Consider the following 71,520-nt stretch of genomic DNA (forward strand, 5'->3'; position numbering starts at 1 on the left):
CCAGAGTCAAAGCAAATTTTAGAATAAGTAAATCAGCCTGTGTGAGAGTGGCCATGCCCTTGGATACCAGACTACATTTGTGTTTTAATGCCTTGCTTATTTTGTTTGCTTACTTTGTCCACGCCTGTCACTCTAGACGAGTGGGTGGGACCGCTGTCACTGCCGCCCCCCCCCTTGTGGATTTTTTTCTTCCTCTCCCTTCTCTCTCTTTGGCCTCCCTTCCTTCTTTTCTGCCTTCTCCCGGCAGAGCCAGGCCTCTGTACACTGAGTGGGGGCCAGCTCTGTGTGGGGAGCTGGGGATGCATGTGTGTCTGGGTGGCAGAGGAAAGGGCAGGAAGGCAGCACCTACTGTGAGCGGGTAGCTGAAACAGGACAAGGTGCTGAGGGACCTCAGTGAATGGGCAATTACTGTGCATACCCAAATATAAGACAGTCTATACTCTATCTGGACTCTAGCTAGAGGGCCACCTCTATTCTCCCCAATAGCCCACACATGTAAAGCTGAATAGTCCAAAAACCACGAGGGAAGCCGGGCGGTCAAATGTCCACTTACAGGGTCAGGGTCTCACTTACACATCCATATTTTAAGTTCATGTTATTCAGCACATTGATTTGTAATTCTGAATCTTTAAGAACTGGACTCGCTGAACATAGCGGACAATGAGGACTACTGAGAACTCAAGAACAATGGCAGTGGGTTTTTGATCCTACTGCACGTACTGGCTTTGTGGGAGCCTATGCAGTTTGGACGCTCACCTTACTAGACCTGGATGGAGGTGGGTGGTCCTTGGACTTCCCACAGGGCAGAGAACCCTGATAGCTCTTTGGGCTGACGAGGGAGGGGGACATGATTGGAGGAGGAGGATGGAAATGGGAGGCGGCGGTGGGGAAGAGACAAAAATCTTTAATAAATAAATAAATTAAAAAAAAGAACTTCTTTGATCCATTTCTTTCCTGTGGGGTTTGTTGCTACTTCACCATCATGGCGGGGGGGCAGTATTTCCCAAAGCACATCTTCACGGGCTGGAGAGGCTCAGTCTCTGCCTTTCAGACCTGCGAAGCCTGTGTGGACACCTCCTACACTCCACCAGGACGGCAGGGGGCTCGGTGGCTGCAGATGACACACAGCCACTCGCTGGAGCACTCTGAAAGCGGTCTTTAAAAGACTAGTCAAGAGCAGCCTCCCTCCCTGCCATCACGAAGTCCTTTTGCCTTGTGTCCTTTTATCTGAGTGAAATTCCTCGAGTCCTTTTATAGCAATGGCGGCCTCTATAAGCACCCCAGGCTCACAGAGAGTGAAGGCCCACCCAGCCAATGTACCTTTCCCCCATCAGAGTTTGGGGTGAAAAAATAAATAATTCGGAGCACTTTATAATTGAGAAAAAGAAACTCAGTACAGAGAAGGTCCTGGAGGGGAGGGGGTGAGGACGTCTGAGAAGCCAAGGCAGAGGCTCTCCTCGGAGCACCCGTTGTTTTTGCAGTTTCTGAAGGAGCTTGCCCTCAGCTACTGGGAGATAGGTTTGGGTATCTCTTCTACTCACGGAGCCTCAGTTTACCCTGTCTATGACGTGGAGACGATAACCCTGCTTCGACGGCGGCGCTAGGAATACACAGCATAGGGGAAACTAGAGCAAAGGTTAGGGACTGGGTCTCCTCACACAGTTACATCTTCCCCACCTTGGTGTTCCAGCCTAGGAGTCTGGACCAGAGAGGCACAGGCTAGCTGACTTCGGTGTAAGAGAGTAGCCAAGGCTGAAAGGTTCTGAGAAAAAAAAACCTATGAGGTGGGCTAATTCACGAAAACGTTTGCCCCGCCCACATAAATTGCCCACCTCTCACACAACCCCATTCTCCCCAAAACCTCCAACCAATGCTACCTAACACCCTCTATGTTGTTGCTGACTTTGATCATTGTGTGATCTTTATGGCTAATCTTTCCTATATCAACCACTACTGTTTCTTCCTTAAGAGCAGAGACTGTATCTTGGGGCTCAGCACAGGGCCTGGTACACAGGCTGTAGCCAGTATTTTAATGAAGGGGGGGGGGATAGTGAGCTAATGACTGAGTCAACACCCCTCCCTATCCTTGCATGCCACCGAAGTCTCTCCTAGGTATGTGGCCCAGAGAATGGAGAAGTTCCCAGGCTCCACAGCTCACCCTGGCTGGACTGCCATGGAGTCCTTGACACTGTCCTGCGCGACCATCACCTCTGCAGTCGGCGCACCGCCCAGAGTGGCCCAGCACCCGGCAGCCCCTCCCGAGGGGCAGAAAGAACCCGCGAAATCCGCGCGGGAACGGCAAGGACCGGAGGCCAGCCCCGCCTCTCCCACACCCTGCCGGTGCAAACTTTCAAAAGACGCGGCGGTGGCAGCGGCCCCGCCCCGGCACGGTTGGCGGCGGGCGCGGGGGCGGGGCGGGCGCGCCCGGGCCGGTGGCTCCGCCTCCTCTCGCCGCCGCCCGCGCCGCCCATCTGCCGCCCGCCGGTCGCCCGTACAGCGGCAATGCCCCGAAGCCCGGCCTCGGCCCCCGGCCCGCCCAGCTAGCCCCGCGCCGGGACTCTCGGAGCAGCGATGGGCAACACGGTGCACCGGACCCTTCCAGGTACGCGCAAAGCCGCGCCCCGAGGTGGCGCGGAGCGCTCGGTCCTCCCCGGGCAGCCCCAGCCTCGGAGCCCCGGGTGCACGCTGGAGTCTGGCTGCCTGAGCCTGATGCCCGGAGCCGCACCCCAGACAGGCCGTGCAGACCCCGCCTGGTTCTCCTGGCCTTGGCCGTGCGCCCCGCGCCTTTGTTCCAGCCCGAGGTCGCTGAGGAGCAAGCCGGGGGGCATCGGGGCTTCCCCCGGCCGGAGCCTCCAGGGGGTCTTGCGGGTCGCGGGTGCCCCGGGTCCCCGCGCGCAACCCGCAGGCGCCCCCACCACACGTGCTACTTCTTGGCGGCGTTCCCACGCGCGCCCGGCTTCGCCCAGCTCGGGTGTCCGCTCAGCTGGGGGTTCTCCAGCCCCATCTGAGCCACTGCTGCGGAGCGCATCGCCCCCTAGTTAAAGGAGCCCTAGAATTTCCCAGACTGGAGAAAGGCGGTGGGCGAGGGGCGAGGGGCGTGGGGCGGGCTTGAGGAGGCTGGGGACACCACGCCTCGCTGAAAATACCTAGTGATGGTAGAACAGGTCAGCTCGCCGAAGCTCTGGGGCACTGCCTGTCTGCAAAGAAGCGTCCTCGTAAGGAAGGGCACCCCGATTTTACACATGAAGAAGTTGAAGCTCAGAACATGTGAAATGACCCCATACCAGGCAGTGGTGGGAGACTATAAGGGCCCTGTCAGCAGTCTGCCACCCACCCACCCCCACCGCCTCAAGTCGTCAGAAGTATTTGGTTATAAACCTGGGGCAAATTTAGGGGCAAAGGCTGAGTGTGTGTGTGTTTGGTGGCGGGTAGCTCAGAGAAGCAGCAGGTTGGCTGTAGGTCAGATGCAGGGCAGCCCAGCTGACACCCCCACAGCCCTTCCTCCTGCAGCTATCAGAAAAGAGTTGTCCCCTCCTCTGGAAAGGATTGTCTGCATAGGGCCAGCCTGAGGTCCAAGGGCTGTTGAGGAGGGAGACAGCCCCTTCTACTAGTAAGCCCTGAGCAGCTTTCTCTGGGTGGTTCCTCCTGTCAGCCAGGTCCCAGATTGGTCAGCTCCAGAGGTGGCATTAGAACCTGGGTCTGTACTAGAGTGCAGCTGCTTCTTGTGTACATGGCTACTGCTAGGATGGGGAGACCCAGCCCCCCATCCCCAGGGACCCAAGGTGTCATCAGCAACGGCACACAAGTCCACGGGAGGGAGATACCACTCCACTGCTCTTTACTCAGCTTCTTAATCCAGAAGTCTGTGTTAGTCTAGTCAGTTTTGTAAAAGCCATTCTGCCACCTGTGGGTCACACTTGGAGTACGGGAAGGGACAGGCAAGTCTTACCAGGTGACCACATATTGCTCGAGACTGGTACTGTGTTGGTTCCTCTGGGGCCTGGTGCTGTGGGTGAGCCCCAGACTGGGGGCTCAGGTCAAGGTAGGTCATACCGTGCTGTATGTAATTGTGGGAGCCCCCTAGTGTCGGAGGGACCAAGTGTGGGAAGAGGAGGCACCTCAGATAGCAGATGCCAAGAAATATGAAGGGCTGTGTATTTTCTCCAGTCTACCTGCCATTGGCTTCTTGCACCTCTGTACTCAGCCCCTCACACCTGAAATGCTCTTGCTTGGCCACACAGTGGCTCACCGTCAAGCTCCGTGGACGTCTTTTGCAGGAACCCTTCTGCAGCTACGCTCTCTGCTTCCAAGACTGCTTGTTCATAGGACCGGGCTGCTCTGTCACTGCTTCTTGCCGTGACTCTGTGTGGGGTTCTGTGAGGACAAGGCCCTTGATTGTCTTGTACCCCTTCCTGGCTTGTCCATCTCAGAGCCCAGTGACTGGCGCAGGCTCAGAACCGAGTGCTGGAGCACAAACAGAGCCTGCATCTTTGGCTGAAGGAATGCTTGGCTCAGGCTTGCCGCGAGGAAGCTGTGCTTTCCTTCTCAGGCAAGGGACACGTGCGTGGGGCTCATTCCACAGCACTGGAAATAGGGAGCTGGCATTTGCTGAGCACCTGGATTCCATGCCAGGCTCCCTATATGTGTGGCTGCAGTCACACACCAACACACTGCTCAAGGCGGCTACACTCCCATCAGGTGGCCTGGCAGTCTCAGTCTGATTTCCATGTGACACCCCCTTCCCTTGCCTCAGGCCCTTGCTCTAGAATGGTTCTAGGCATTGTCATTCCTCCCAGCCCTCTCTCCCTTTTTTGCTTTATGGTTCTCCTGGGCGTATGTCATCGTGTAACACCAGGTGTGTGCGTTTAATCGCTGCTTTATGTTGAATTTCTGGAGCAGAGGCTGGGCTGGTTAGCGAGTGAACGAATGGGTTTAATTCTCCCAGCAACCCTGCACAGCAGGATCATCACTCTCATTTGATGGGTGAAAAATCGAGGCTCAGAGAGGTCAAATGATGTCTCTTTGTCTACAGTGCTCCTCTAGGTGACAGCGCCAGAATTGAAACCCAGGTTTGTTTAGCTCCAAAGTCTTCAGTTCTTCCTGACGGGCATTATCCCTTCAACCCAGGCCTAGATAACACTTACTAAGTGCCCCCGTGGTTTAGATAACATTTATTGGGTATTCCACCTTGCACATGACTTGCTACAGGGCACAATAAGGAAATGCCAAAGGAAGGGAGGTGCCCTTTGGTGGTAGGAACCCCCTTGGCAGCTCTCTCAAACTGTGCCAACATATTCCGATGTATACCGTAGACCAGGAGTGAGCACGGGTCAGCAGGAGACCTTGCATCTGCTAAGGTCCTACTGTGTGCTTCACCCTCCTTTCCAGATGTATCTCCATCCTGCAACGTAAGGTATCAGCTCCCTGCAGTTTAGAGGACATAGGACTGGGTGAGTCCAGCTCACACAGGCTTCAACCAAGCTGGGCCTTAGCAGACTGAGATCCATCAGGTTCCTAATGCCATACGGTAGTATTCGTCAGTTCGCTGGCCTTCCCTGGGCTTTATAAGGGGAGAATAAGCATATAGCAGGTGGAAATGGGGGAGAGCAGCTTTCCAGGATGGGAAGGGTAAGAGAAAGAGTTCTCTCCTTTCTCCTAACCAGCACATTCTAGGTGCACCTTTCCCTGTGCACCTCTGGGGTTCACCCAGCACTGGTTGGAGGAGATGCTGAATTCAAACTATTTACTTGGTTTAGTCATTAAGTTGGCCAATGCTTGGCCAAGCCAACAGCTTTCAGAGTCTGCTCAATGGCCAGCTGTCTGGGAGTTTTAGATAGGAGGTATGCTGAGTCTATCGGGGCCACCACGGGCAGGCTAGACCTTCACTGTGTGTTCTCCCAAGGGCCATCTTTCACAGGCAACAGATGAAGGCTCAGAGAGGTCAAGGGCAGAGTCACTCACTGCTATAGGAGTGAGAGAGACAGACAGACAAGAGAAAGACAGGCGCGTCTTAACCTACCACATAGCTTGCAGATGCTAAGTCTAAAAGGGATGTACTCCTACCTGCCTTAGATGATCCTTCCCACAGAGCCCCTGTCCCCATCCTCCTAGACAAGACCATTTTGGACCAAGTGCACCCCAGCAAGACCCTCCTAGACAGAGCAAACCTGTAGCTGCTTGGCCCTCTGCTGCCTAGCACCCTGTCTGGTCACTGAGATGATATTCCCTGAATGAACAGCCACTGGTATTCCTGAACCATGGCTCTTTCAAGCTCTGGGAAGGTAACAGTCTTGTTCACTATGCAGTAGCCGCCAACAAGTGATGGTGGCCCTTCTCTTCACACCCCCTGCCTTCTCCCAGCTGAAGTTCGGAGCTGTTTTCCTTTGTCCCCTTGGCCATGTATACCCCCTCAAGTTATTAGAATTTCTTTTGTAGTGGAGCTGAGCCCCTCAGAGCCACGGCAGCTCCTTCGATGTCCCTGAGACCTATATGCTGCCGACTAATGTCCAGGCGGGCTGGGCTAGGCCCCTTGGTGAGGTCCTGTAAGGGTGCTGTGGGCTGGGCTATGCACACAGTGGCTGTGGGAAGAGGAGCTGGGGTCTGGCTTGTGTGAGCGAATGGTAGAGAAGTCTGTGGTCTGGACGGAACAGGTAGACTTCTGTTTCATCCTCCCCCTCCCCCACCGTGGGAGCTCAAGCCGGCTTCCTGGAAGAGGTTACATCGTAAAGGAAGTCCGGCTGAGTATCTGCTTGCCCTTAGGGTCTTGCGTGGCTTTGTGTGGTTTGGTTACTCTGTGGCCACCAACACCTGTCATGTTTCAGGCATGGGGTACAATCTTGAATGCCACAGCCAGAAGGTCTGCATGTTCCCGTGGCGCACAACCAGCTTACTGCCACCCTATCCCCAAACCAAGCTGGGCCACCAAAGCACCTGTCCACTGTGGGTTAGCACCAGCTACTAAATGCTCTTTAATGATACAGCATAGAGAAGGTACTGACTTGCACTCATTATAAAAGGATTATTATTGGTGGTAGTGGTGGTGGTTTTTCGAGGCAGGGTTTCTCTGTGTAACAGCCCTAGCTGTCCTGAAACTGGCTTTTGTAGACCAGGCTGGCCCTCAAATTCACAGAGATCGCCTACCTCTGTTTTTCACGTGCTGGGATTAAAGGTATGTGCCACCCCGCCTGGCAGAAGGATTATTTTTTTCAAGATATGTCTTATTATTTTAACTACATAGTTGCATGTGTGTGAGATAGAGCGCATGAATGCAGGTGTCCTCCGAGGCCAGAGATGTGAGATTCCCTAGAATTGGAATTACTGAGGTTGTAACCCATCTGATGTGGGTGCTGGGAACCAAGTTCAGGCCCTCTAGGAGAGCGGCAAGTGCTCTTAAATGTTGAAAAGTCTTTCCAACCCTAACGAGTGTGTGTGTGTGTGTGTGTGTGTGTGTGTGCGTGCGCGCGCGCGCGCGCGCACGCGCGCGCGCTACATGTGTGCAGTGCCTGCAGAGGCCAAAAGGACTTTCAGATCCCTTGGAGCTGAAGTTATACAGACTTAATAAGCCACCCATTATGGGTCCTAGGAACCAAACACTGGTCCTCTGCAAGAGTAGTATGGACTCTTAACCACAGAGCTGCCTCTACAGTCCCAGCAGATTCTTTTGAGATAGGGATTCACTGTGTATGGTCTAGACTGGCCTTGAACTCAGCAGCCCTCCTGCCTCTGCTTCCTAAATCCCCACCACCTGCTACGTTAGTGCTTATGTCCATGTGACAGGTCAAACCTAACTCTCTGATCGGCACAGTCTGTGTTGACAGAGGCTGCTTGGCTGAATGGGAGACAAGGCCGGAGCCCAGATCTTAGAATAAGGCCCCACTGCGCCCCAGATCCTCAGCAGGGAACAGGAATGGAAGGGATAGCTCCCAGGCTGGCAGGGTGACCCGAGTAGTGTGCTGGGAGCGGTAAACAAGAAAGAACACCACGATTGTGGTTGTCATTGGGAAAGGGTGTTCCCAGTCCTGCTCCTGGGGCCTGTAAGGACTGGCTGGCATGTGGCTGGCCAGGTGACCCTCTGTCTCATACCCAGGACTGAATTGGAGGACTCCCTTCAACCCTCAGGTTCTCCGGCGCTTCCCAGACTACCAGCCTTTGGGAGAGAAAGCTGGCACACTCGGTTAGGACAAGGACCATAGCCTGGTCTTAAGGAGTTGGGTTTTCATGGTAGAAACCAGCAAAGTCACCACAGCGATGGTGACAGAGGAGACCCACAGAAGATGCAGGAGCATTTCCTGGAGAAAGCACACTCTATCCAAGGAAAAAGAAGCTTTGTTGGGAAAGAGGGAACAGCTGGTGAAGGCAGGACACCTCAAGGTCAAAGACCCCGGGTGCGGGGAGAAGATGGGAGCCGAGCTGCAGAGTACTGGGAGCTAGTACTAGCTGGGGACAGGAAGTCTTGTGACGGCAGGCGAGGTTTGCAGACGGGGTGCAATCTGCTCGCTAGCTTCCCAGCAGGGTCAGGGTCAGGCTATTTAATCCTCCACGGTGGAACGAGGCAGCTCTGTACCCCGTATCTGTATTTAGTGCTGTGCTTTGAGGGTGTAAAATAGAAGGCAAGAGGCTGGCAGTGGCAATGTTTGAAGCAGAGGGTAAGGGGCAAGATGAGGAAAGAAACTCAGCAGTAATGAGACCTGCCCTGGGTCAGGTGGCTGAGAAGTGGCAGGTGATCCACCCAACCCCAGGCCTGCCCTCAGGAACCTTTGCCTCATCAAGTAGCTGACCCTTGTCCTCATCCTAAGCATCCTGGGACACGCCTTTTCTGTCATCTGAAATTACCTATGGTAAAAAATATCCCCTCCCAGCACCCTTGGCTCTGCATCTACAGAGGTGGGCGTGGCTCTGCACCAGTCTCTTTGAAGGTGCATGTGCCTGCCCAGTGGAACCCGAACACCCAGGTGATGGCGGACACCTTAGGCCCACATTTGTTGAGAGGCTGGCTACCAGGTAAGAGCAGCCTGTCCCCACACCGGCCAGGGTCCTTGATTGTCTTCCTGAATCTGTGGCCCACCTGCCCTTCGGCCAGCCAAGTAGCATGACCTTCCAAGCCTCAACCCCTTCCTGGCACATTGAGGTGACCATACATTCAGGTGTGCCAAATTCTGGACCAGGAGAGTGCTCACCTGGCTTCTGAGAATTGTGAATCCTCTAGCCAGCCAGCTGTTCCATACCTAGCCAGAATCAGGTGCTCTTGAAGGAGACAGACACAGAGTAATCAAAACTGCTAGCGTGTGTCCCACAGCCTGCTGGTGCCAAACACTATTCTAAGCCGGTACACTTGTTTAACCCTCAGCTCAGGCCCCAATAGCCGCTGCAGTTAGCTCCATATAACTGCTGAGAAACAGGTACCTAGAGGGGCAGAGGAGGGCGCCCACTGCAAGTTAAGATTAGCATTCTTTGGTTGTCCTGAATCATCAGATATCCCTCCCACCCTCACCCTGCTGCAGGAAAGGTGGGTTGGGCATGCTCCAGGTGACCTGTGGGTTCACCTCAGGGAACCTGCCTGAAAATCCCCCAGATCTAATGTGCATATCTCCAGCCCTTGCCAAAGCCAGTCAGGGGTGTGGAAAGTGCCGCTGGGAGGAGGCCTGTACCATCCTATTGGAAGTGTCGCCGTTGGCAGCTTGGGGCCTCCCAGACCTGTGGTCTGTTTTCAGATACGATGGCGGAGCAGCGTGGGCAGAGGTCCACTGTGTCCAGAGAGACAGATTTTAGTGCCAGAAGACTTCCTCGTGTCAGGGCCCCCAGGGCAAAGGTGAGGGAGTGCTTGTCACCTGAGTGGCTTGGCCTAGTCATCTGTCACACAGATCCTGGGAGGATAGTTTACTCTCAAGAAATTGGTGAGTTAGGGATGCCTTCTGTGGCCCTCCCAGCCATGAACCTGTGCCCCCCTAATGGTCTACAGGAGTTAGACCTATTTTACAGATCTGGACACTGAGGTGATGGGAAGCTACCTGCTGTAGCTAATACAGCCAGCCTCTAGTTCAACTAAGTGGTTCATGTGTTTGTGAGCCTGTCCTGGAACCTGCATCCAGGACAGCTGCCAAGCTCCCTAATCCTTCCTCATTCCTTCTTCTCACAGGGACTCCACTGGCCTAGTGATATCCTACCTCAGGCCTGGCCTCCCACTGGTGGGGAAAACTTTTTAATGAGTAAGCCATTTGGGGAAGTGGAAGGGCGGGGGCATCTGGCTGTGGGCTGGCCGAGTGCCCGGGGTATTTTGTTTACACCCCAGGCACCACCCAGTTTATACCACAGTATGGCCCTTGGGCATTTGCCTTTCTCCCCTTGGCCCCCCAGGATGATGGATTTATGAGATGGGTAGGCACACTTCCACCTTGTGCCTCCAAAGCTGGGCTCAGTAACTTTCCACTGTAGGCCGCAAGCTCCTTGGGCCTCAGGAGAGCTTCCTTTCCCTCAAGGTTCTTGGTGTTCAAGGGCAGGAGATGGCAGAGTGGAATTTCCATGTGTCTGGGTTATGGCGAAGGATTGCATCCTGGATGGCGGGGGCTTTATACTCAGAACCAGGGAGCTCTGCATCACCTTGCCCTGTCTCCCACTTGTCAGAATGGGCCACTGAGGCCTGGAACCTGACCCAGGGTCTCCGAGCAATCACAACCGGACTTTGACTAGAACCCAGGAGAGGTGTTTGAAAGAGCCCTGGTCTTAGAGGCAGTACTGAGTTTAGACCTCTGTCTGTGTGTCCTCAGGCAAGACAGTTGCACACTCTGAGCCTCCATCCCCTCGTTATCTTTAGGGTGAGAAAAATGATGGCACCATCCTCCTTTTCAGGGTTCGGAAATGAGTACCAGGTGGGAGTCAGAGCCCTGCACACAGTAGGACTCCATGAGTGTCCTTTATTCTTGGACACAAAGAATCTGCACTCCCGAAATTGCTGATGAGGGACTGAGACCAAGTTGCCTTGTTACACCCAACATCTCATGTCCTGTCCCATGGAAACAAGCGTGGGCTTTCACTGAGGTGTGGTTTACCTGTGCCCTGGCCATGGCCAGCCCCTCTCCATCTCTGGAAATGGGCTTCGAACTATACAGTGGCCACAGGAAGCCAGTACCCAGTAGGAAGGAGACTTGCACAGGGCCAGCACGGGTCATGGCCTTGTAGGGAAGCAGGCTGTCCTCAGCAGCCTGTGAGACACTGGAAGATCCAGCCTGGGGTGCAAAACCAAGCACACCCCTGCCAGCAGTCACGGCATCTTGACCCCAGCTTTAGCTGACTGCCCAGAGCCTCACTGTCAGTCCATCTCAGCTTGCTGGCCCTGGGCACTTTCCTCGCCTCTCCAAGCCCCTGCTCTTCAGCCACCTCTATCTCAGGGGCAGGCGCTAGGTCTCAGTCCCAGGATCTGCCTTCCAGCAGGCTCCCCTCTGGTTCTCCCCACACCTCAGGGTTGTAGGCCCTTAGGAACTCCCCTCCCCCACAGTCACCGCTTTCCCTTTTTAGACACTTTGCCTTTGTTCATCCCAAGTTCCGCCAAACTGTGACCTTTTTTGAGGCTGTGAACTGGCTGATTGATGGCTCTCACTGCCACCCCGCTGCCCCAGCCAGAATCCCTTATCTGTGCCAAGCTTCACAATGGCCTTGCTTCCATCTGCAGCCTTCTCCTTGCAGGTTGGGATGTTAGGGAGACCTGGGGTGAGCATGTTGCGCCTGTGAGTCTAGGGAGAGGGGCAGCCTTGATGGAGAACCTGTTCCACTCCCTGCTCCATTTCCACCCTGCAAGGTCACCACAAGCACCCAACTCTTAGAAGGACCTGCAGGTGCTCACCTGGCAGGGTGTCACAATGCCTCTGCTCAGAGCACCACCCAGGTTGGGGGAGTGGCTGTCTGCAAGGCTAAGGAGAGAGAGAGAGAGCGCGAGAGGGAGGGAGGGAGGGAGGGAGAGAGAGAGAGAGAGAGAGAGAGAGAATGAACACAGGCTGGGGCAGCTCTAGCCAGCTTATCAGTGAGTACTGCCAGGGCTGCCTGGAGAAGCGCCACTGGGAGTGGGGGTGGGGGTGGGGGGGCTGGACCAGGCAGGAGTGTGTGACAGTTAGACAGGATGTTCAAAATCTTGGCTGCCTTTCTCATGGCCTGTCCTACTGGGCCATTTTGACAGGAAGGGAAGAAAGGAAGGTTCACAGTTTGAACCTCATTCTGAAGAGAGGTAGATCCAGTGGGGGCGTGGTCCAGCCTCAAACTCTTCAGCACCCTGAAGCTTTCTGGAAGACCCCCTTTGCCTGGCCTTTAAGACCCTTTGTGATGCAGCCCTTGACCCCCTCCGCATCCTCCTGCTCCCGTCCACTCTGTGCTTCTGGAAGGTTCCCAGTGCAGACTGCTTATTCTCCCCTCTAGACCTTCCCTGGTGCCCTTCCCCCCACCCGAACACATTTCCCCTGTCCCTTCTGTCCGCAAAGTGGCTCTTTCCGACTTCCCTGTGCGTTTTGTCTGTGTCCTTCCTGCTGCTTTCAGCTCTGATCCTATCTCCTGGGGGGAAAGAGATGGCAGGGGAGTCCCGTGTGTGACTCACTGGGACATGGACCCCACAACCCACACAGGCGCTGGCACAGAGATGCTCCGGAGCTGTCAGATGAAGGAGGAAGTGACATACTGGGGAAGGAATGAGGGACATTCCCTCTGGCCCTCACAGCACTGAGGCCCTAACCCTGAAGCTGGCGCCTGTGAGACTGGAGTTTCCTGGGCCCTTTCATCAAGAAGCAACCTGGCCGAAGGGCCCGTGCAGTTGGAGGGACAGTGAGCTGACACTCTGCCTGGGCTCCCATCCGAGCCCGTGCAGCAGAGGGGGCTGCTACACCGAACAGTCCCTAGAGAACAGACAAGACTTTCTCCCTGGTTGCCTGGAGAGACCCCCAGCTCCCCACAGCTGTTGACTGTTGACAGTTGTTTGCTCAGCAAAGGGCCAGTGGCGGTTTCCAGCGCGGGCTGGCCCTCTTCCACGCAGGGTGCTGGCCAGCCAGGCCTCTGAGGCCAAGAACAAAGTCCCTTGCGCGCCTGTTGCTGTGTTTGGCAGGGGAGCCAGGGCCGGTTTGTCTTTTTCTAGCTACTTCAAACCCACCAATGGAAAGGTCCCGTCTGCTGCCAAGGACAGCCAAGTCCTTGCCCTTTCGGTATGGCGGGAAACCTTGTTTTTCTTATCTCTGAAGCTTGCCCTACACACACCTACCCACGCGCGCACCCCGTGTTGTTTTGTGCTCCTTGCAGCGCTGGTTTGCATTTTGACTGTGAACAAGTATTTCTTGAACCAGATATTTCTCCCTCAAGGTCTGCAGTCTAAGGATTGATGATCCAAGGGTCCAGGAAGCCTCTGAAGTTGAATGTCAGGTTCTGTGCATGGGGTGCGGATATGTTTCTGGGGAGAGAAGGTCATTGCTCTCAGCCTGAGACTCTGCCATACCCTTACCCAAGTGTTTCAGCCTGCAGGGGGCCAAGTGGGAGCAGAGCCCTGAGCCTGTCCTCACAGCCTAACTTCTCCTCCCAGTGGAAACAGAAGGTAGTGAAAACGGACTGCCGGGGTCTTTCCAGCTAAAGCCCCAGCATGAAGGTCTGTGTCCGGCACATCTCAGGAGCTCAGCAGGGATTCCCAGCCAAGGGCATGCTCTTGTTAAAGGTGGTGCCCTGCTTCTGGCAAGAACCAGAATGCTGTCACTACCAGCACTGAGAAAATGCTCACCATGCCTGTGGCAGTGGGCACTGTTTCCTCATCGTAGATCAAAGACTCGGTGGCATGAGGATTGGGATGATTGACACAGTACACCTGTGCCTGACACAGGACAGCTGCTTAAGAACAGGCCTCTGTCTGTGGACAAGAGAAGAGGTAAGGGTCTAGGGTAGCATTTCCTGGACAAAGCCATGGGCCCCTCTGGGAGAAACTCTGTCCCTCATCCACTGATTTTAAAAAGGACCAAGTTTTTCACAGCTACCTGCTGAGCCCATGCCATCCTCGAGACAACCTTAGAAGGTAGACATAATGGCCACTAGCCTTGTAGGTCTGCTTGAGGCTCAGAGGTGTTAAGCACGGAGCTTGAGGTTGCACAGCAGACACACAACACAGCCTGGTTTGAGCTGGGTCTGTTTGGCTGCAGGCCCGTTCTCTCTGGAGCTACTTCCACATTGATACCTGGTTGGAGGTGAGGCTCCACCCGCTGTTTGCACTTTGATGGAGGGCATGACTGTTTAGGACCTTTCTACCACGTGCCAAAACGTTAGAAGCCATATGTGTGTGTTCTCATCAGCCATGCCAGCCACCTCAAGGTAGAGATCCAAGGTCACCACCATCTGCAGGTGACAGAGCCACATCTGTCAGAAGCAGAGGAGTCTGCTCAAGGGCCCTCAGGCAGATTAGCGACAAGGCACAGGCTGAACCCAGAGCCACCGCAGGAACCGCCCAAGGAGCCATCATAGGCTTGCCCAGGCCTGGGTAGTGGAGAGGCCTAATCTGCCCACCCTAGCCTTGAAGATGCATGGTTTAGTGTCAGGCATTGTTCCTCTGACCCACACCCTAGGCAGGGCCAGAGCTGCTGGCTGTGAGGTTCAGGCAGAGACTGTCCCTGGTGTCAGCTACATGGATGACTTCAGAGGTCCGTTCTGTTCCACCTCCCAGGAATCTCCCTGACTGGATCTCACAGTTCCTAGATGGGCCTCACTAACCAGGGACCTTGACTGTGTGGGGGAGGGAAGGGACATGGGTTTGTCCCTGGTGTGATTTGGGAGCCTCATCCTAGCCAAGTGCTCTTGTCTGAATCTGGTCCTGGTGGCAGCACCTGAGACCTGTGTTTGCAGCTGCAGCTCAGCATCTGTGACAGGACGGTTCACAGGAAAGTGCCAGGAACCCGGGGCAGGATGGGGTGCATGCCAGCAGACCCTTAGCAAAGGTGGTGAGTGACCAGGTCCCTGGCCGCTGTAGAGAAGGAGTCTGCTACCTGGGGCTCGTACCTCAGCACTGAGGTGTGCCCTGTGGGTGATGGCCACCCGGAGCCTGCTTATCTACTGGAAGTGGGGACAGTAAGGTGCAGATTCATCTTAAAAGCCAGCTGCCATCGTGCTGAGACACCTCCATTGTGGGGCGTGTGGAGTGGGGGACTGCAGCTTGCCAGGGGACCAGCACAGAGATGAACAGTGCAGTGGGTCTGGGACTGGCAGGATTCATCTTTTCCTCTGATTTTCTGCTGTTGATTGCCCCTGCTGAAGTGACTGAGTTCATTTTCCTGCTGACATGCTTAGAGCCTTGACTCTCCCGCTAGCTCCAGTCCTGGTGTCCCCCGGCCCAGCAAGGCAGGTGCGGGAGGCCCATCAGGACACTGGTTGGCCTTTCTTGTAAGTGTCCCCACTTTGTGTCAAGAACACATCCATCCTACCCACAACCACTCTGGTTTTCTTTGCCTCTCATCGAGTCTCTGGCCTGGGGATCGGAGGGGATGGAGTGTTTATCCCCCATTCCCTGAAGGAAGTTGAGTTGTGTAATCAAGATTAAACAAATATGTCCACCAGGCCTAGAGTGCTCTCCGAAAGCACAGTGGTGTCTGCGGGGAACTTACCCTAAAGTTGTAGAGGCTGGATCTCCCCATCTGTCTGCCTACCCCAGCCTGCACATATCATCCGACTGGGCTCTGAAAACACCTGTGGAGGCTCCTGGGATGTGTGACAAGGACACGTGATGAAGAGATAGGACTGGTGCCCAGAGGGGAGCAGGAGAGAAGTCACCCTAGGTCACAGTACATTTGGATGCTCTGAAGGCTTTGAGCTGTGGTCCTATGAATGCTTCCTGGAGAACACGGCAGATGCAGGGGATCTTGGTCTTTAGTGTTCAATGACCTGCAGAAGGCTGCGCGTGCATGCTGCCTGTGCGAGTGCTCACACTGGGGATCCGACTTGCTTGGATTTCATCCTCTAAACTCTATAGGTCTCTGATTGATTGGTAGCACATCGGTTCCAAAGATGGCTGCCTCCTCAAAGCCACCCCTCTCTGCAGGCAGTATTGGCTGGCGAAAGGGCTGGTCTGTTGGAAACCTCTGCATAGCCCCTTCTCACCTTGGGTTATGTCATCTGGTCTGAGCCTCCTGCTTTGGCCTTTAGGACCGTCCAGCTGAGTCCCGGGACATGGACAGCACATATACCAACCCTTCACCCAGCAACTGCCCAGCCTTGGCACTCTGAGCCACCACTATTGCGGTCCTCTGCTTCTCCCACAGCAACCAACTCCCCGCTCTGCCCACAGCACTCCCCTCTGACCTTTCATGACCCATCTCTACCACCCACTGCCACCCTGGGTGCTGGGGCATGTGCTGGCCTTCATATGCTCCTTGCTGGAGTGAATTCAGCTGTGACAGTGGAGAGATGCCAGTCACTCTGTGGGGTCACAGAGAGTATGAGCGGGTGAAGACAAGTCTGAGTGAGCAGTGGATGGAACACTACCTGGCACTCTCCTGGCGCTCTCCAGAGCCTCCTAGGAGCACTCCCTGCAACCCTCCCGCCTGGCCCTTGTTGCTTTATTGTGAGAATGGGAGGCAGGAGGGAGGGTGGAGGACAGGCACTGCAGAGTAAGCGGCCTGGCCCTGGGTGTGTGCTGGATGTGTGGTGACTGCCCAGTTTGTAAGTAAAAGCCTTTCCCAAGCAGAAAGGCCTGTCTTGGCTAACCACCAGAATTGCACCCCAGCTTCTGGATTTGAGTGCAGTCACCCTAGTAACTGGATGTGATAATGGGGAAGGAAGGACCATTGTGGGCAGGCAGAACAGCAAATACGTGTGTCTGACTGTAGGGTGTGTGGAAAAGGATGGGGTCTTACTGCAGCCCAGACCTGGAAGGCATGCCTGACCAACCTGAGGTAACAGTGGTCCTGACACTCCTGGCTGCACTGGGATCACCTGGTAGAGTCCACAGAAGGGAGTTATACCCTGACCTGACCAAACTGAGTTTGGGGCTTGTAGTCTCTCTGTTGGCCCATGTCCCCATGGGCTCCTGGAGGAGCTAATGCCTGGAGGAAGACGGCGTCTAGGCTGGCAGGCAGCAGCTAGCCTTTATCGAGGACCTGATTTGGCCAGGTTTTTGATGGGCTGGTGTGATTGAAGCCCTGCCCCCGAGTCCACGCCTGCTACAACCCTACCCTTCCCCTTCTCTCCGCTGCCCTTCAGACACACTACATAGAACCAAGACACCTCTAAAAAGCAGGTTCTGTTTGTTGAGTATTGCTTTAATGTTCAAAGCAAACATACCAAGTGTTTTTTATTTCTGTGTGGAAAATTTCTTAGGACCTTTGTATCTCCCTATCTTAAGACATACTGACCCCTTCTCTCCACCTGCTGGCTCCTCTTCCATCTGAGCATGGTGTTATCACAGGCCTTGTCTAAGCTGTGGCTCTCCCAGCTGCCCATCCTTCCCTGGTGTCCAGGGTGGTCTTCCTCTCTAGGCTCCGAGCTTACAATAATGAAGTTCCCTTTCCTTTTAAGGCAAAGATCTATAAACTCCCACTCCCCCAGTTCTGGGCTCACCCAGAACCCAGTCCCTTAGCTTGCCCTCACTGTCTCCTTGTAGCTCAGGCTCATCAGTACTTTCCTTCCCAGGAGCCTTCAGCGCACTCCACCAGTGCGCCCCCACCCGCGGAGAACACTCCCTTTGTCGTTGGGCTAATCAGAAGGGGACCGTTGTCTGTCTTGGGACAGTTGTATCCCCATTGCCTAGCATGTTGTCTACCGCATAGTAGACCTTAACATTAGCTAAGCAATTAGTTGTCGGCAGCCCTCGAAGTTTATTTCCTAACGAAGGTCTCTGTTTTGGTCCTTTTCCGGCATCTTCGGTGGCTGGGTGCCTTCTGTCTGAAGAGGACTGCTTTCCTTCTCTGCCTTTAGAGGGGCCATGATGGTTTTTTCCCCCTTTCTCTGCCTCCCGTCAGCCTCAGGGTTAACCAAACCCTCCACCTACCTCCATCCCCGAGAGGACCACAGCACGTGCACTCTGGGTTGAGCGTGGGAGGAGTGTCCCCACGGTGGCCTGTCATTCTTCTCAGAATGTACTGTGGTGGCCTGCTTTGAAAATGGCCTCTGCAGCTGTGGTAAGTGCAGGATTCCTCCCTGCAGTGACCACCCACCTGCAGCCTCCCTCGGAGTGGAAAGAGGAGGGAGGCAGAGACATTCCCACTCCATTCTGGGCCGCCTGGGTTGTGACCAATGCCTGGGTTCTCTGAAAAGGCCCTCAGAGCCAATCCCCTTAGACATGAAGCCCCAGAAGGTACATTCTAGAAAAGCAAACCTCCTGACCATCAGAGAAGGGGGAAGGCCAGAGTCCTGGCTGGGACCGCTTTGGAGCCTCAGAGAGATGGGGAGGTTACCAGTGGTCCATCACAGACTCTAAGTGTCCCGCCATATGTAGGCATTTGGTCCACAGGGCCTTCCAGCAATGATGAGAGTTTCTGCACCCATTTGGAGACAAGAAGATCAGGTGGGGAGCCTGGGACAGCAGGCTGCTTTAGTGATCCCAGAACAATGTGTGCGCCCCAGATCCCAACCTCACTGTGAACACAAATTTTGAGGCAAGCAGCCAGACATTCCCACCTCAAGAATCCAGGCACTCTGCAGCTCAGATGTAGTCCTGGGTGAAAGCTTCTTGATTTGGGGGGTTGTGGGTTGCTGGGGATGAAGAGGTCACCTGACCTCAGACCAGGAGGTAATAAGCTGGGTGTGGTCCTCAGTTCACACCCAGCATTAAACCTTGGGTTGCTCGTCTGTGAAGTGTCTGCAGTGACTTGCCAAGGTTAGGGACAGGGGTAGAGGAGCTCCTTAGGTCTAGGCCGGAACCTTCTAGAATGTATCCACGTCCGGTCAAAAGTAGAAATTATGGAAATGGTTAATAACATCCCTGGCCACAGGAGTTCCAAGCGCTGACTTGCTTTCTCTCTGTCCATAGACTCCAGCCCTCCTGCCCGCCTCCTGGCCACCCGCCCTTGCTACGGCCCTGGCCCCGAGAGGCGTGCTGTCCTGGGTGAGGCACCACGCTTCCACGCGCAGGCCAAGGGCAAGAACGTGCGGCTGGACGGCCACTCGCGCAGGGCTACACGGCGCAACAGCTTCTGCAACGGTGTCACCTTCACGCAGCGTCCCATCCGCCTGTATGAGCAGGTACGGCTGCGCCTGGTGGCCGTGCGTCCTGGCTGGAGCGGTGCCCTGCGCTTCGGCTTCACTGCGCATGATCCGTCTCTCATGAGCGCTCAGGACATCCCCAAGTACGCCTGCCCGGATCTGGTCACAAGGCCTGGATACTGGGCCAAGGCGCTGCCTGAGAACCTGGCACTTCGGGACACGGTGTTGGCATACTGGGCCGATCGCCATGGCCGCGTCTTCTACAGCGTTAACGATGGTGAGCCGGTGCTGTTCCACTGTGGCGTGGCCGTGGGGGGCCCACTCTGGGCACTTATCGACGTCTACGGCATCACCGACGAGGTGCAGCTGCTGGGTAGGTCGGTTGGCAAAGCCTGTGCGTTCACAGTCCCGGGGGCTCGGCTCACCTGAGGGCTCCCAGCTGCCTAGTGTGTCCCCATGTGTCTCGATTCTCACAACAGCAATGACGATCAATTTCCACGGGAGGAAACTGAGGCACAGAGAGTTACTTTGTCACAGAACTGGGAGGGAACCCACGTGGGCAGGGCCCAGAGCCCATTGGCTATGCAGCCGGTCAGTCTTAGACCGCTACTCCCTCATCCACTCACCCCTCTTCCATCCCTTTGGTCATTTGTTCTTGTGCCACCTCCCGAAGGCCGGCATGCATTTCTTCCGCTGGTTCTTACTCATCCAGCAGATGAACCTATGCCAGTGGGCAGTCAGGTGCAGCCTCCAGAGCCAGGCTAACTACGGAGTGGGTTAGGGAGGCCCTCACAGCTCTGAAATTCTGACTGTGGGTGCTCCCAATGTAAAAATTTTCTCCTGTCATCTTGAGGCATTGTATGTGGTCTCATATGTGTATGTGTGTATATGTGTATACATATATATGGCCCACCCCATCACTGAGCATGGAGGAAAGACCAACACATGTACACACGCACGCGCACACACACACACCATCTCCTGAGCATTCAGGACTTCACAAATATTCCTATCTCAAGCTGGTCATATGGCTACAAGGACTGCCTAAGAACATATGTGTGTGTTACTTTTTTAAAAAATGATGTTTAAAAAAATTTATGTAGAATTTGGCCAGGAGTAGGGTGATGCGTGCCTTTAATTCCAACATTTGGGAGGCAGAAGCAGGTGGGTCTTCTGAGTGAGTTCCATGCCAGCCAGACTATATATAAGACCCTGCCTCGGAAAGAAAAATGATGTAGAATTAACGCCAACAGGAAAGTGTCCACTCTAAAAGGCCTAGTTGGGTGGCCTTGAGTTGGTGCCCATGACCTCTGTTTCCATCTTAGCTACTCTTATGAAAGAACACCAGACCCCTGAGGTCATTGTCTGTTCTCTTGGCCTTGAGTTGGTGCCCATGACCTCTGTTTCCATCTTAGCTACTCTTAGGAAATGACACCAGACCCCTGGGGTCATTGTCTGTTCTCTCCTCCCACAGTGAATGGTGGTCACTTGTCTTCTTCTGAGGCTGCAGCCCGCATTTGAAACAACCCAGCCTGGTAAGCTGGGAGAGTAGGTTTCTCAGGGAAGCTGGACAGAGCCCTGTGTGTAATTTACATGGAAGGAAATATGCAGGGGTAAAGTGAGTGGGCGAACAGGTGGACAGATTTACTCACCTGTCTGTAGCCGGGAGCTTCCACCTCCTGAGGGTCTTCTTCACTCTTTAGTCTTTCTGCATAGCCTGTTTCTTAACGCCCTGTGAATGAGCTGATCCACATCAGAGGTTGCTGCTCTTTTGGTTTTTGAGACAGGGTTTCTCTGTGTAGCTTTGGAGCCTGTCCTGGGACTCACTGTGTATACCAGTCTGTCCTCAAACTCATGGAGATCCACCTGCCTCTGCCTCCCAAGTGCTGGGATTAAAGGCATGCGCCACCACTGCCCAGCGATTGCTTCTCCACCCCCCTCCGTGGGAAGATGGTTTATTTTCCCATAATAAATATTTGGGTTGTTTCTGCCCCCACCCCACTGGGCATGGCAGGCAGATTCAGTGACCAGGAGCTAACTCTCCTCTCTCCCCAGAAATAATGAAGTCGAAAAACTTCTGTGTGGTTAAAGCAGACGGGGAAATGAGAGCCAAGGACACTTGTGCCTAGTCCCGGCTCTCACGTGCCATCTGTGTGGAATCGACACAGAGACAGACCCTCTCTGAGCCTCGATTCTTGTCTCCTGTAAAGCAAGTGCATGATGGCACCCACCTCATGGGCTTATCGGCAGGGCTATAGGACATGGTGTCGGGCCTGAGACACTGAGGGCACTTGGCCAGCAGCTGGCAGACAAGGACCTCTGCTGGCTTGCATGTGGGCAGGGCCTGTGTCCCAGGTCTGGGCAGATCTAACTGGAAAGCTCCACTCTGGGGCCTCACTTGGGTATTCTGACCACACCCCTGCCCGCCCTTACCCCTTAAAGGTTTTCCATGAAGGCACCAGAAATCGCAGCTTGCCTAAACCTCACCAGTCTCCCACCACTTTGTCCCTGGAGAGCTAGGAAGCAATCACGCCTGGTTTCCCAGCCCACGTCTGTGTGAGCAGACAGGAAACCACAGCCACACATGAGCAGTGCAAATGGGCTAGGAATTTTTGAAAGTACAGATTGGAGGCTGTCCTCGGTGACTCAGTGAGGCTGAAAACACCCGGGGGACACACATATCCCTCCTTTCATTTTCTCACTCAGTAAACTTGCGTGGAAACCCCTCCATCACCACAGTGTTCTGTGACCCTTGCTGGGGGGAAGAGAGGGCAAACCTGAGCCTCAGTGTCCTTATTTGCAAGTCATCCCTGAGCTGCACCAATTGATGAGACATGCGTGGCACAGAACGATGTTCACACACACATGTAATAGGAGCAGTGAGAGCGAGAGGAACTCCGTCTCTGGGTTAAGGGGCCGCGGGTAAACTTCCCTTCCTCCAGGTATCTCTAAGAGTCACTTAAAGTATGTGCATGTGTTCAGTTGTGTTGCATGTTTCGTATGTATGAGTGTATGTATATGCATCAGGTGTGTGCATGTGTTGGAGGCCAGAAGTGGGTGTCAGAGCACCAGGGACTGGGGCTCCAGGCAGTTGTGGGTCACCGAGTGGGTGCTAGGAACTGAACCTGGTCCTCTGCAAGAGCAGTAAGTGCTCTTAACCCCTGAGCCATCTCTCCAGCCCCAGCCACATTTACAATTAGAAAGAGCATCAAAACCATTTCTGGGGCTATATCACGGAACCTTCTGGCTCTGTCGGCGTTTCTTTCCTTCCCGAGGGAAAAGCAAGTTGATACTGAGCACATCAGAGACAATGGAATGGATCTTTTAGAGATCCACCATTTCTGGGGGGTCACAGACTGTCCAGCTGAGGCCCCAGGGTGGCCAGTGAGTTACTAGCAATGTGTAATTTTTTTTTTCTCCTCCAAAGTTAAGTTTTTCAGGTCTTTTGCAGGGCTAATGCAAATAAGAAGAGGAGCCTGGCATGGTGGCACACGCCTTTAGCTCCCGCACTCAGGAGGTAGAGGCAGGTAGATCTCAGTGACTTTGAGGCCCGCCTGATGCACATAGGAAGTTCCAGGCCAGCCAGAGTTACATAGTAAAATTCTGTCTTAAAAAATATCACAAGAAAGAAGAAAAAAGGAATTGTGGTTGTAGCCCGGTGGTAGGTGCTCCCCAGCACGTGAGGTTTTGGGTGTGACTCCCCAGCAGGGGAGGTTTGTTAGGAGTGACTTCCCAGCATGTGAGGTTTTGGGTGTGACTCCCCAGCAGGGGAGGTTTGTTAGGTGTGACTCCCCAGCATGTAAGGTTTTGGGTGTGACTCCCCAGCAGGGGAGGTTTGTTAGGAGTGACTCCCCAGCATGTAAGGTTTTGGGTGTGACTCCCCAGCAGGGGAGGTTTGTTAGGTGTGACTCCCCAGCATGTAAGGTTTTGGGTGTGACTCCCCAGCAGGGGAGGTTTGTTAGGTGTGACTCCCCAGCATGTAAGGTTTTGGGTGTGACTCCCCAGCAGGGGAGGTTTGTTAGGTGTGACTCCCCAGCATGTGAGGTTTTAGGTGTGACTCCCCAGCATATGAAGTCTTAGATGTGACTCCCCAATGTGAGGTTTTAGGTACGCTCCCCAACATGGGAGGTTTTAGGTGTGACTCCCCAGCATGGGAGGTTTTAGGTGTGACTCCCCAGCATGGGAGGTTTTAGGTGTGACTCCCCAGCATATGAGGTTCTCGGTGTGACTCCCCAGTATGGGAGGTTTTAGGTGTGACTCCCCAGCATGTGAAGTCTTAGGTGTGACTCCCCAACATGTGAGGTTTTAGGTGTGACTCCCCAGCATGGGAGATTTTTTAGGTGTAACTCCCCAGCATGGGAGGTTTTATATGTGACTCCTCAGCATGGGAGGTTTTAGGTGTGACTCCCCAACATTTGAGGTTCTAGGTATGATTCCCCAGCATGTGAGGTTCTAGGTGTGACTCCCAGCATGGGAGGTCTTAGATGTGACTCCCCAGCATTTGAGGTTCTAGGTGTGACTCCCAGCATGGGAGGTCTTAGGTGTGACTCCCCAGCATGGGAGGTTTTAGGTGTGACTCCCCAGCACTGAATAAAAGGTTTTCAATTACAGTAAATAAATGGATGTTAGGCCATTATGACTTGATATTAATAATGGGCAGCGGGTCAGAAATGATGTAATGTACAATCCTGAGAGATCCCTGGGAAAACTTGGCTTGGGGAGGTACCCCAGGACCCACTAGTGGGTACCTCACAACAGCCAGTGTCTGTTTGCCCTGTGCACCCTAGACTTCTGAGGAGATGGTAGAATTACTTTAAAATTCTCAGCTATAAAATCCCAAAACAGAAACAACAACAACAAAAAAACCAACAGTACCCTTCATCTCCCCCTCAAGTCTCATACCATACAGAAAAAACCTGTGAAACAAAACCCAAAGATGACGTCAGGGTATGGCTGTCAGATGGGGCAATAAATACAGTGTGTCTAGTTAAATTTGAATTTAAGATAAACAAAAGAAAAAATTTAGTACTGATTGCCTGTGCCAGTATTTAAAACATGCTCATAACCCTGCCCCCTCCAAAAAAATTGTTTATTTAAAATTTAAATGAACCCAAGCTTTATTTCAGCCAGCTCCACAGGCCTGGGAAACACAGTCCTCATCTTTGGGTTCTGTGCCTTCAGTGTTCCAGAACTTGAGCCAAGTCAGAAGGGGCCTATAGGCTGCACACAGCTTTTGGCCTGGCGGAAGTGTGTGTCCTTCCCTGTGTCTTCCTGCAGTGGGTCTGACTACCACATTGGTGCGGCCAGGCCCATGGTGCGGTTCCCTGCTTAGGGAAGAATCTGGGTTCTGAGAAGGAAAGTGCCCAGCCCTGGAGTTCCCGGCCTGCAAGGCTGGATTTGTGTGTTTTGGGCTCTGTAGCTCTCAGCCCTGGCTGTACACTGAGTCCCCTGGGAGACCTGGAAAGTCTCTGCTCAGGCTGCACCTAAGCCAATGACAGCGCGTCTGGCTCCCAGCACCAGGCTGACCCAAGGCTCGCAGGTGGCACAGCCTGCAGCCAGGACTGTAATTCTGAGGAAGCCCTTCCCTCCCCCTCCCTCCTAGACATCCTCACTCTGAGGTGGAATTCCTTTAGATCTCATGTCCCCCGTTTATATTTGTGGTCATGTCACATACTGAGCCTGCCTCATCAATCAGTACACCCCGGGACAGCACGCAGATGAGGAAAACGACGCTCACATCTGCTAAGGTACACTGACATTCCAGCTGTCCTCTTCCCCCAGGACGTTGTAGGGGTCCCAAGGATGAAGCACAAAAGGTCTGGCTCCGAGTGGATCCCATCTTCCCTCTGCCCCGTGATTCGTCAGATTAAACAAACATCATGCCAAGGCCATAGCATCACGGGCTAGACAGTCTGAAATATTTGGTTGCTTCAATATTATTTAAGTGGAAAGAAAAGGACACAGCGCCTTGCAACTACCTGGGAAAGGCCAGTGCCTGGGGTGGCTCTTCACTTCTTGCTCTGATGTCATTCTGTAAGCTTCTTCCTCAGTCTGGCTATCCTGTGGGGCAAACGAAGGGCCACCCACCTGCTATGACAGTCCTGTGTCCTACCAACTGCTTATCTAGGTCTCAAGACATAATGGCCTCATTGACCTATTAGGGTTCAAACCCCATCTCTTGACTTGTGGCCATAGGCAGGAGGTGGGGTAGTAGTGACTGGCCAGATTGAAGAACCCCGGACTCCTCGGGTTATAGCTGTGAGGGTGGGTTGTTCTTTCTGAGGGAATATCTGGGTGTGGATACAGAAGCCCCAGCTGCAGTCCTGCCTGGGCCTTGCTGGCACCATGTACCTGACTGGAAAGGCTGCATGCCCTCTGCTGAGACAGAAGGCCCTAGATTATATGCTAGCTGCACTCATTTTCTTAAATTATATATCACGGCACACATAAAACACATGTAAAACCAGTACATATGGGGCTCTCAAGCAGCTAAGAGCACCTGCTGCTCTTCCAGAGGACTCAGTTCTATTTCCAGTACCCACAGAGTAGCCCGCAGACATCTGTAACTCCAGTTTCAGGGGATCCAGTGCCCTCTTCTGGCTTTCGTGGGCAGCAGCTATGCAAGTGGCACACATACGTATATACAGGCAAACACACACGTAAACATAAAAATAAGAAAAATGTTTTAAAAGTACATACAAACATATTTTAAATATATATTCAGCTCTTAGAATCACTCAAAGTACAGAGGGGTGTGTGAGTGTCTGTGTAACAACATGAAGATAGGTATGTGTATGTATGTATAAACAGCTATAGGCTTGAAAAAGCGTTCAGAAAGCAAGACCGTTTCTCCTTACCTGCTGGTCTGAGGACATGGGCAGGCCTTGAAAGCCATCTCTAAACCGTTGGCTTCCATGTTAGTCACTCTTCCGTCTGCTGTAACAGAATACCTGAAGCTTTGCTGAGAAGTCTGTTTGGCATGCTGTGCAGGTTGAAAGAGCCGATAGGGCTGCCTTCCTGATCTGGCCTCTGGCAGCCCCCCCCCCCCACCTCCCGGGAGCTGCCATCAGGGTGGCGGACACAAGCAGAAGAGATCACCTAGTGAGACAGAAGCTGGAGGGAATCGGGGCTCAGGTTTGTTCCCTTACAACAACCCATCCTCACAGGGCAGAGATGCTCCTCAGCCCAGCTCGCACCCTCGGGGACCAGCACATCCAGTAGCGTGCACTGAGCCCTGGCTCTCAGAACTTACGTTCCCTCTTAATCATCCAGGCCCTAGCTCCCATCACAGAAAACCCAGAGGACTTAGCAAACTAGAGTTGCCAGAAGCACACCTCACCCTGTCCGCTGTCCACCTGCCGCTTTGTGACACCTCAGCCTTGCACTGAACCTGCGAGAAGGAGCTCTTGACTCTCTCCACCTCTTGCTCTTCCAATCCCCTCTGTCAGCAGAGGCACCTCCCACTGCAGATGCTGGCATCCACACTTCCTCCCCGTCTGTCGCGTGCTCTGTCGTTTCTGCTCCCAGAGTTATCGTATTGAAGAGTCCTGAATCTAGACAAGACAGCTTGGATTCTGTGCCAAGTCGTGCCCCTACACTGTATGTCTCAGCTCCCACCTTTGCCAAAAGGCAGTAGCAGTAGTTCATACCTAGCAATCACAGTATTTAAATGAGATACATGAGTTCAGGTTAAACTGCCACACGGTAGGACCCCAATATTGGATTTCGGCTCTTTAGGTTGCTGTTAGGTTCTAGCTGGGGAAACAATAATGCCCAAACGTACAAATGTATGAAAACCTTGGAGAGCAAAAGAAAAAAGGACAAAGGAAGGAGGCAAAAAGTTGGACTTGGTGCATGAACCCCAGGACTTGGGAAACTAAGATGGACGATCACAGGTTCAAGAACAGCCTGGTCAGGGAGTGAAAAAAGAGAAAGCAAGATAGAAAGAGAAGAGAAAACCCTTTTTTGTTTGTTTTTTCAAGACAGGGTTTCTATGTGTAACAGCCCTAGTTGTCCTGGAACTTGCTCTGTAGATCAGGCTGGCCTCGAACTCACAGAGGTCCGCCTACCTCTGCCTCTCTAGTGCTGGAGGCGAGTACTACCACCACCCGGCCAAGAAGGCCCTTTTTAAAGCAATAGCAATAGCAAAGACTCAGGTAGCATGCAATCCAGTCTGACCACCTGCAGAACTAAGGTCAGGGGGTCTGGGGGCCAAAGTCTGAGGTCACAGGAGGATCTGGGATGAGATGCGAGGGAGCTGAGGTCATTAGGTCTAAGAGTTCAGGAGTGGTGCCTGAAGTCTGGGATGACATCAGGAAGAGCTGGGGTCTGCAGTCTCATGGCTGAGATTGGGGTGGGGGGGGTGCTATCTAAGATCCATGTTTTGAGGTTTGGGGGTTAAGAAGTGTGGAGTCAGAGGTCAAGGAAACCCAGGGTCCAGAGTCTGAGGCCTGAAGTTGGAGTCTGGGGACACGGGTCTGAGGTCTGGGGTCCAGGGTGCCCGCGGGCCTCCTGATGCTACTCCTCTGTCCCACAGAGAGCACCTTCGCGGACACACTGACACCCCTGCGCCTGGGCCAGGCCCGCCTCAGCGCCTGCCCTCCTCCTGGCAGCCACGACACCGCCAACTTCGACAACAATGAGCTGGAGAATAACCAGGTGGTGGCCAAGCTGGGTCACCTGGCTCTCGGCCGTCAGGACGCCGCCGTCCCGTGCGTGGCCCGCGATCGCGCGCGGCCCGCGTCGTCTCCCGCGCTGTTGGACGCGGAGCTGCGCTTCCATGCCACGCGCGGCCCCGACGTGAGCTTGTCCGCCGATCGCAGGCTGGCCTGCGCGTCCCGGCCCGACGGCGGCCGCACGCTGGTGTTCTCCGAGCGGCCACTGCGGCCGGGGGAGAGCCTGTGCGTGGAGGTGGGCCGGCCGGGACTGGCGGCACCCGCGGCTGTGGCCTTCGGCATCACGTCGTGCGATCCCGGCGCGCTGCGGCCATCCGAGCTGCCCGCCGACCCTGCCGCGCTGCTGGACCGCAAGGAATACTGGGTGGTGGCGCGCGCCGGGCCGGTCCCCAGCGGCGGCGACGCGCTCAGCTTCACCCTGCGGCCGGGCGGCGATGTACTGCTCGCCGTGAACGGTCGCCCACGGGGACGCCTGCTGTGCGTGGACACCTCGCAGGCGCTCTGGGCCTTCTTCGCGGTGCGAGGAGGAGCGGCAGGCCAGCTGCGCCTTCTGGGTGAGTGACCCAGGGTCCCCAACAAGAGCTCCCCCCAGCACCGGGCTGCTGCCGGGGCTTGGCTGGCCGGCCGATGGGTGTAGTTTTTATTTCCCTTATTATTAATATTATTAGAATTTTTAAAAGAAAATGAATAATGGCTATTAATTGTGAGAGAGAGGAGGGGAAGTCACTAGCATGTGCAAGAGAAGCAGCACCCCACCACGTCCAGAAACCGAAGGGAAAGCAGAGCCATTCTTTTTTGAGATGATTCTTGCCTGTGCTGCCTGGTCAGCAAAGGGACAAGACACCCACCCACTGTGTGTGAGACGCTGACAGGGATAGCTACACAGTGTGACATTTGCTGCAGCAGAGGGGGTAGCGAAGGGTCCAGAGAGCACAGTGCCATCCTCACAGCCCTGCCCAGAGCAGATACAGCTGCCTTGCCCTGGATGCTCCCAGCGACCTATGAATCCCCATCTACACACAGGACAACAGGAAGGCAGAACTCACCATCCAAGGGTCACACAGCCCTGGAGTGCTGGGCAGATATCATTCTCCTGGGTTCTCAGTATCCTGGGTGGGAGAGAGTGCTGTGTCCCAGGTGAGGTTATCATAGGGATGAAATGGTGAACTGCTCTTCACGCCCCTAGCTGGTGCCTGACACAGAACTGTCATAGGTAGCTACAACCAGGGTGTCTGAAGGAGGGCAGAAGAGGAGCAGGGTGCCTGTGGCTGTTGGCCAGGATTATTTTGCTTTTATTTTTGTTCTTAATTTTATTTTATGTATTTATTGAGCTCTACATTTTTTCTCTGCTCCCCTCCCTGCCTCTCCCCTCCTCCTTTCAATCCTCCCCCAAGGTCCCCATGCTCCCAATTTACTCAGAAGATCTTGTATTTTTCTACTTTCTACTTCCCATGTAGATTAGATCTATGCAAGTCTCTCTTAGGGTCCTCATTGTTGTCTAGGTTCTCTGGGATTGTGGTTTGTAGGCTGGCTTTCTTTGTTTTATGTTTAAAAACTACCTATGAGTGAGTACATGTGATAATTGTCTTTCTGTGTCTGGGTTACCTCACTCAAAATAATGTTTTCTAGCTCCATCCATTTTCTTGCAAAATTCAAGCTGTTGTTATTTTTTTTCTGCTGTGTAGTACTCCATTGTGTAAATGTACCACATTTTCCTTATCCATTCTTCGATCGAGGGGCATTTAGGTTGTTTCCAGGTTCTGGCTATGACAAACAAAGCTGCTATGAACATAGTTGAGCACATGTCCTTGTGGCACGATTGAGCATCCTTTGGATATATACCCAAAAGTGGTATTACTGGGTCTTGAGGAAGCTGTTTCCTAATTTTCTGAGAAATCACCACACTGACATCCAAAGAGGCTGTTCCAGCTTGCATTCCCACAAGCAATGCAGGAGTGTTCTCTTTACCCCACAATCTCTCCAGCATAAGTTGTCATCAGTGTTTTTGATCTTGGCCATTCTTACAGGTGTAAGATGGAATCTCAGAGTTGTTTTGATTTGCATTCCTCTGATGACTAAGGATGTTAAACGTTTCCTTAAGTGTCTTTCAGCCATTTTAGATTCCTCTGTTGAGAGTTCTCTGTTTAGGTCTGTACTTCATTTTTTTAAATTGGATTATGTGATCTTTTGGTGTCCAATTTCTTGAGTTCTTTGTATATTTTGGAGATCAGACCTCTGTCTGATGTGGGGTTAGTGAAGATCTTTTCCCATTCTGTAGGCTGTTGTTTTGTCTTGTTGACCGTGCCCTTTGTTTTACAGAAGCTTTTCAGTTTCAGGAGGTCCCATTTATTAATTGTTTCTCTCAGTGTCTGTGCTGCTGGGGTTTAGGAAGTGGTTCTCTGTGCCAATGAGTTCAAGTGTATTTCCCACTTTCTCTTCTATAAAATTCAGTGTGGCTGGCTTTATGTTGAGATCTTTGATCCATTTGGACTTGAATTTTGTGCATGGTGATAGATATGGGTCTATTTTCATTTTTCTACATGTTGATATCCAGTTATGCCAGCACCACTTGTCAAATATGCTTTCTTTTTTCCATTTGATATTTTTTTGTTTATTTATAAAAGATCAGGTGTTCGAAGGTATGTGGATTGATATCCGGGTCTTCTATTCGGTTCCATTGGTCCTCCTGTCTGTTCTTATGCCAATACCAGGCTGTTTTCAGTACTGTAGCTCTGTAGTAGAGTTTAAAGTAAGGGATTGTGATACCTCCAAAAGTTCTTTTATTGCACAGGATTGTTTTGGTTATCCTGGGTTTTTTGCTTTTTCAAATGAAGTTGAGTACCATTCTTTTGAGGTCTTTGAAGAACTTTGCTGGGATTTTGATAGGTATTATTTTTGTTCTTGTTGAATCACCTAATATTTCAGCCTGAGACAAGTTGCCCAAGTTCCTGATATGTTAGCTGACTTTCCATCAAGCGGAGTAAAGGAGGGACAGATTTTCTGAATTAGCACTGAGCTTGGGCGGAGAGAATTAGTCACAGCCCAGAATCCTGTAGCTGTGACAAAACCCCATTCTAAGTGCCCCATGCAACAAAGGGTAGTGTAACTCGGAAGCGCGGGAGTCTGTCGGACAGATTCGGGAAAGCTAGGTCTAGACAATGCGTGCGCGCCATCAGGACAAGCCCTGTCCTGGCTCCTCTCTCAGTGGCACAAACCTTCCCTTTCCCAACAGTTCTAATGGCAGTGTCAAGGTGGCCTTGCTTGGCTTGTGTGCCCTTCCTTGAGTCACAGTGGGATTGGAGAATGGAGGGTTCTCTGGACCTGACCTGGTATCCTAAGGCTATTTCTGAATTAGGAGTAAAGTTATAGCCATACCCCCGTGAATGCCCCAAGGTAGGGATGGCGACTGGGCAGGCAAAACCACATCCACCACATTGATGGAACCCTGGATGGTCACTCTAATCTGCTTCCCAGACAGAAGGGCTGCAGAGAGGGCTGCAAAGGGATGAGGAGCAGGGACTGGCAGAGCCTGTGCCACCCGCACACCCCTAATGGAGTCTCTTCGGCTCCCAGGTACCCTGCAGTCCAGCCCTGAGACCACAACCCCATCGGGGTCCTTCAGCGGCTCCCAGGATGACAGTGATTCAGACATGACCTTCAGTGTCAACCAGTCTTCCTCGGCATCAGAGTCATCTCTGGGTAAGGAAATATAAACCTCCTGAGGAGGGCACAGGGGTTCCTGATGGCGTGGGTTCTTTGGCTGTGCCAGTGGCCTTGGCCTCTGCTTGCTGAGCAGGTCTGCTGTGTTTTCCATTGCATCTGCTCCTTCCTTCTGGTGTGCTGAGTGGGAGCATAAATATGGAGGTTCAGAGGCCCAAAGGCTGCTGAGGAAGCCAGTTTACCTTTGTGCTTTTGGGGACAGCAATATCAAAAATGTGTAAAACTGAAGAGGTAGACGAAGATGGGACTCTCCACACTGTGCCCCGTTTCTACCATGGGAACACAGCGTTCTTGGGGTTTCCCAGCAGAGCCCCCCTGAGAGCCATGTCACTAATGATGTCCTACCTTCCTTCTGGCAGTGACCGCCCCCAGCTCCCCACTGAGCCCCCCAGTGTCCCCAGTATTCTCTGCACCTGAACCAGCGGGCAGCAGGAACGGAGAGTGTACAGTGTGCTTCGACAGCGAGGTGGACACGGTCATCTATACGTGTGGACACATGTGTCTCTGCCACAGCTGCGGCCTGCGGCTCCGAAGGCAGGCACGGGCCTGCTGCCCCATCTGCCGGCGGCCCATCAAGGATGTCATCAAGATCTACAGGCCGTAGCGGTGCCGCTGCCGCTGCCTCAGCCAAGGCAAGGTCACCTTTCGGAAGCCCCTGTCAGGTGGGCAACACCATGGCTACCAGGGAGCCCAAAGTCAGAAGCCATCTCTCATCTGCCACTCCGCAGTGATGAGCAAGGCAGGACAGGTGTGGTGATGAGGCCCTGGGGGGCCAGAGCCCAGGCAGGCATTGCTTCTGGCTCAGACACACGCTGCCCCCAAAAGCCTGTCCCAAGATTCAGCTCAGGAACTGCCTGGCAGATCACCTGCCTCTTGGTGACCTTCCGCTGGGAAAGGGTGCCCTCTGTGCAATGCTTCTTCGGGGTTGGGTTGAGTGTGTGCGTCGGGGTGGGGTGGGGGAGACAGCACAGGGAATGAGTGTGTGCGAACGGGTGAGGGCGTGTGTGTGGGTGTTCTGTGCTGGGATCTGTCGTCTCCCGGAGGGTATTTAACACTAAGGGATGTGCAATCCGGGCCCAGATGTTAATGTGATGGTTGTCCACTTTCTGGGGGTGTGGGTTTCTGCAACGAGCTAGCTTTGAACACATGAGGCCTGAACCTACCTACACAGAACTCCTTCGACGGTATAGAAAGAGGCACTCACATTTCCTAAGGGAAAGCAAAAATAACTTCACCGTTTACAGCTCCCAGAAACAGCTCTTGCTGAGGGGGAACGTGGGCGGGGACAGAAGAGCACAGGTGGCATTCAACCGCCTTCCCGTGGCTGCTGAGGACAGGTGCCCCAAGCCCTAGTATCCTGGATTCCTTCATCCCCAGCCAGTAGAACAGTAAGCGCCTCGCCTCTCGGCCCCTTCCCTACATGCCATGGAGTTTTATAATGCCCCTGCTGTTCTCTGGGGCAACTCCGTAACTCCGGTGATAGAATTAAGGAGAGCTATGGGCATGTCCCAGCCACCAGCTGGCAGAAGCCAGAAGACCCAGACTCCCTATCTGGAGTGTGTCCTGATCCTCTCGTTTTCCTCTTGACTATTAAGGTGTTAACTAATACACTTGTTAGATACTTGTGAAGAGCTGACTGAGATGCTCCCCACTCCTGGACCTGTTTGCTGACGTTTCCCAGGACCCTGGCCCTGGCCCTGGTCCCCTCTCACTGGGCCCGACCTGTTCCTGTAGGCTCCCAGACCTTGCCATTGCTGATGTTCTAGCCAGGCGTGCCCCTCCCTTCTGAAGAGCCGCCGTTCCAGCATTCCATCTGCCCGCTGGGAGCTGTACCTTTAGAAGGGTTCCTTGGCCCCCTCTGTTTCTTGGTTCCTACTTGGAAGCCTGGTGCCAGGCACTCGGGAGACCCACATGTTCTGAGAAAGCTTGAGGCAGCTTGTGAGAAGCAGCTTTTTTTCCTCACAGCTGGCCATCTCTTGCCGTGAGGGAGGAAGGGGGAAAAGAAACATTTAAGAAGTGAGGCTCATGGGACAAGCTTTGACAGGAGCCATGGACCACCTGACAGAGGCCCAAGCCGCAGTCAGTGTGACTGGGTGGCGGAGCTCCGGGCCTGCGTTGCTTCTCTGTTTGGGAGGGTCTGGATCTGACTCAGTCACAGCTTCCCCATTCCTGTCCCCAGCAAGAACCTCTGGCTTTTCCCTTAGGGACTGCAGGCCACATGTTCACCCTTTCTCTTTGTCCTTTTGCAGTTGTTTTTTTGAGAAAGGGTTTCTCTGTGTATTTCTGGCTGTCCTGGAACTCTTTCTGTACATCAGGCTGGCCTCAAACGCATAAAAATCTGCCTGCCTCTGCCTACAGGGTGTTGGAACTAAGGGCACGCACCATGCCTATCTGGATGCAGTTAAATGGTTTAAAGAGCTACAGGAACCCCTGTCTGCCTGGGTTAGAGTTGGAGAAGCAGGCACATTGGGTACCCAGCTCAATTTGTGCAGCCAAGTTTTTGGCTTCTCCATGTGCTGGGCATGGGCAGAGTTACCTCATCACCAGCGGTGGTGACTTGGTTTCCAGGCAGCCATGGCCCTGTCTGATCGTAGTCTCTAACTGCCCAGTCTCGTGGCCTTGGAGAGTCACTTCCCCTTTGCCTCTTGCTCTCCCAGCTAGACCCTGGCGTTGCAGCAGGGGTCACCCACGGCCACTACCAGGAAATAAGCAGCTGAGGTCCTAGAGCCAGGGGTGGACCAGGTATGCTCCTGGTGACCCCTACCAGGGCAGAAAGGCTTCACAGGCCTGTTTAGCCCGCTCTGCAGCTGCTAGAAATAGCTGCCGTGTTTCCCACAGAGCAAAAGGGGCTGCTTCTGTTCTAAAAGCCGGGCATTTGCCAGGGCTCTGAAAAAATGGAGCCAGGCCCTAGAGGCAGTGTGTGTGTCTCATCTCAACAAGGAGCAGGGGAGCAAGGAGTCCGTGTCTGTCCTTCCCACCTCTTCCATGCCTGCACACTGAGTTAGAGAGACACCTTTGGCAGGACCCTGCATACAGGTTTCGGTGCCATCCTGAGTCCCATCTGAGACCTGACTAATTAGAAGGCATACCGTCTTATGGGGAACTGTGAAAACCACACTCACCATAGCCCTAGGATACTGGGATGCAGCTTCTAGGTCCAAGACCTTAAGCTTCAGGAAATGGGTACTCAGGATCTAGGAAACACAGTATTGTCCTCATTTGGTGGGGGAGATGTGAGATCCTGTGAGGACCTTAAGGCTCACACAACAGGAAGTGGCATGGCCAGAATCCCAGCACCCCCCCCCCCCCCCGCATCTAGTCCTGGCCTGCCTGCCTCACTCCTCAGGAAGCTCAATACTGCCCAAGTCTTCTTTCCCTCAATTCACCTGGAAAGCCTGGCTTCCGCATCTGTGTAGAAGGTTCTGGGCCACAGTCCCTCTGCTGCCCACTCCCTAGAGGGGACAAGTGTCCTCTAAGGCCCGTGTATTTGCTGCCCTTCTGCACTGGAGTGTCACATGGGGCTGCTCTGGAAAGGGACCTTAGGCCACCCCTTTCTGGGATCTTGTGTCCACACCCCTCTCGGGTAGCACCCTGACCCCTTTTTCCAGGCTCACTGCCCATTTTGTGCCCTGTGAGCCTCAAAAGCCAAGAGTATGATGGGGGGAGGCCAGGTGACAACCCCCCATTCGTGGCAGCCGTATCCTGTCCACTAGAACTTCCTGGAAAATGGTTGTTTCCCAAGCAACGTGGACTTCTCCACTTCCTGCATCCTCGGCGCCGTCTTGGGGTTGGCTTCTTGGGCAGCTGTCCTGCAGGGGCTGTGACACGGGTTTTCACTTGTTTAACATCCGCTCACCAGTGTGGCTCATGATGAGGACATGAGGTTGAGAACTGGGGCCAGAGGCTGAACATGTGAGCAGCTCTTAGACCAGAGGCCGGAGGCCAGGTTAGAAACTGATCTCTCGTTCTGGAGTTGCGTCCTGTGCTAGTACATAGTAGGTGCTCAGGAAAAGACTGCAGATGAGTTCAGGGGCCAGGTTATGCATAGTCAGGAGTTTGGTGAAGTAGCATCACATGCATATGGACACAAAGTCATTCAACAGATGTTTGCTGAGTACCTCAGGATGTGAGCAGCTGTGCGGAGGGAACAGAGAGGGTTTGCCCAGCCCTGATGCCAGAATGGTGCCATCAACAAGGTAAGACAGGGCAGAACACGTGGGCTTTCTTGACCATTCTGTTGCCTTGCGTCCATTTAGTTACAGTGCCCACAAAGCTTCCCACACCCGCACTAGGTATGTGGGGGTCCCTTGTGGTAAGTGAGCTCTTGCCAGACAGCAGGACCCCACCAGTCAATGGCCACTTTCAGGTTCTACAAGGAGTCTCTGGGGAGACATTTTCCAGCCACTTCCAGGAGCTGGGAGCCACAGGAGCCCCAAGTCCCAGCTGAGAGTGGCATTGTGCAGCCTAGGAGCCTGGGAAGCAGCCACTGCACTGCACCCTCCGTCCCGCCCTGGCTGGGGCCATGGCTCAGGAACACACAGCCTCCCGGCTCTTCTCAGTACTTCAGTGTCTCACCCGGGTCCCTAATGGAACTGCCCATGCGACAATCTGTCTGTGCCTTATGGAGGTGTGTGTGCGTGCACTTTTTACCCTTTACAATGCAACCCTTCAAAATGGACAAGAAGCTAGCAGATGTGGTAGGGCTCCAGATGCTGGCGGGGAGTCCCCGAGACCCTCCTGTGGTTTGCTGGTGGACTGATAATGTTCATCCCCACCCCACTCCCACTACCTGTGTACAGACCCCCTGAGACATGTCTGTCCTTTCTGATTCAATACTGTGACTCTCCAGCCCTGTCTAATCTTTGGGGAACTGTACTAAAGGCCTGAGAGCTTGGGGAGTGAGCCGGGAAGGGTTTGCGCTGATCTTTATGTGTTGTGTGTTCTGATATTTGTCTGTTTTTATCTGTTTTGTATTAACATAACTTTCCTGTTTGAAAAACAAATACAACTCTGGCTTGATTTAAAAAAAAAAAGTCTCATCAGATTTTTTTTAATTGTGCTGAATTTTGTATTGGTGAGTGGAGGGAGGGCTCCAAATCCTGCCAGCCTTTAAAACAGGTGAGGTCACATCCGAAGAACCTCGACGGTCCTTAGTCTTTGCACCATGTCACTACACAGTTGCAAAACTGCTGCAAAGAAATCCTTTCATTAAGGGTGAACACTGATCGTGGCGATGTTAGCAGCAGTATCGGTTAGCGTGGCAGGAAGCCAAGAGCCCGAAGTGTGCAGCGACCGGGTGCTTCCTGAACTCTGGAAGTATCAAACTGCCCAAGGTGGGAAGAACAGAATGCAGCCTCAGCCCCTGAGTCGATTGCTCTGCATCCTGTGCTCCTTTGTTCTCCCTCCCTCCCCAGGTGTGTTCTCCAAACTGCATGACTGCTCAGCCTGCATCCTGCCCTCCATCATCCCTTAGGGGACCAACCTGTGCGTCATCCCTTCCTGAACCAATCCCTGACACCAGGGTGATACGGGACCTGATTGGCTAGATCCAGGACTTGCATTGGCCTTTTCCTGGGAATATTAGAGCAGCCTGGACAGACAAACTGACAGACGTCTCTGTAGGAATGGCTGACTGAGCCATGAGATGGTACCAGGAAGCTGTCATGTGAAGCCAGGGCAGCCTGACTCTGGTACCTTGGTTAGGCCTCTGCACATTGAGAGCCTTGATTTCAGGGTGGGTGTGATTGCTGTTGTGGTCGTGCTTGGAGATGCTCTGGGCACTAGTGTCCAGCACTCCCAACAGGCAACAAATGTTAGGCTTTACAGCACAGGAATGTGTTAATGTTAACAAGACTCAGGACGGAAGCTTGGAGGACCGAAGCCAGTTCAAGGCCACCCTGATCACATAGCAAGTTCCAGGTTGGGGTGGGAGGCAGTCTAAAATCACACGCACAGGCTGACCTGTTATGGATGTGGGGAAGCCATGCATCACAACCAGCACAGAGAAGTAGTCAGAGTGGGCTTCCCTGAGCTCATGGTGACTCCCTGCCAGATCCACATCTTTTTCCTCTTCTCTTCTCTTCTCTTCTCTTCTCTTCTCTTCTCTCTTCTCTTCTCCTGGCCCTCCCCTCCCCTCCCCTTCCCTCCCCTCCCTTCCATCTCACTATGCAGACCAGACTGGTCTCAAATTCAGAGATCCACCTGTCTCTGCCTCCCAAGTGCTGAGATTAAAGGCATGCTCCACCACTGCTCAGCTGGTTCTAACCAGTTATAACAAGCAGATATGATTTCATTAAAGCTTGAAGTTAGAATGAAAATTACCTCTCCATTCTGCAAAACCCACAAAGAGTGGCTGACCCCAGCTGGAATTTGTTGGAATTTGCCTGGAATTCTCAGGCAGCTGGTGTGAGTTTAGGATCAGCATTTAGTCATGGTGAGATAAGGCCAGGTTGACTGGCTTGCTTGGGCTTCCTATAGTCCAGGGTTTCAGGCCCAGGTGACCGGGGTGGGCTTGAAGCAGCCCCAGGAATGCAAGCGGGAAGGTGAGGGGAGCCTCAGCCTGTCAGAACATCCCAGCTGGACCACTGCGTTAGGAACGATGGGGAAAGAGAAATGTGGCACCAGCCTTTCGTTAGCCTTAGCCGTGGAAACCATATCCACAGGATGTCTATAAGGCCTCTTAGAAGTTCCCACTTACAGAGGAAGAGACCAAGGACTCCCCAGAGGAAGCAATAGATCCTGTCAAAACAGAACTGTTCACAGTTGTGTTTGTTCTCCTTTCAGAACCCAGGCCCCTCCCTTTCCCCATGATACCATTTGTTTCTTAGGCACTGGGGGACATTTGCATGAATATTATCTAATAACTAGGACTTTTTTAACTAAAAAATTGTTACATTAACCTGGGTTCTTTGGACCTGGAATACATTGTGAGATCTTGTAAAAATAAATGGATAGAGATAGATAGATAGATAGATAGATAGATAGATAGATGATAGATGGATGGAGGGAGGGAGAGAGAATGGGAAGGAAAGCCAACTTAAGAGCAAAAAGGAGGGGGGGGAATTCTTGATTGAACACATTGAACCTGTTGGTTCTAGCTGCTTCCAGGACAGCTGGACCCAGGTACTCGTTATACAACTGCCTGTTTCTCTAGTCTTCTTTCTTCTAGGTTAGTGTCATGCTAGGCAGGTTTGCCCGTGGCAATTAAGGTGGCCCCAGTGGCACCTAACATGTCATGCCAACTAGTAAACATGTTAGAAATCTGTCCTATTGTGGAGACAAAAACCTGTCCAAAGCAATTGAAGGGAGGGATGGTTGGCTTTAGCTCACGGTTTCTGGTGATGAAGACGCTCTGGAGGTAGGAGCAAGAGAGGGCCGGTCATAACCAGCTCTGCAGTCAGGAAGCAGAGAACGGTGAATGCAGGTGCATGACTTGCTCTCTCCTTTTTTATTCTGGCAGGTAGGGTGGAACTTCCCACCTCGATTCTCCTAATTAAAAATCTCATAGACACAGCCAAAGATTTGTCTCCAAAGTGATTCTACATCCGTTCAAGTTGAAAGTCAGTATTAACCATCCCAAATTCACTCCTGTCTATTTGATACCCAAGTAGAACATTTTTAAGCCTCAGTCTTCAGCCCTTCTTCCTGTATGCACATGGACATCTCATAACACACATTCAGTCCAACTTCAGAAGTCTCTATGGTCTTTAATGGTCCCTTTGTTTGTCCGGGCCGCCCAGCTAGCTTACACCGAAATAACCTCACAGAAATAACCTCACAGAAATTGTATTATTTAAACACTGCCTGGCCCATTAGCTCTAACTTTGTATTGGATAATTCTTACATCTTAATTTAACCCATTTCTATTAATCTGTGTATTGCCACATGCCTGCGGCTTTCCGGCAAGATTCTAACCAGCGTCTGTCTTAGGAAGGAGATCCATGGCATCTGCCACTCTGCCCTTCTTCCCAGCATTCATTTCTGTCTACTCCACCTACCTAAATTTTGTCCTATCAACTAGGCCAAGGCAGGTTTCTTTATTCATTATCCAATGAAAGCAACACACAAACAGAAGGAACTCCTACACCCGTACAATGCTATTTAAAAGCCGAAATCTCATTTGAGACTTAAGGTAATCACTTCACTATGAGCACCTATAAAAATAAGTAAATTAAACAAATAAATAGAAACACATTGCATATTCCAACACACAATGGAACAAAATAGACATTCCTGCTTCAAAAGGGAAAATTGAGACATAACAAGGAATAACTGAACCCAAGCAAGACAAAAACCTATCAGAGCAAACACCAAATCCTGCAGCTCCACCTCTGTCATCTGGGACACATGATGGAACCATCTGAACTCCAAAGGGGTTAGGTAGACACGCTTCCAGCTTTGCTCCTTGCAGTATGCATACCTTTCCTTTTGAACTGTCTCTACTCCATGTCTTCAGTTTTCTTCAGTGGACAGTCCATGGTTCTAGCATCTCAAGTATCCTGGCGTCTCCACTGTAGCTTAGGCTTCACCTTCAGAGCATCATGCAAAGTCTTCTTTGCAGGGACTCCAACCCTAACACACATTATCTAGTCTCAGAAGCTCTCTGGAACCCCAGTACAGGACTCTATGACCCCCACAATCTTAAATCTTCCCTGTATGCAAAACCATGTGAATGCTGCTGCCAAACTCTGCCACTAGCTGGGGATGGAGCTGTTATAGAAAGGCTACAACTGGAAAATCCCAAACTTGTGCAAAAGCTTGGGGGAAAAAGAAAAGAAAATATAGCCAGCAGGGCAATGCCTCTGGTAGGATTAGACAGAAAAGAGGAGATGATGTGGGATGTCCTTCTGTATATGACAGAAAAGGGATGATATGTGAGATGCCCTTCTGTATATGTGTTGCTTTTATTGGTTGATGAATAAAGCTGTCTCAGCCAGTGACTTAGCAGAGTAAAGCCAGGCAGAAAATCTGAAGGGGGGTGGCAGAGTCAAGGAGGCACCATATAGCTGCCTGAAGGATTCAAGATCATTGCGGTAAACCACAGCCTCGTGGTGATACATAGATTGATAGAAATAAGTTAATTTAAGATGTAAGAATGAGCTAGGAATATGTCTGAGTCATTGGTCAAACAGTGTTGTAATTAATATAGTTTCTGTGTGATTATTCGGGTCTGGGCAGCTGGGAAGCAAAAGCTCAGGCTCCATGTACATCCTGTCTGCATGCTGCCCCTGGGCATCTCCGTGGGCATTTGCTTTCCAGGAGCAGGATTCCCCTTCAGCATACTCAGGTAGGTAGGCTTTGCCCTCTCAAATGAAGTTACATTTCACAGTGTAGAACATTTGGTGGTGAGGTCTAGCCATCAGGACACTTTTTCTATTATCCTGGCGCAGCCGGAAGTTTCTTTAATAGTTACAGCCCCTTCTGCAGTACGCACCTAGGCTGCAACTTTAAACTTACCCAAGATCTTTTCTTCAACAAACTGAAATTTTAAATGTCTTTCCTACCCCTGTTGCTCTTTTTCCCTGACTGTAGACCTGCATAAGAGTGCTGAGCAATAACCCCTCCACAGCCTAAGTGCTTCCCTGCTTTGGAACTGCCTTCACCAAACAAATGACTCTTGTATTCAGATTCACTCAAGTCCTCTCAGTGTATAGAGATGATACAACCAGACTCTTTGTCAAACAATCACACAAATGACCTCTAGCCCAGTTGTCAATAAAAGCCATGTTCCTCATGAGCAGGGCCTCCACTGCCTCCAAACTCTCACGGGAACAGCCCTTGGAGTTCTGCAGACAGCACCCAAGGGCTTTCTAGATCAAAGTCCCAAATGCTTCCATGCTGTTCCTACAGAACACTTCCAAAGGCCGAAGAGCCGCACGGTCAGGTTCTTTACAGCAACAACCCCACTTCTGAGCACCAATGTCTCACTTCTGTGACAAAAGACTTGACAAGGGAAAGGAAAGGGGTGTTGTTTTGGTTTATAGTTCCAGGTGACACAGCCCATCGTGTCAGGGACAGGATGGTGGCAGGATCAGGAGGCGACTAGCCAGCCTGAGTCCACATCAGAAAGCAGGAAGAAATGAATGCTGGGACTCAGCCCGCTTTCCTCTCTTTATTCAGTGTGTCAGGGTCTTCCCACGTCAGCGGCTAATCTCTCTCGCTGGTGTATCTGGAGTGTTGTCTCCGGTGTAATTCTAGATGAAGTTGGCAGTTAATATTAACCATCGCAGTGACTCTATAGAAGTTTCTGGATAAATCTCAAAGTGTTTTTTTTTCCCCTTCTTCGATCCAAAGGACCAAAATCCCAGTCCCTGAGCCAGTCTCTGTCACATGCCCTCACCTGACACAAAGCCAGGGTTCTTTCTCTCTAAAGCTCACCTCCCAGGAGGGGCAAGCAGACCCAGAAACAGACCAGTGTGAGCCAGCGTGTTACTGAGACTGAGGGACAGGTCCATCCAGATACAAAGGCCATGGATCATTTAGTGACATGCTGGTTGTTGCTGGTAACTTGACACAAGCCAGAGCCATCTCTAAGGAGGGAGCTGCAATTGAGAAAATGCCTCCAGCAGGTTGGCCTATAAGCAAATATTTGGGACATTTTCCTGATTAATGACTGACAGGGAGGGGTTCAGCCCACTGTGAGCAGCGCCACCCCTGGACTGGCGGTTTTAGGGTGTATAAGAAACCAGGCTGGGGGCTGGAGAGATGGCTCAGTGGTTAAGAGCACTGACTGCTCTTCCAAAGGTCCTGAGTTCAATTCCCAGCAACCACATGGTGGCTCACAACCATCTGAAATGAGGTCTGGTGTCCTCTTATGGCCTGCAGGCATACAATGTAGACAGAATATTGTATGCAGAATAAATAAATAAATCTTAAAAAAAAAAAAAGAAACGAGGTTGAGTGAGCCATGGGAGGAAGCCAGTCAGCAGTGTTCCTTCATTGTCTCTGGTTCAGTTCCTTCCTCCAGGTTTCTGCTTTGATTTCCTGCTCCAATTCCCCTTCATGGCGGACTGTGAGCTGTAAGATGAAATAAACCCATTCCTCCCCAAGTTGTGTTTGGTCCCAGTGTCATTACAAATAAGAACTCATCAGTGTCCCCTTTCTCCCCATCTTGCACACTTCTCCCCGCCCACCCCTATTGATGTGAGAGTCCAGCCCCCAGCCCCACCTCCTGCAGCCAGAAGCTGAGCCTACCTCAAGTTTGCCCGTAATATGTGCGTACAAGTTTTTCTTTCCCTCACTCCTGGAGTCCTGCACACGGAGCTAATAATAAGGGGTCATTTAGTGAGCACTTTCTGCAAGTGAAAGACTTTCATTTCACCCACAGGGCCTCACAGGATCTCTGGAGCAGGCTTCACCACCGCTTGCATTTGACAGACAGGGTAGCTCTATGCCTTACTGTGCATCCCAAAGGTCTAGTCCCAGAGGTTTATCCAAGGCATCTTATCACCCCCTCCCCCCACGAAGTGTTCTCACCTGTAGTGCAGAGGAAGGAGAGGAGGCTCCTGGAGGGCAGGAACTGTAGGAGAACTCTGAGGTGGGGTTTAAACAGGCTGCCTCTTTCCTTGAAGCCCAGCTGGCCGGTGGGTAAATCTCGGTAGAGAAGAAGGGAGAGGAGAGGGAGAGAGGAAAAAAGGGGAAAAAGAACAAAAGCATCCCAACCAGTCTGGAATACAGATGGGCAAAGAGCAGCAGCGGTCCGTGTGTGGATCGCAGGGTACCATTGTACCCTCCCAGAGCCAGGGTCCCCTCACCTAGGTTTCCTACAGTTCAGCCTGCTCCTGGAAGTTGTTTTGGCTTCTATATGGGGTGTGGAAAATAGAGCATTTTCAGACATCTAGTTCTGGGAATAGCGTCTGACCATAGCTATTAAATGCACACAGAGAGAAGTTTCCAGAAATCTGAGGGAGGAGGCAGCAGCCATGGTTCCCTTTCTTTTCCTGCTGTCCCAGATATGGCCTTCCCCTAGGCCTGCCTAGGCCTAGACATCTTTCCCCAGACTCTGGCTGAGGCCCTTTCCTGCAACCCCAGCTGCTCGGGCAACACAGGACCAGCTCTGGAGTTGCTAGTCAGGCCTGAAACCCATACACCTGCTCTACCTGGCGAGAGACCTCTTCAGGGGTCTCAAAACCACTCTGCGTGTGACTGCATTCTGGAGCCGTTCATGAAGGGAAGACTCCTCACTAAAGTCCATCTTCCCATCTTCTCACCTCTGGGTGGGCATGCAGCTTAAGCTCTTGGTGTCCCAGCTAGCGCATGTGCTCTGAGGATCTGATGGCATCCAGCATGGTGGATGAGGGAGCATGGACACACACATGGGCCCCTGTCAGTTTCTGGGTGAGACTCTGGACAAGTTACTTCCCTCTCTGAGCCTCCTGGATCTCTGAGGAGGGAGGGGTATCCACCACCTTGTGCGTTACGTCATGGTGACGTCATATAGTCAGTGCTAAGTACAGGGCTCTATTTTATCCGGCTTTCCTTTCTATGGTTTCAGTTGCCCACGGTCAGCGTTGGTCTGAATACCAAATGGGACACTGTGGTAATAAATAGCCCATACATTTAAACTGTACATTCTTCTGAGTGTCCACAGTGTATAGGCTACCCAGCTTGTCATCACTGCGAAGTGAACTCGCTAGCCCGAGCCACTGTCCGGTTAGGTCAGGACTCAGGCTGAGTAAATCTTACATACTTCATAATTTCCCATAGTGGGAGCAGTTAGGTGAAGGCTATGCCGGGACAGGAACCTTGGAGGGCAAGTGGCTGCTGTCCCCGATGCTGCAGGATCGGACAAAAGGGTTCCGCAGTATATGTGCTTAGATACGCATCCCTGGCTGGGGCTGTGGGTAGGTCAGAAGATGTCTCTTGTGGATAAAGGCCACTAGACAGTTGCTTGCTCACCCAACCTTCTGCCAACAACAAGCCTGCTGCTAGCTTTATGGCAGGATTATGTGCAGCTCCGCTCCTAGCGGAGTCGGCCACACGGTGGAGCTATTGCGTTCCATCCCACCACCACCAAATGGAGTCCCTGAATTTAGCGCAGCTCCGGGGTGCTGAGACAGGGGCTTACCAGGCCTGCATCTGAGCTTGCCATGGCCCTGTGCCCCATGTTTATTTTGGCTCCTGGTCAAGAATGCTGGTCCAGGCTTGGGAGGCTGACCTTCTGACTCCAGAAGGAAAGTCACACTTTTGCTCAACTCCCAGGAGCAGTTCTGCATTCCAGGAGAGGCGTGGGAATGGCCAGGCCTTCCCCAGTGAAGGCAATGGAACTGCCTGGGCCCCAGTCGTTGCTTCCAGCCTCTGGACTGCCCTCGGGGATAGCCAGCCCACCGCAGCGGAGAGGAGATGCCCCCCACGGGGGGAGGGGGAAGGTGGTTCTAAACCAACACAGGACAGACATCAGAAGTCGCTAGAAGGGAACCATCCAGACACTTCGCTTGCTCGCTCTCACTCTCCTCCCTCTCAGTGCCGATCTTGCCTCCACATGGGCCCCATTTGGCTATCCCCTGGCAAGGGATGCCTTTCCACAGGTGCGATGTGTTAGCTGCTGTGGAGGCTGTACAGGTACCGGCACTTGCAGGGAGACTCCCCTGGGACTTCAAGAAAAGCCAGGCACTGGAGGCAGAGCAGCTGTTGGCCAGCAGAGAGACCATCCTGAGTCCTGCCGGCAGAAAGGGGATGCCAGGCCAAGGAGCAGAGGGCAGCAGGTTGGCGCGCCGCTGGGGCTGGGGCAGTAGTCCAAGTTGACATTCTCCTGCCTGGTTCACCAGGCTCTTCTCCAAGACGTCCCCAGATGCCATTCCCTGATAGCGCTTGAACAGGCTTCCTCCATGGGGCTACACAAGGTCCCTCCACAGGGACAACCCGCATGAACCTGAAGTTGGGAGGGGCTTTAAGCAATTGGAAGGAACCGGCCCTTTCTTTTCAGAAGATGAGGCATTATCGCCCTCTTGCGGTCATGATGAGATATGGCATCTCCTCTGGCTCGCATAAAAAGTTGGCTCTCCAATCAAATCCACTCTGTCCAGCACACCCTCCAGGTAACACCCAGCAACCAGGAAAATGAAAACCTGTGACTGACTTTGCAGGTCTGTGTTAACACGAGGTGGGAATGTCAAGGTGACATTGGGGCTGGTTTTGGATGGCCTAGTGCTGGCCTGGGAGCTTACTGGAGGAGCTGATACCAATACAGGGTCCCAGGATTGCCATACCCTGAGGGACCAGCAAGTGGTGCTGTGTCAGGTCGTGGTCGTGGTCGTCCCCGTCCGTGTCGTGTCCCCCACCCCTACCCTCCCCACCTCCCACCCCCGTCTCTGGCTCACTTTAATTCACCCAGACAACCTATGCCAGGAACCATGAAGAAAGACAGTGGAAAACAGGGGCACAGATAGTCATGATAAGGATGCTAAAACCTTAACTTTGGCTATGGGAACATGAATGTCCCAGAATTTGAGGAACTGGTGACCCAGTGACTCAAAGGTCTGCCTTGAGTGTGTGGCAAGTCTCTGGGTGACAAAGTAAACTATTTTTCAAGGTGGCAATTGAAGCCCAGCATGTATGGCTTGAACGGTGACCTCTGCACATCCCGGGAATGGGGCTGCAAAATACTGAGTCAGGTTGGATGGCAGCAGCATTGGCAGTGCCAGCCTGCTCTCTCAGGGACACAGTGGCCCTCGGGCAGATTGGCCAAGGACCCCTCCTCCAACTATACAGTGGCAGGTCTGAGATTCACTCTTGTGGGGCTAGCTTTGGTGCTGTCACAAAAGCATCTGTGCAATGTAATGTAATTAAAATAAATATTGTATTAATCAGAAAACAAAATAAAATAGATAAGTAAAGGCTGTAGGTATAGCTTGGGGGGAGGGAACACGTGTTCTCAGCACACTGGAATCCCCGAGTTCAATCCCCAGTATTGCAGCAATACAATAAAGAAATGTGTTTCTCATGGGGAGAAAGCTGAAGGCAGGTCAGCAAGATGGCTCAGCAGGTAAAGGTACTCGCTACCAAGGCTGAAAACCCAGGCTCGATTCCTGAAACTGCACGGTAGCGGTAGAGATCTGACTCCTGCAAGCTGTCCTCTGACCTCTACGTGATGTGTGCAAGTACATCACACACACACAACACAAACACACACAACACAAACACACACCACACACATACATACCACACCACACACCACACACACATACACACACACACATACATACCACACACACATACATACCACACACACACCACACACATACATACCACACACACACACATACCACACACACACCACACACACATACATACCACACACCACACACACATACATACCACACACACACCGCACACATACATACCACACACACACACACACATACCACACCACACACACATACATACCACACATACATACCACACACCACACACACATACATACCACACACCACACACACATACATACCACACACCACACACACATACATACCACACACATACACACCACACACACATACATACCACACACACACACACACCACACACACATACATACCACACACCACACACACATACATACCACACACCACACACACATACATACCACACACACACACACACACCACACACACATACATACCACACACACACACACACCACACACAGATACATACCACACACACACACACCACACACACATACATACCACACACACACACACCACACACACATACATACCACACACACATACATACCACACACACACCACACACACATACATACCACACACACACACACACCACACACACATACATACCACACACACATACATACCACACACCACACACACCACACACACACACACCACACACACATACATACCACACACCACACACACATACATACCACACACACACACACCACACACACATACATACCACAAACACACACACCACACACACACCACACACACACCACACACACACCACACACACACACCACACACACACACCACACACACACACACCACACACACCACATATACACACCACACACACACACCACACACACACCACACACACACCACACACACCACATATACACACCACACACACACACCACACACACACACACCACACACACACACCACACACACACACACCACACACCACACACACACACACACCACACACACACCACACACACCACATATACACACCACACACACATACATACCACACACACACACATACCACACACACATACATACCACACACACACACACACACCACACACACACCACACACACACACACACACCACACACACACACCACACACACACCACACACACACACACATACCACACACACATACATACCACACACACACACCACACACACACCACACACACACACACACACACACCACACACACCACACACACACACACACACACCACACACACCACACACACACACCACACACACCACATATACACACACACCACACACACACAGCACACACACACACCACACACACACCACACACACCACACACACACACACACACACACGTCATAATGCTAAGGTATTACTGACTGTTAACAAAGGTGTCTTGATAGAAGAACAGCAAAAGTGAGGAGAATTTTATTTTCTTCGTTTGTTTTTCTGCATGAACATAGCAACACATTTGTAATTGTATATGGATCAAATACTATTGTCATAATATGAAAATTATGATTATTTAATTCAGGAATTTTTAGGCAGGGATATAAAGAGACAATTGACAAGAGGAGATCTCTTCTAAAGAAAAAGATCCAAGGGGCATTGAGGGACAGGGCATGTGGCTCAGAGTAGAACACTTGCCTAATTCCTATGGGCCCAGGTCCCATCTCCAGCACCTCACACAACAGTGAGTTGGATAATTAACACAACTCCACTCTACCCTTGAACCTCTCTGGCCTGGGCAAGGACGGAAGTGGAGCAGCTACAACAAAAGAAGCCAGTACTGGGGCTCGGGTAAGCCTAGGGCTGGAGGGGCTCTGACCTAAGCTGAGAGGGTCACAAGAGCCTTCCAGAGCTTCTTAGCTTCTTAAAGTGTGTGCAGTTGGTCCACAGACAGAGACAAGCAGACAGGGTGAGCCAGACAGACAGCCCAGCATCCCCTCCTTGAAAACAATCTAAGAATAGGTTGCTATGGAGAAAACGTTGATGCTCCTGGGAATGTATTTGAATGCTTCATTTTAAATAGTCCCTTTTGCTTACCCCCCTCTTTACCCTAAACAACAACAATAACAACAAAAACGCTCAGACCCACCAACGAGGCCTCTCCCTTGAGCAGTAGCCTGCTAATGCTAAGACATTGAGTCAAACTGAAGAAGAGAGACTTCCTGAGGGCCATTCATGTATCCCCACTTGTCCACAGAGGAAGGAGGAGCGTTCCCTGGGACGTAGGTAAGATACGGGCACTGGAATCTCCACAGTGCCAGCAGTCACGGCACCTCCTACCCTCGGGGTCTCCAGCAGTGAAGCAGCAAGACACTGAGACCACCTCTCAATGTATTGTCTGGTTACAGTGTAATTGTGAGGGTCCCCCGTGCTGGAAAAGAAACTGTCCCCTATGTCATGGATAGAAAAGAGTAGGGGATGGGGGGAGGCGGCTGTGAGAAGTCCGTACGCAGCATCTCTTATGACTTTCAGGCATTGTTTAAGTGTTGATGGCCACCTTTGGAGGTGAAAGCCGGGTTCCCGTGCACAGGACATTCACATTCTGTAGCTTGATGCTCCGACTTCCCGTGTGCTCCTCTGTTTCTAGCCCCAGGCTGTGTCTCCCTGTGCCCATCTGGAATGAGCCACCATTAAATGCTGAAGGCTGTCATTTCCTCATTACCTGGAATGTTCCCTCTCAGTTCTACAGAAAGATGTCACAGGGCAGGAAGCAAATAGGAAATGGGGGACCACTAGTCTGAATTGCCATGGCAACAGACGGACTAGAAAATGTACTCCTGGGTTCTCTGTTTCTCATCAACACATTGGTACTATCTAAGCCCCTAGCTGTGACCTTGTGACGAGGGGGAGAACCCAGGGGGATGGGGAGGGAGTCTCAGGACAGGCAGAAACTTGAAGACAAAAGTTCATGTCATGCGTGCCTGGGTTTGTAGATCAAGATCAGATGCTGTTTGTGTTCCTGGCTACCCAGACCCAAAATAATCACTTAGAAACTGTATTATTTGCAATACTATTTGGCCAATAGCTTAAGCATATTTCTAGATAGGTATTAACATCTTAAATTATTATTTTATATTTTATTATGAGGTTCGTGGCCTACCGGCAAGGTTCTAGCTGGCAACTCGCGTCTTTCTCCTCTGGTGGCTACATGGCGTCTCTCGAACTCTGCCTACTCTATATATCTCTTTCAGCCTGGCTTAACAGAGTAAAGTCAACTTCTTTATTAACCAATGGCAATAAAACATAGTCACAGCAGAAATCACCTTCCACATCACCTCTCCTTTTCTGTCTAAATAAAAATGAAAGTTTTAACTTTAACATAGCAAAATTACATATAACAAAACAGGTATCAAACAAGAATTACAGTTATACTATTTATATATACTTTATATTTTACCATAACTAAGGAAAATTATAACTATTTCTCAACTCCATCAAATACTCCAGAAGGATATAACATTACCTAAGTAATCATTTTGCCCACATGCTCCTCTCTCTCTCTCCCTCTCTCTCTCTCTAACACACACACACACACACACACACACACACACACACGTGTGCGCACACACACACCCTTCCTGGATCACCCCCACTCATTCACTTCTTTTTTTTTTTAAACTCAGTTTCTTTTTTTTTAAATGTTTATTTATTTATTATGTATACAATATTCTGTCTGTGTGTATGTCCGCAGGCCAGAAGAGGGCACCAGACCTCATTACATATGGTTGTGAGCCACCATGTGGTTGCCGGGAATTGAACTCAGGACCTTTGGAAGAGCAGGCAATGCTCTTAATCACTGAGCCATCTCACTTCTATGAACCCCATTTCCATAAGATTTCTTCCAGAAGCTGTCCCTGGCCGGCTCCACTCCGTCAGGCTGAGTTCATCTGTCGTGATCCAATATTCCGCTCCTCAAGGGCGCATCTCATTTGCTACTGAGACTCTGGTGTGCAAAGAGTGTGTGGCTCTCAGCAGACAGCACACAAACATCCCCCTTGCTTACATAGATGACTACCCCGTGGGTGAGGAAGGCAGAGATAGTGACGGAAATTCCAAGAAGGGCTTCAGTCTCGTGGTCACAGAAACTGACTTCAGGCCTTGGGATGTGGAAGTGTGGTCTCTACCACCTGCCTCTGTCCTGTTTCTCCCTCCCCTCCAGAAGGGTTCTGGGGAAGAAAAGCAGGCAGGAAGCATGGAGACATGCTAGCTGGGCCCAAAGGAAAGACTTTTCTGAGTCTAAAAGTCTTTACGGACAGGAGACAGAGGTTAAGGCCCTTTGTGGTGACTGAGAAGTATGGCGTCGCAACGCAGCTTAATTTTGTCTGTGCGTCTGGCTCCTGATTCCACAGAGGTTTCTCTGATGGGGCCGTGTGGAGAAACAGCTTTATAAGTATTCTAGCCTGGAGAACCCCTTACAGATCGCTCCCGCCTCTTAGCTCACAGCTCCTGAATCTGGAAAGGGATTCCCGTGTTAGCTCTCATTTAATAAACATCCCAGTGTCCACAGCCCTTGGTCAATCATTCTAAGGCAAACACCCCTGGGATCTTGGAAGGAAAGTGGCACCGCACCAGGAATCCTGGGGACATCAGGATAGTGTTCGCACACCTGCCCCTATATCTGCAATCAACGCTGGAACTCTTCAATGGTAATCACTCCTCGTCTACAGTTTAACTGCTCCGCTTTCAGTTGCCCATGGTAAACACAGATTCAAAACAGCACTCAATGTTCTGAGGTGAGCTGCCTCCCAGTCCTGCTCAGGACTCGTGCAGACAGGTCCCATTTCCCGGACCATAGCTGAACATATAGCCTGACCAGATAGTGCTTCTTGAATCTGCTAAGTCCTTCTTTTAAATCACTGTCTACCCAGCAATGGGAAGAAATTTCTTCAAATGTAAACCAGATTGTCTAATTCCTACATCTGCCATCTTTTCCAGATTCTCATACTCAACCAGAAGCTCCCAGGGCCTGGGAAGCCTGTACTATTTGTATTAACGCCTCAGTCTCGAAAGAGCTGCTCCGGAGTCACCTTGCATGACCACGTCAGCAGCCTCATGTCCCTTCACATTCATCTCGTGTCACTGGGTCTTTCAACCTGCTCCTTTAGAAGAGGGAAGGCAGGGACAGGTGGGTCTCATCCACACGCTCTGCCCAGCGCCTGGCCCCATAGGTGCTGGGTCAGTCTTCGGAGAAGACGCTCGTGGGGTTTATGACATGGGCTGGAGGGCTACTTTCAGAGGCCAGAGTCAAGAGCCACAAGTAGGTAAAGGAAATGGGGGTCACTTCTGGTGGATGTGGCAGAAGAAAGCTGCCCTCCTCTGCATTTGTGGTTCCACATGCATGGGATCAGCCAACTGTGGCCTGGGACCATTGAGAAGAAAATCGTATCTCTACTGGACATTCGAAGATTCCTCCCCCTTTTTATTTTATCAAGTTACTCTCTGAAAACTGCAGTCTGACAACTGGTGCAAAGCGTTTGCGTTGTATTAGGGATGCTGTACAAAGATGAGCCGGTTTTCAGGAGGATGGATGTAGGCCATACACAAATTGTTCTCTGTAAAAGGGATGTGAGAAACTAGGGTTTGGGCATCTTCCAGAGTCCTGGAATAATCCCCCCCACAGACTGAGGAGTGAGGGTTCTCTGACCTGTGTGCCTTACCAACCACAGAAGTCACTTCTTACAGCTCTGGGGTTAGGAAATCCAGGACTGAGGGGCCTGCAGACCCCCTGCTGTGCCCTCACATGCTAGAGGGCATTGGAACTCTCTCTTGAAGCCCTTTTAATAAAGCGTCGATCCCATTCTCAAAGGCCCCACCTTCACAGCAGAAGCAGCCTACAAAGGCCCTGTGGTGTAAAATTCTCTTCCTCGGGAGTGCTGAATTTCTAAATGTGAGTGTGTGGGGGAGATACAGATCTCAAGTAAGAGCCAGGAAGAGATAACATATTGCACTGGGAGGACTAGATGGGAAAGGAATCAAATATGAGCCTTAAATGTTCAACCCGAGACCCTGAGGAGGTGGGCCTGCCAGTAGCCGGGAGGTGGCAGAGAGACTCTCACTATTCCTATGGGTCTGGAGCCAGGAAGAAAGTTTCAGAGGCAAGATATAGAGATGAGGACACGGCCATATGGGAGTTATTTAGAAATCATGGATTGTGTGAGGTCAAAGGCAAGGGTCAGCAGAGAGAAGAAGAGATGAAGCAGACCCGCAGCATCCATGAGTCAAGAAAGAATGGCCTCTCAGGGACAGAGAAGCCTATATATAGCAAAGATGCCTTTGCCGAGGGAAGCTGGACTGTGACGTCAGCAAGGACAAGGGCTCTAGGGAGTGACCCAAGTGCCAGCTTGATGCCTAAATGCCCTGCGGAGTGGCTGGGGCAGCTAAGATAAAAACATTCTCTCCCCCAGGTTGCTCAAAGGAGATTGGAGAGATAGGTCGTGGCTGGAGTTGTATAGTGTCTGGAGGCTCTCTGTGTGAGTGGCTGATGACTGACAGGAGAAACTGGTGTTTGGGGTAAGGAGAGTCAACACGGTGACTTTCTGTATAGTGTCAGGTATTTAAGATACATGGCTCCTCCCGATAAATGCACACAGAACCCTAAGAACAAAGACAGCCAGGAGTCACTCCCATCCCCAAATTCTGGTCATGGGCACTCTCAAAGTGTCCCCAACAACTAATGCTCCAGTGTTGAAGCCAATAAACTTTGAGAGGCAAGGGTCGGCAGACATTATTTTGACATTTTTCTTGACCTTTAGAACCAGTATAGAGTGATGGGTTTCGTGTGGTATCTTTACCTATGGTGAACCCACAAGTATGATACAGTACATGTACAGCTGACATATCTACTGGACTAACCCACAGCGGGTGTATACATACATGTCCACATGGAGTAACCGGTTTTTGCAGGGCTATGGAAACACCTGTATAAATCTTGTGAAATCATGGCTTTTCTTGCTTCTATAGTACCTATAGCAGTGTATAAACCTGACTTTTCCTGTAAGGGCAACTGGATACCTTCCCTACAGAGTGAAGACCTGGTGTGAAAGGTTCCCTCAGCCAAACCTTTGTTCTCATAGCCAAAATCTACATAAAACTAGGCCCCCACAACTTTCTTTATTGACAGGACTCACTAATAAGAAAGGAGCCCCAAACAGGAGGTGGTATGTCTGCTCGAACAGCAGACTCGGAAAGGTGTAATTGTCTGATCTGCTCTAAACAAATTACTAATATTCTGTAGTTACCCTTCGCCTTGGTTTCAGCTAACATACCATCATAGCCCAGGAAATTAACTGTTTATACAGGAAAAGGGCCTGAGTCGCTAAAACCAGCTTCAGAGAGAAAAACTTTCACCTGGGCACCCCGCTGGAGTCAGAAGCAGGGTTCCCAGAAGAGACTCCTTTTAACTCAACCAACTGGGCGCTAATGCAAATCAAGCCCCCAGGTTTGTATAGCAGCCACCACTGTGTTCCCAGTCGCCTGGGAACTTCACAGTCACGCCCCCTCTGAGACACAAGGTGCCTCCTTACCAGACAGATCCACCGTTTTTTTGTGACTCTGTGAAAATGCATGCTTGATACTATTGCTTTCGTCTGTGGGACTGCTGACTTGACTATATGCCTACATAAACTGGAAACTTCGTGGAGATCGCCCCTTAGGCTTCTTCTCACTACTTTTCCCATCCAAAGAATAAAGAACAGGTAGTGGTAATGTGTGTGAGTTGGTTTATTTTGTTTTACCATCAGATACAATTAGCCAGGTTTTTGCCTGCCGTAGTGAATCTTTCTAGACCCTGAGAGGTTTAATGTGTTATATTTACCTGTCTATATAACACACTTTGTGTTCACTCCTATTTCCCCCCTTATCCCTACACACACAACACACACACTTTTCCTCTCCCCAAATAGCCCAGCTCCAACTTTCATCTCTTCCTCCTGATTCCGCACATAAGAGCAAACAGCATGCAGCGTGGTTACTCTCATCCCACTCTGAACTGGACTTGGAATTACCTAGGAGACACACCTCTGGATGTGTCTATAAGGTGTTTCCCAGAGGCTTGATTGAGTGGGGAGACCCGAGTGTGCAAGGCATCGTTCCACAGGCTGGAGGCAGGGGCTCAACTGAATGAAAAGGGAAGTGGGGGGGCAGCATTCATCTCTCTGTGTTTGTCAGCTGCAGAAGGTGTGACCAGCTGCCTCCCACTCCTGAGGCTAAGAACTAATCTCATCACCCCACTTTCCTACCAGGACGGATTGCACCCTCAAACTGTGCGCCAGAATAAACCCTTCCTTCCTACTCTTGCCTTTGTCACAGCGAGGAAAGTGACTAATGCATGTGATGTCCGCCTTTGGGGGTCTGGCTGGTTTGTCTTAGCATGTTCTCTAGTCCCACACACTTGACTGAAGATGACATGTGTTGTTGTTATTGATCGTGGAGTGAGACCCCACTATACCTTCTTTCTAGTTTTTTTTCTTTTCTTTCTTTCTTTTTTTGGTGAGTTTGGTTTGGCTAATTGTGTTTGTTGGTTTGGTTTGGTTTGGTTTGGGTTTTTTGTATATGTATAAGTGGTCTGTATGCAGGTCAGTACACCACATGTGTGCCTGGTGCCTGAAGAGGCCAGAAGAGGGCACCAGATCCCTGGGAACTGGAGTTACAGATGGTTGTGAGCAGGAAGGAGGAACCTGGTTATTCTACACGTGGAGATCCAGGTTTTTCCACATCACCTGCTAAAGGATTTTTTTCCCCTATAAATGTGTGTTTTGGGCAACTTTTTAAAAAAGAAAAGACAATTTTAGCCGTGTGGGTTTATTTGTGCAGGCTCTGCTCTGATTCACTGATCTGCAGGTCTAGTTTTCCGCCCTCCCGTGTTGTCTTTGTTACCAGAGCTATGCAGTGTGATTTGAAATCAAGTTACTTTGACACATACAACATAGCACCCCCACCCACAGATCGTGTTGACTGATCTGGGTCTTTTATGCTTCCATTTGCATTTGGGGATTATTTTTTCTAGTTCTGTGAGCAATGTCTTCATAATTTTGATGGAGATTACAGTGAATCTGCTGATGCCTGTAATTTTTTGAAAACTATTTTGGACAGGGTTACATATGTTCATTTTCATGCGATTACATAATGTACTTTGTCTATTCGGTTTAAACACATACCTACCCACACCCGCCACTATTCTCCTTCTCAGCAGCCTGCCCCCTCCCATGTTATCCATACATATATCATATTATGTATCTGTGAACTCTAGAACCCACAAACAGGAGAAAACAGACGATATCTGTCTTGCTGAACATAACTCAGCTCACTCATTATGTCTCCCTCCAGCTGTATCCATTCCCCTGCAAATGATACAACTCCACTCTTCTTTTCATCTGAAAACATGCCATTATGAAACTGGGGGATGCCCCAGATGGTAAAGTGTTTGCCTCACAAGCATAATGGCCTGAGTTTGGATCCCCAGCACCCACACAAACCCTGGATACAGCGGCACATGCCTGTAACCCCAGCTCTGAGAAAGTAGAGACCTGAGGATACCTGGAGCTTGCAGGTCCATCTCAAATATATATATATATATACTCAAATATATAGGATCTAGGTTCAATCACACACACACACACACACACACACACACACACACACACACACACGATTCCATTATGTGTATACAACATTTTATCCATTTCTCTGTTGTTGGACATCTAGGTTCCTTCTATAACTGATCTGTTCTGAATAACGCAGCATCAACATTGACGTCTCTGTGATGCGTTGACTTGAGGTCCTTTGGAGTGGCATAGTTAGGTCATGGAGTAGGTCTCTTTGTAGGCTCTTCAGTTACCCCTGTGCGTATTTCCTAATGGAGGAACTGGTTTCTGTTCTCATCAGCAATGTAGAAAGGTTCTCATGAGGTGTCAAAGGTGAGGTAGACTCTGAGGACAGGGACCCTGTGTGTGTAACAGTAGAGTGGTATCTGCTGAAGAGGAAAGAACATGAAGGTCATGAAGAGGAGACCAAAAGAGAGACAACATTTTGTAAAACCAACTCAGATAAGGGAGAACTATCTTCCATTCCAAGAAACAAAGGATACCATGTCTCCAAGGCAGCCCTCAGAAAGCTAGGGCTCAAATGGGCTTCTCAGAGGATCTACTTGAAGAAGGTGGATTGCTAGCTGTTTGGCTGTGAGAGCAGAAGGCTCAGGGGAGAGCCTGGGGATAAGCCGGGATTGAGGATGAGTATATGGAGATGTGAATTATGGGTAAGGGTGGGGTGACAGTGTGTGATGGGGATGAGAGTTGGTTAATATTGTTGTGGTTGTGTAAATGGAGGGTGAGCATGTGTGAATGTGACAGAAAGTAGCTAAGTCAGTCACTTAAGTGAAGAGTGTGTAAGTGATAGAGTACACATTCATAAGTGTGGAGCTTTTATATATGGGTTTTCAAACAATATATGTGTGTGCGTGAGAGAGAGAGAGAGAGAGAGAGAGAGAGAGAGAGAGAGAGAGAGAGATGGTGTCATTTAAGTGAACAGAGCATGTGTGAGAGCTACTCACGCTTTATAAGTGGGTTTGGAATACATCTATATGTGATTGAGCGAGTATGGGATGTCTATGTGTGTGTGAGTGGAGTGTGACTATGGGGATATGTGTGTGTGAGTGGAGTGTGACTATGGGGATGTCTATGTGTGTGTGAGTGGAGTGTGACTATGGGGATGTCTATGTGTGTGTGAGTGGAGTGTGACTATGGGGATGTCTATGTGTGTGTGAGTGGAGTGTGACTATGGGGATATGTGTGTGTGAGTGGAGTGTGACTATGGGGATGTCTATGTGTGTGTGTGAGTGGAGTGTGACTATGGGGATGTCTATGTGTGTGAGAGTGGAGTGTGACTATGGGGATATGTGTGTGTGAGTGGAGTGTGACTATGGGGATGTCTATGTGTGTGTGTGAGTGGAGTGTGACTATGGGGATGTCTATGTGTGTGTGAGTGGAGTGTGACTATGGGGATATGTGTGTGTGAGTGGAGTGTGACTATGGGGATGTCTATGTGTGTGTGTGAGTGGAGTGTGACTATGGGGATGTCTATGTGTGTGAGAGTGGAGTGTGACTATGGGGATGTCTATGTGTGTGTGAGTGGAGTGTGACTATGGGGATATGTGTGTGTGAGTGGAGTGTGACTATGGGGATGTCTATGTGTGTGTGTGAGTGGAGTGTGACTATGGGGATGTCTATGTGTGTGTGAGTGGAGTGTGACTATAGCGTGCATTTTTGCATGAGTGACTTGGGGTGCAAGTAAGGAGTGTGTGACTGAGTAAGTCAGTACGGTGTGTATATGTGTGTAACTGAGGGGAGAGTATGTGTGTAAAGAGAGAGAGAGAGAGAGAGAGAGAGAGAGAGAGAGGAGTAATGGGCAGGGCAGCTGAGTTTTCAGCACAGAGCAGCATGCTGAGAGTCTGGAAGACTCCGGAAGATGGTGCAGCTAAAAGGTGAGATGAGATTCCCCAGATGTGAAATGATTGCTTATATTCTGCTATTATTAAATAAAATTCAGGGGTCAGATATTGGGGTAAAACCCTGGAAAATACAAAGAGGGATGGAGGAACAAGCAGCTGATCTAGCATCTCTACACTTTTAGATCCAAAAGCCTGGACATCTTTGTAAGCCCCTCCTTACTACTTCCTGTGCCCTCCTATCTTGGTCCTCCAAAACCTCTATGGCTAATTCTGGCCCGCTGAACATTGACTCTGCCCTCTGATTCAAGATTTAACTTAATGGGCAGTCTCAGAGTGTTGGTGCGAACAAATCTCCCACATTTCTCCCTTTTTAATCTAAATAAAAAGGAAAGTTTTTAACTCTAACACAGCAATACTATATATAATAAGAAAAATTATCGGGTAGCATCTAAAAAGGGGATGTTTTGAACTTAACGAACTAAAACTATGTACAATAAGAACAATTATCAAGTAATAATTACATAAACAATGTCCAGTCTATTTGCATTTGGCAAATTCAGAGAAAAGACCCCATTATCAATCCTATCTTGGTGAGTCCAAAGTCTTCTGCTGAATTTATTTTCTATCATAACTTGTATTATCATCCTAAAAATATCTCTTTAGACCTTAAGACAGTTTTTAGATAAACAACTTAAGCTTCTATGTTTCTCAACTTTATAAACTTTACATCTTTTCTGTGAGTTTTTCTTTTTATTTTCCTTTTCTTTCTTTCTTTCTTTTTTTTTTGTTTTTTTTGTTTTTTGAGACATAGTTTCTCTGTGTAACAGTCCTAGCTGTCCTGGAACTTGCTCTGTAGACCAGGCTGACCTTGAACTAGCAGAGACACCTGCCTCTGCCTTCCGAGTGCTGGGATTAAAGGTGTGCACCACTACCACCTGGGCAAGTCTTTTTGTGTGAATTTCGTTACAAGTAAAAAACTCTAATTATCTATTCTTTAGCCCCATCAGAGACCCACAAAGGATATAATATTACCTGAGTAAACAGAAAGTGTACAGCAAACTACTTTCCAAACTATAGAAATGACAGGCACATCTGGCTGCCTGGACAGTCACCCCAAGTTTCCTCTGCAACATTGGGACATCCATTTTTGGCCTACAGCCCTAGAATATCTGACAGACTTTTCTGTGAAGCAGGAATTTTGAAGAACTGACCTACCTTGTCTTAGCAAAGTTCAGCAGTTGCTTTCTTTTGTGTCCTGCTTGCCCAATTTGGGCAGCATACTGTCAGCAGTTGAGGAAAGGGCACTTTCTGGCCCAGGGGATAACTTTGCCACAAAGAAAGCAAACTCCATATGAAGGTTATTTGATGCCTATTATCTCTTTTTGAAGAAAATTGGTGCTGCCAGGAGCAGACATGTCTCACTGTCATGAAAAGCCTTAGGTTATTAAAACATCTTAAATGCCATATTCTGTAGGTCTCTGAAGTGTTTGAAAACTTTCTATCTACCTAAAATATATACCTGTTTGACCTTGAAAACATACCTAACATGGTCATAAATTTGATGGTTATAGATTAACTAACTACTAACCTGCCTTTCTTATTAACCTAAATAGCTTTCAAGGATTAGAACTTTACATTACATTTTAAAATACCTGCACAGGTATAATACCTTAAACAAGAGTAGAAGCATATATATAGTATGTTTAACAAAAATAACCTTAAATTTGTATCAATATACAAAAATACCTTAAACAAGAGTAAAAAAATACAGTATGTTCTAACAAATATAACTTTAAACTTGTATCAATACACAAAAATCCATACCAATGCAAACTTTGAGATTAATAGTTGCTTTTTAGTTTAAAAGTAGATTCAGTAATCTACCCTTTTATCTTGTCATTCCCATACCCCCTATTTTCTTTTCAGAAAGAGATCCCTGAATCTAACCTCCTTTGTTTAGCTTTTATTTCTGACCTTGACCAATAACAACTTGCCACCAACTCCCCTAAACAAAGACAAACATCCACAATCCACCCAATGACTGAAAACTACCCACCCCTTGGGAATGCGGGTATTGTGTTTTTAAAATTACTTTTTGCTGTCTGGGGGCAATGGCATCTTTAGGGGACCCTGAGAAAATTGAGATAATGGTCAAGTCCTGGGACAGCTAGATATTGTTTGGTCTTAGTATGGAGTGAAAGTGCAGGGTTTATCTGAAGTCCTGGCTGGAGTAGTCTGTAAGACTGGACCATCTCAGCTAACAGCCTTGAAGTCATCCTGAGCAGTTAGTACGCTGAAGCTGATCTTAGGTGGTGTCTGTCAGCTTAGTGGCATTAAGGCCCCACTCCAGGGCCCCATCATATTCTTAGAGACCTCAAAGGTCACTGTCAGGAATGGTCACCGTTCACTGCAAAAAAAGTTAAACATTTAAAAGTCATAACCTCTCTGAGATGTTAAAGGACCACAATTTGTTAAGTATGTCCAGGGTACACAACTTAGTTCCTAGTTACCTGCTTTAGACTCAAGCCAGAAATCATGTATAAGAACCTAGGTGAACCTGTTTTTAAAATCAGTACTCTATTTAATCATTAATATCATGACAGAAACTTCAAATATATATATAATAATTTAAAAATTTTTTCCTAGACTTTCTTTTTTTAAAATATTTATTTATTTATTTATTATGTATACAATATTCTGTCTGTGTGTATGTCTGCACGCCAGAAGCGGGCACCAGACCTCATTACAGATGGTTTGTGAGCCACCATGTGGTTGCCGGGAATTGAACTCAGGACCTTTGGAAGAGCAGGCAATGCTCTTAACCACTGAGCCATCTCTCCAGCCCTTTAAAATTTTTTAAGATAATATTTATACCTTAATAAAAGTTTTAAAGAATCAAAATAAAATCAAAAGATTATGAGATTAGTGACAATAGAACAGTCCCTTAATTTATTTCTGTCCCACACCAGCATGAGACAGAGATTTTGGATTTTCCTTTAACAAGCATATTTGGGTTTAGGAGAGAGCCATGGTTCAACTCCAAAGCCAACTTCAATTTTTAATTGAATTGGAATTACACAAGACCTTATACGTCTATAGAGAACAGAACAGCAGAAACAAACATTCAAGAAGACTTTTTTTTATTAATAAACGTCATTTATTCTATGTGTTTTTCACACCACGTATCTTGATCCCATTCAATCCCCGTCCCTTCATATCCATCCTCTGCCCTGAGGCCTCCCCCCAATAAAACAAAATTCAAGAGAAAAAATGAGAAAAGATATTTTTTAAAAGGAATTAAAAATCTCATCATGGAAGCTGAGTGCAGTCAAGTCACACCGTGGACTCCTTGGTTCACATATCTCTACTTGCAAGTGTGCATTGCAAAGAGTCCTTGGTCTGGTTTGAGGCCCCTGGCCCCCAAATACATTCAATGCTGGGCCCTCATTAGGACTCTTCCTGGACAGCTTGCTGGTACCCTGTGTGGTGGAGAGCCTGAAGCTTTGGGTCTGTAGGTCAGGCACCTTCACGTGTTCCAACAAACATAGGTGGAGTAGATGTTTGGGCAGGTCAAGTCATAGCCCTGGGTCTGGGTCTAGACAGCTGCAGGGATGACCCTCCAGATGTGAGGGACAGCTGTCACATGCTTGTGATTTTGTGGCTGGCTCACTTATACTCCTGCTAATAGGGTTGACTCTGCTGTAGTGCCCTGGCAGGGTGCAGGGCCTGCTCTCCTGAGTATTGCCGCTGGTGGGGGGTCAGGGACAGCTTCCCCACTCTTGTGACCACAGGGCCAGCTCTCTCACATGCCCCAGGCATTGGTAGATGGGGGGGAAGGGCATTTCTCCCCAGCACATGTTACCATGTGACAAATGAGGGGTGGGTTCGACTCCCATGATCCTGTCCTCAGAGCTGGCTCACAATGGGTCATCTCTGCTGGCTGCCCAGACAAAGTGCAGGGCTCACTTTCCTGTGCTGATGCTGGTCGAGGGGTCAGTTCCCTCACCATCTTAGCCCATTCCTTTCCTCATTCTCTCTCTCTCTCTCTCTCTCTCTCTCTCTCTCTCTCTCTCTCTCATGCAATGCCATATCTCTGTTCACTCTAACAGTGGCCTTCTGGCTGGTACTATAAGTACCCGGTGGACTCGTGCTTTCTCTTCAGAGCCTGGGATGGGAAGTCCCGGGCCTGCATGTGGGTCTCCTGTCTCCCTCTGGTCCCTGTGATATTGGGCTGAGCCACGCATCCTCATCATAAGGAGACTTTTATTGTGACTCACAGCCCAGTGTCATAGGTGCTGGGTGGCTCCTGATTGTTGCGTTTAGCTGCTTTCCCTCCACCCTGGCCTCATGGTGTGGTGTAGGGGCTTGGCTGGGGTTACGCTACAGGCAGGGTTAGAATACCTTGCCCCTGCCTGCTAGGCTGTGTTGTGACCGTCCCAGATTCAGGCCTGGATAGGGTTGGTGGCTCTTGCTTGAATGGGACCCCCGTGGGCCCAAGAGTCATGGCGGGGGGGGGGCACTCTCTGTGTCCATTGTCAATTCAGGTCCAGGTTGGCCCAGGGCTCTTACATTCAGGAAGATTTATGAAATGTTATCCTCTTGGAAATGTGCTAATACCTTAGGCCAATTTACTTATTTTGGGGAAAACTTTTTTTTTTTAATGATTTATCCCCTTCTTTTTGATGTCTCATTTGCCCAATGTATTTTAGATATTTTAGTTGGATGTTCTTATTCTTCTGGAAAGACAAAACAAAACCCTGTCCCAACCCTAACTTTGGGGAGTTTCAATTTATGGCAGGTTATATTTGATTAAATCAAGGGCATTTGTTAGTCTTATAAGTTAGTTTAGATTGAATGGACATGCTGTTTGATGAACTGTCACCTCCCCTAATCAAGAGATCTCTCGTGTCCGAATCTAATCTTTATCAATTTTGATGGTATCCATAGCTTTTCTTCTGTGCAAACAAAAGCAAAACATCTTCTCCAATGTAACACATATCCTGGTTTCTATTCTGAAGCTCAGCACATCTTTGAAGTATACAAGCTGATTTAACTCAGTAGTATATTTTACAATCCATTGTCTTTCCACGGCTGTTGTTTTGGTTTATTTGTTTTCATTAGTATTAAAAATTTAAAGTTAATAAAGCATTGTGCAATCTATCTCTGGGGGGTCTTTATGACCCCTTTCTGTTTACTAAGCATATCATCATTTAAAGTGTGATTAGCTCTTTTTATACCTGCTTATCCTATAGGACTGTCCTGTAATATGTTTTTTTTATTTTTTTATTGATTTTTATTGAGCTCTACATTTTTCTCTGCTCCCCTCCCTGCCTCTTTCCTCCCCCTTCAACCCTCCCCCAAGGTCCCCATGCTCCCAATTTACTCAGGAGATCTTGTATTTTTCTACTTTCTACTTCCCATGTAGATTAGATCTATGTTAAGTCTCTCTTAGTATCCTCATTGTTGTCTAAGTTCTCTGGGATTGTGGTTTGTAGGCTGGTTTTCTTTACATGTTTAAAAACTACCTATGAGTGAGTACATGTGATAATTGTCTTTCTGTGTCTGGGTTACCTCACTCAAAATAATGTTTTCTAGCTCCATCCATTTTCCTGCAAAGTTCAAGCTGTTGTTATTTTTTTCTGCTGTGTAGTACTCCATTGTGTAAATGTACCACACTTTTCTTATCTGTTCCTCGATCGAGGAGCATTTAGGTTGTTTCCAGGTTCTGGCTATGACAAACAATGCTGTTATGAACATAGTTGAGCACATGTCCTTGTGGCACGATTGAGCATCCTTTGGATCTATACCCAAAAGTGGTATTACTGGGTCTTGAGGAAGGTTGTTTCCTAATTTTCTGAAAAATCACCACACTGACATCCAAAGAGGCTGAACCAGCTTGCATTCCCACAAGCAATGCAGAAGAATTTCCCTTTCCCCCACAACCTCCCCATCATGACTTGTCATCCATGTTTTTGATCTTGGCCATTCTTACAGGTATAAGATGGAATCTCAGAGTTGTTTTGATTTGCATTTCTCTGATGACTAAGGAAGTTGAACATTTCCTTAAGTGTCTTTCAGCCATCTTCGATTCCTCTGTTGAGAGTTCTCTGTTTAGGTCTGTTCTTCATTTTTTTTTTATTGGATTATGTGCTCTCTCCAAGACCTTTATCATGAAGGGATGTTGTATTTTGTCAAAAGTTTTTTTTGGCATCTAATGAGATGATCGTGTGGTTTTTATTTTTCAGCTTGTTTATGTGATGGATTACATTGACAGATTTTCATATGTTGCATCTCTGGGATGAAGCCAACTTGATCATGGTGGATGATGAGTTTGCTGTCTTAGACCTACTTTGGGCCTAAGTTGCCGGTTTTGACCTATATCTGTAAATCCTGGTCTGGATTCCCTCCCGCAGAAGTCCCTGGGTTGAAGTTGGACCTGGAAAGGTTTCTGGCTCTGGTCTACTGCCTCGGATGTCCCAGGCTCAGGTGCGCCTGGACCGGCAGAGGACTTGCTTACTCCCTCAGAGGTCCCAATCTCACGCTTGGACCCGCAGAGGTTCCAGGTTACTGCCTATTCCCTTTGATGACCCAGACCAATGCCCATACCCACAGAGGTCCTGGCTCAGCTCTACTCCCTCTGTGGACCCAGACTCACGCCTGGCCCCGCCGAAATCTCTGGTTCCTGCCTATTCCCTTGGAGATCCCAGGTTCACTCACGCCCAGACTGGCAGAGGTCATGGTTTAGGCCTAGTTCCTGGGAGGTCCTAGACTCACGCCCAGACTAACCGAGGTCCTGGCTTAGGTCTACTCCCTTGAAGGTCCCAGATTCACGTCTGGACCTGGCTCAATCCTGATCCGCCAGGGTCCCATGACTGGGTTGGCTCCTGGGGCTGGATTTGCTCCTGGCTTCTGCTCCCGGTGGAGCTTTGTAATATGTTTTATATTATAAAACTCTCTCTCTCTCTCTCTCTCTCTCTCTCTCTTCCCCTCCCTCCCTCCCTCTCTCTCTCTTTCTCTTTGTCTCTCTCTCTCTTTGTCTCTCTCTCTTTGTCTCTCTCTCTCTCTTTGTCTCTCTCTCTCTTTGTCTCTCTCTCTCTCTCTCTCTCTCTCACACACACACACACACACACACACACGCAGAAACTGTTTTATTTTACTGGAGCATTGTCATTTCTAATTTGTACAGGTATTCCCATAATGATCATAACCTTTAATAAATGTGTAATTACAGAACGGTCTTTTCAGAACTCAGAGCAGTTGCCCATTGAAATCCTGAATATGGATCCATACACATACTTTAATTTTTCAAACTACACAAAATGAAACTCAGCCATTTGCCAAATTTTCTTTGAGTACCTTTTGGGTTGGTTGCTGCTAGTAATGGGGTTTGGTTATACAAAGAACAAGTAGGACATTTCCTTTTAATTTCCTTGATTTCTTGTCAAGTGCTAGAAAAATCATTCTCTAAACCCTTGCTATTAACATGGCGTTTTTTTTATAAAATAGCTGGTCAATTTTGCCCTTACCTTGTGCTAAAGGGCCTGGCAGACCCATATGGGATCTGATATGTGTTACATACAAGGGATGGCTTTTATATCTGATTACTAGTCATTGAATAAATAATAAAGTTAATTATGAATCATCTGGAACAAGTTTGGGGGTGTCGAGAAGCCAGCAGCAGCAGGGATGCGTGGCTGCGGGCAGGAGCAGTGTAGTGCCCAGGCAGCCAGGCTAGTGTGACAGGTTCTAGGATCACAGCAGGTTGCAGCTGTGCCGCATGGGCCAGGCTGAGGGCACCTGCAGCTGCTCATGTGTAGCCAGGGGCTGAGGGTGTGCGGCAGTGGCGGCGGCAGTAGAAGCCTGAGGAGGTGTGAGTGGGTGGTGAGGCGGCCCAGCTCGTGCAGCAGCGGACCAGGGAGGGGGTCCAGGGAAAACCTGCAACCCATAGGGAGAGGGAGCAATCTACCTAAAGAGCGGACACAGGGGGGCGTGCAGGAGAAACCCACGTGGTGGGAAGTGAGGGCACGGGGGTGGGGTGGAGAGGGGGCTGCCTGAAAGACAGTCCTGGCAGTTGGCTGCTGGCTGCAGTGGCTGCTGAGCTGGCGGGTGGCTGTGACTGACTGTAGTGTTTGGGGTCGGGTGCACAGCCTGGGGTGCCGTTGTAGGGAGACTGCAATGGAAAAAGCCCCTGGCTGGAAAAGTGCTGACTTACGGTGGTGTGGAGAAGTGGTGGCTTTAAAAGCCGCTGCGTGATCTCCACCCCACGTTGGGTGCCAGATGAACTGATTGCTTATATTATTCTATGATATTGTTCTATTATTAAATAAAACTTGGGAGTCAGATATTGGGATAAAAACCAGATAGAGCCAAAGACTAATGGAGAAATGACCAGCTGACCCTACATCTCCAGATCGAAAAGATCGGGCATCTTTCTAAGTCCTTCCCTACACTACTTCCTGTGCCTTCCTATCTTGGTCTTCCAAAAACTCTACGGTTAATCCTGGCCCGTTGAACCACCCTCTGGCTCAAGGTTTAAATTTATTGGCAGTCTCCGAGTGTCAGTGCGAACAAAAGTCCCCCAACATAGGTGTCTCCAGGAGGAAGGGCCTCAGCCAACTGCTGAACGGACCTTCACCTTCTCTATAACCATGGCGTCCAGATTCCACAGTGTTTCTGGGTTGCTGCTTCATTTTATCGTTCACTTTAAGAGGTACACAGTCATCCATCACCAAGCACCCCATATCCCAGTCATCACCCCTGTTGATAAACACCAGAGTCGTATATAAATGTCTCAGTTGTCTAGAGTGAGCCTGTGCCTTGAAGCTGCCCTTTTAGCTCAACTGTCTGCATAAGTTAAAACCTGAAAGAAAGCCGGGCTGTGGTGGCGCATACCTTTAATCAAAGCACTCGGGAGGCAGAGGCAAGTGGATCTCTGTGAGTTTGAGGCCACCCTGTCTACAGTGTGAGTTCCAGGACAAGCTTCAAAGCTACAGAGAAATTCTGTCTCAAAAAAAAAAAAATCAAAGGGGGGAGGGGGGACTTGAAAGGAATTATTAGTTCAAAAGAAACACAAAGATGGCCAGGCATGGTGGTACAGGACTATAACTCCAGAACTAGAGAGCCTTGGGCAAGATGATCATGTGTGCCAGGCCAGCTTGGGCTACAGGATGAGACTGTGTCTCAGAATGCATATTCTATACATACCACACACACACACGCACACACACACACACACACACACACACACACACACACACACTGGCTTTAATTGGTAGTGGTATGAATCTACTCATGAGGGCAGGGTCTCTCCGATCTAACAGTCCACCACGGCCCCAGCTCCATCAGTGCAATGCTAGGGCCTAAGTTCCAGCAATTGAATTCAGGAGCCACACTTAGACCTAGCCTTCCCCTAGGCAGTCATAAAAATGGGTCTCAGAACTAGCTCTGGCTCATTGCCTCCGCAGTTTCTCTAGTAGTGGGATCCTTACCTCCACTCAAATGACTTTCAATATCTTCCTGACCAGGGCCACCGCCTCTCAGGCAGCTCCTCCAGGTCACTGCTCAGGAACTGCAAACTGTCCCTCTTTTAGGCGTACCAACCTCCTTCCCTGCCAGGAGTATCTTCACCTGCCCTTTCCTGTTCTGTCCAGTTCCATCAGCGACAGGAATCATAGTGACAATACACCCTCAGTCCACCAGAGGGCGCTGTGTCACGAGAAAAGCCCACAACTGTTTTCCTCTCCAGTTCTCTCCCTACCCCTGGGTGACAGTCCAAAATCCTGCCGCGAGTGACTGCTGCAAACCCCTAACTGTACCAAAGAGTTTGCACCACAAGCTGCGCTGTGCGGTTTCCCAGTGTGTCTTTCTCGACCCTCTACACACTGTGGCCAGAACTTTTACAGTTTGAGGTGGAAAATGATTAGACCCCAATTCCTTTTCCTCTTTTGAAACCTCACAGGTAGATTTGTTCTGGAGGGATCTTATCAACCTCACTTTGCCTTTTTCTTACTGTCCAGGATAGTACCTTTTCGCTTGAGGGAAGCACTCCACAGCCCCGCTGTGATGTTTCCAAGTTGCAGTCTCAACTCTAAAAACCAAGACAGTTACTCGGTGATTGACAGCAGAGCATAGAGCAAGGAGCATGGCCAAGCGGGACAGAGGGGGCTCGTGTGCGAGCCCTTTATGATGCTCTTACATATCACTTGATAGAATATCCTACTGAGTGTGTTATGATTATAGTAACTGCAGGTAAGGGATGGAGGCTGCTAGCCTTGAAGGGGTTCCTCAACCAGGAGGAGAAACTGGGTTCCTGGGGTCTCCTCCTTCAGGACTAAGCACAGCCACTGGAGAGCAAGCCCTCGCGTGGCCTCTCCTGTGCTAATTCCCATCCATGACCATAGGACGGCCTGTTTCTCAGGGCGGTGGAAAGATCCACATTACCCACAGCAACTGAGCCCGAGGATGTGGGAGAAGGAAGCAAACATTTGGGAAAAGAACCAGGTGGCAGGGGTGTTCTTTCCGCTCCTGTGTCGTGCAGTCCTTACAGCCACAGCGGTAGGCAGCCTGCTGTTCTTCACGGTCAGACAAGGAAACTGAGCCGCAGCAGTGTTCGGGAGAGTTCGTGCTCTACACCTGTCTTCCCACTGACCCTGCACCTGTTTTGCTCCACATCAGTGATTCTCCAAGTGTGGTCACCAGGACAGCAGCAGCAGCATCTGGACTTGGTAGAGACCGGGGCATGGGCCAAGCAATCCATGTCTCCCCGAGGAAGGCTCTGAACAAGTCAAGCGGTTTTGGATGAACAGAGTCCACAGTTAGAAACCCTTTTATAAGTATTGTGATTAGCTGGGCTGTGGTGGCACACGCCTTTAATCCCAGTACTCAGGTGGTAGAGGCAAGAGAATCTTTGTGAGTTTGAAGCCAGCCTGGTCTACAAGAGCTAGTTCCAGGGCAGGCAACAAAGTGACACAGAGAAACCCTGTCTCAAAAAACTAAACCAAACCAACCAAACAAAAAAAGTATTGTGATTTCTATGTCAACTGGAGTTTATCAAGCAAGCCATAAGGTCTGGGAAGGACTGGAGGGTGCTAGGTACTCAGGCCCAAACCCTCCTCTCCAGGGTGGGTGCTGGGAAGCTGCCATTTGGACAGGACCTGCCACCCAGTGCAGGCTAACCTTTGAGAACCTCGGCATAGAAGGCTTTAGACTAGACAGACCCATGGGGATGGGTGGTGTGGCCTGCTATAAACCTTGCCCCTCTGTGTCCTGGGGTTCCTCTCTACAGAAGGTAGTCCTGGCAGAAAGAGATGGATTCTGGGATCAGGTTTGCTTGTTACATCTAAAAGGGGAAGCCAAGCTAGAGGTGAGGCAACAAAGGTTAGGCCATGGACTCCTTGGAGCATGGTTTCTGAATCCTGGGGCAGAAAGGACCCAAACAGGTCCCATCAAATTTGCATTTTTCAGCGTTACAGCCCGAGGGGGTTGAGCTGAGGAGGAGGGAGAGGAGGTGATGCTGGCTAGCGGGGGCACCAGCTCTGGGCCATACTGCCTAAGTTCACATCTCTGCTCCACCCAAGCCCACAGCTGTGGGACCTGGGACAATGGCTTAACCAGTTAGTGTGTCAGTTGCCTAATCTGCCAAAGGCTCAGGAGAAGAATTCAAAGACCCGTGTAAGGTCCACAGGGTGAGTGCTCCGTCGGTTCTATTGGCAAAGGCCTCATCATTTCTCAGAGAGCAAAAGCAGGATGCCAACTACCACGGCAATATAAGCACTCTAAGGACCAAGACAGGTAGTATGGTCACTGACGATCCTCTGAGTAGCTCTGGGGACAGTATGGCCCCCTGTCACATTAGAACAGACCCCTGTCCTCAACCTCCCAGGAGCATAGGCCACCTGCTAGACACAGAGAGCTGGCAGGAAGGCTGACCCTGTCCTCCCTCAGCCCAGGCCTGCCCACATGACCCAGCTTCCTGTTTGTGATACCAACATCGGAGGGAGGAAATCAACACCCCACCCAGAGCTAGAGGGCAGGAATGTGGACGTGCTGATGTGACGTCAAAGCTTGTCCCAGTTCTGAAGAGAAGGGATGGGAAGGGCTTCCTGCTGAGCCTCTGCGCCAGTGTGCTTGGCCTGCTGGAAGGAGCCCATTCAGAACTTTCTCTGTGGTTTGTTGCAGGGGTGAACGCAAGTCCTGACCCAACACAGTTGTAGAACCTGGGCGAACCACCTCCTCCTTGCAAGTCACAGTTCCCTCTTCTATAAGACAGGAACACCAGCACTAAAGGAGCCAGGGAGCCCATCTGGTATGAGAGAAGCCCCCCAGCCCCTTTACCGTGAGCCTGTTTCTCACTGCAGGAGCGGTAGAGATCCTTGTCTTCAAGAAAGACACAAACCCCCACTCTATGTCCCCCCCCCCCCCCGGAATGGCGCCTACTCTGGCTGCCACAGGCTCCTGTGCCAGCATCTGCCTGCTGACAAGGCGAGAAGAGGAAGTCGGCCACCTAGGCATGAAGCATTTCCAGGGGTGGCTAGGAGGAGCTTTCCAAGCATTTGTGCTGTGACTCAGGCTGAAGCCTGGACTTAGGCACTTCCTGATCCAGTGACTCAGTTTCCCCCGTTCTACAGAAACGTCACACCACAAGACCTGCTTTTCAGCCTTGAAGAGGCAAGGCTACTGTGTGTCGGTGGGGCCCTTCAATTACCATGCTCGGAGGGCCTACTGTGTGCTTGTGGCTCCATGCTCATGTGCATTTGACTCTCAATTGAGCCTTACGGAGTTAGGAATACTATTGGCCCCACTGTGTGGAGCGATAAGCAGACCAAGGTAGGGAAAGAGATTGTCTAAGATCATGAAGGTAAAAATGGCAGAGCCTGGAAGGGCTGTGGCCTCCATTGATAGTAGTGGGCCATACCCTTGACCCCAGCGGGTGGTTATTTCAGGGCTCACCTCCCCACCTCCACCCTGTACAAGGTCTCCTGATATACTCTCCCACCTGACCCTCTGGCCTCTTTCAGATTTGGTCACATACGTGATAGCAATTTAACTCAAGTCTGTCCTCCCTTCTGTAGTGGACTGCTGGTGTCCCCAGGGGCCAGGGTGGGTCTGGAGTGCCGCTCCTCTGCCCCATATGCCCCGGAGAGGACCATCCAGGTGCTCCACCCTATGAGCCTGGACTTCCCAGCTTGGCACTAGAGGAGAGCTGGCATGGAGGACTGATACAGAGTGGGCAGGCCCATGAATGCCCCTCAGAGGGCAAGTCGCTTAGGAGGGAGAGACCAGGAGTGGACCTGCCTGGGGCCCAGATGGGCCCACGCTGGATAGTCCGCCCTCCTTCACA

General features: G+C 50.5%; 1 protein-coding gene across 1 annotated transcript; it reads left to right on the forward strand.

Moving 5' to 3' along the window:
• The first annotated feature begins 2,448 nt into the window (after positions 1-2,448).
• Neurl1b (neuralized E3 ubiquitin protein ligase 1B) lies at positions 2,449-36,565 on the forward strand. The gene is made up of 5 exons (XM_041676061.1): positions 2,449-2,602; positions 18,965-19,510; positions 27,674-28,366; positions 31,386-31,511; positions 31,892-36,565. The coding sequence occupies exons 1-5, from the start codon at positions 2,572-2,574 to the stop codon at positions 32,134-32,136; spliced, it is 1,641 nt and encodes a 546-aa protein (XP_041531995.1). The 5' UTR covers positions 2,449-2,571; the 3' UTR covers positions 32,137-36,565.
• The last annotated feature ends 34,955 nt before the right edge of the window (positions 36,566-71,520 follow it).

Source organism: Microtus oregoni, unplaced genomic scaffold, assembly GCF_018167655.1.
Source record: "Microtus oregoni isolate MIOR12 unplaced genomic scaffold, Mior012 000027F_ref0000203, whole genome shotgun sequence".
In the NCBI taxonomy this organism is placed as follows: Eukaryota; Metazoa; Chordata; class Mammalia; order Rodentia; family Cricetidae; genus Microtus; species Microtus oregoni.

What these genes read in the sequence shown, in the direction of transcription:
- Neurl1b (XM_041676061.1), top strand. Translation starts at nt 2,572, where the DNA reads ATGGGCAACACGGTGCACCGGACCCTTCCAG. An exon ending in GGTGCACCGGACCCTTCCAG is followed by an intron (nt 2,603 to 18,964) that starts GTACGCGCAAAG and finishes CTCTGTCCATAG; the next exon opens with ACTCCAGCCCTCCTGCCCGC. An exon ending in GGCATCAGAGTCATCTCTGG is followed by an intron (nt 31,512 to 31,891) that starts GTAAGGAAATAT and finishes TCCTTCTGGCAG; the next exon opens with TGACCGCCCCCAGCTCCCCA.